Source organism: Leptodactylus fuscus, chromosome 6 (genome assembly GCF_031893055.1).
Source record: "Leptodactylus fuscus isolate aLepFus1 chromosome 6, aLepFus1.hap2, whole genome shotgun sequence".
NCBI lineage: Eukaryota > Metazoa > Chordata > Amphibia > Anura > Leptodactylidae > Leptodactylus > Leptodactylus fuscus.
In genome coordinates this window covers 72,101,730-72,165,409 of record NC_134270.1, presented here as the reverse complement: position 1 = coordinate 72,165,409, position 63,680 = coordinate 72,101,730, and the positions used below count along the sequence as shown (strand labels likewise).

At 44.8% G+C, this 63,680-nt stretch overlaps 2 protein-coding genes across 2 annotated transcripts; one reads left to right on the top strand and one right to left on the bottom strand.

Annotated features, from left to right (window-relative positions):
• Positions 1–6,396: 6,396 nt before the first annotated feature.
• On the top strand, positions 6,397–46,122 carry LOC142209122 (circularly permutated Ras protein 1-like). Its single transcript, XM_075278062.1, has 10 exons — positions 6,397–6,402; positions 6,577–6,704; positions 19,124–19,208; positions 19,346–19,452; positions 21,805–21,917; positions 22,049–22,160; positions 37,689–37,829; positions 40,964–41,057; positions 42,204–42,260; positions 45,900–46,122. The coding sequence occupies exons 1-10, from the start codon at positions 6,397–6,399 to the stop codon at positions 45,966–45,968; spliced, it is 912 nt and encodes a 303-aa protein (XP_075134163.1). The 3' UTR covers positions 45,969–46,122.
• A 4,347-nt stretch (positions 46,123–50,469) lies between these two features.
• On the bottom strand, positions 50,470–54,160 carry LOC142209571 (ferritin light chain, oocyte isoform-like). Its single transcript, XM_075278581.1, has 4 exons — positions 53,906–54,160; positions 52,036–52,182; positions 51,141–51,266; positions 50,470–50,756 (listed from the first exon to the last, which is right to left on the bottom strand). Exons 1-4 carry the CDS (start codon positions 54,005–54,007, stop codon positions 50,598–50,600), a joined length of 534 nt encoding a protein of 177 aa, XP_075134682.1. The 5' UTR covers positions 54,008–54,160; the 3' UTR covers positions 50,470–50,597.
• Positions 54,161–63,680: the final 9,520 nt, after the last annotated feature.

The following is a 63,680-nucleotide window of genomic DNA, read 5'->3' as shown; positions in this document are numbered from 1 at the left end:
CTGGAAACACATAGCATAATGTCCTTTAGGGCGGGTTCATACCTGCGCCCGTTCTCAGTTTTCAGGTCTGCAGAAGACGGAAACCTGGCAGACAGTGTCCGACCATGAGCGCCTGTGAGCGTTTTGTGCTCTTCGTGGTGAAACCGTTTTTTTTTTTTTTTTTTTTTTTAACCGGACACAAAGTCCTGCATGTCCGACTTTGTGTCCGATTTAAAAAAAAAACAACCTTTCGCCACGGAGAGCACAAAAGGCTCATTTGAATGGGTTTGAAAAATGACTGCAGGTTTCCGTCTACTATCCAGTTTCGGGCAGAAAACGGAAATCTGCAAAACGGAGACTGGGGCGCAGCTGTGAACCCGCTCTCAGTGGTGCCTCCACACAGTATAATGTCTCACAGTAGTCCCTCCATATAGTATGTCACTCAGTGCCTCCACAGTAGCCTCTTCACACACAATAATGCCATATAAAAGCCCATATGGTTTTCTGTACAAATTTTTCAAATTTTTTTTTCAAGAATCTTTTGAGGGTTTGCCAGCCACAAACCATTATTATACTCTGGAGTCTGAAGATGATAATGATAGTTATTGTAGGCCCAGGGTAGGTGATTAAACATAATAAACAGTCTTACTTACCTCTCCTGGGCTCCAGGAATCTTCCTGCCTCTTCTGGTCTTAGACATAACATGGATAAAGTCAGAGACCACTGAGGCCAGGTTATAAAATGACACCTATGTAACGTCACATGTATTACGCCACCATCATTTTGCATCATGACACTAACGTGACTGCTGACGCCCAATCACAGGCCTCAGCAGTCTCTGACGTCATTTGTGAAGTCCTTAAGACCAAAAGAGGACAGAAGACCCGTGCTGGAGCCCAGGAGACATGAGTAACACTGTTTATTAAAGGGGTTGTCCCATCACAAAGATCCTATCTATAATGCTTGTTAATGTGAATGTAAGACTTTTCCTAAATACATTGCTTAGCAAAACTGCTTTGTTTGTCCACTATCTTACTTTATTCATTTTTTTGTGGCCACAGCCCTGACCTAGCTGCTCATGAGTCAAGTGATGTATCAGCCTGCTCTCAGGGGGGAGGGAGGAGGGGCTAAGTGCATGGGAGCAAGCCTGGAGGGGGGGGTAGTTTACGCTTTGGGGGGAAGGGGCCGCCAATACAGGGTTAGACGCCGGCACAGGTGAAGCCAGCAACATCGCTATGCTTTTGCCCTGCATGAAGCCAGCAGCGGCAGAAGCGATGCTGCTATTCCGGGGGGAGGAGGAGCAGAATAACAGCATCGCTTCTGCCGCTGCTGGCTTCATGCAGAGCAGAAGCATAGCGATGTTGCTGGCTTCACCTGTGCCGGCGTCTAACACTCCCCGGCATCCGCTGTAATAGAGAGGCGGATGCTGGGGACTGTTAGACGCCGGCACAGGTGAAGCCAGCAACATCGCTATGCTTCTGCCCTGCATGAAGCCAGCAGCGGCAGAAGAGATGCTGTTATTCTGCTCCGCTCCGCGGTCACATATGCAAAGCCAAGCGGCGAGATGCTGCCGGCCCTGCGTGCGCACTCATAGACCAGTCTAGCCTTCACAATCCGAATACAGACCCAGCATCTCGCCGCTGGCTTTGCATATGTGACCCCGCCCACCAATGACGCAACAAAGCCGGAAGACAGAAGATTTCACAGAAACGAAGACGGGTGAGAATGCGACGTGGGACAACCCCTTTAAGTTTAATCACCTTCCTTGGGGCCCCGCTCATTATAACCTTGCATCTATATAGACCAAAGAGTATAAAAGCAGTTGTGTTTCAGACCTGTTTAGTCTGAACGAAACCTCTGGGCAAACCTTGTTCAATGAATCTTGAGAGATTTGTCCAACAGGTGTAAAGCAGAGGTCACCAGGCAGACCCTTTTGCTTCATGTATCATCTTTATGGTCCAGCTGATTGGGCCCCCTTCCCTCCATGGGCCCTTGTGCAGCCAGACGAGCTGCAAATGTGATATGTCCATCCTTGCTATGAGTGCTGGGAGGCTTTTTAAGCCACAACTACTGAAGACAATGGTATTTATGTGTGGGACTGTTACAACAGTCACTGATAATCACTACAATCACAATAAATGTGACAATGCAACTTTATTCCACTAGAGGGCATTGTGTGGCCATGCTTGTGGACATAACATTTTTGTTAGAAAGCAAAATTATATCAGGTACTAGCAGGAGGACCCGGCTTCGCACAGGTATATTTAATATTTTGTTTGTGTAGTGGCTCCATAAGAACTGTCCAATTTTGCACTGGTGTATTTTGTATATCGTTTGTGTGTGTCCATAAGCGTCATGTGATCCTGTGTATCTCATTTCGAATATCAGAGAAAAACATGTGATCAGTTGTTATGGAGACCTGGAGTAAAGCTGTGTGTATGTCACCTTGTGTAGCAGTGTCATTCACAGCGCCCTGCTCCTTTAAGGCTGATATAAAGTAGTGAAGAAAAATGGCTGGTTTGCTATGGAAACCTGGAGTAAAACTCTAATATGTGGTACTCTGATAAGAGCCATGTATCTAATACTCCGGCGTGTGGTACTGTGTGCTGATGCACGTATCTATTCCACTGGCATGTGGTACTGCGTGGAGTGGTGCGTATCTAATCCTCTAGCGTATCTAATCCTCTGGCGTGTGGTACTGTGTGCAGCGGCGCATATCTAATCCTCCCTTGTGTGGTATTGTGTGCATTGGTACATATCTAATTCTCTGGCAAGTGGTATTGTGTGCAGTGGCATGTATCCAATCCTCTGGCATGTGGTATTGTGTGCAGTGGCACATATCTAGTCCTCTGGCATGTGGATTTGTGTGAAGACGCATGTTTCTAATCCTCTGGCCCTTGGTACTGTGTTCATACGCACGTATCTAATCCTCTGGCTTGTGGTACTATGTAGTGACTTGTGTATCTAATCCTCCAGTGTTTGGCACTGTGTGTAGACGCGCGTATCTAATCATCCGGTATTGTGTAAAGACATGCGAATCTAATCCTCCGGCATGTGGAACTATGCGCAGACGGCCATATCTAATGCTGAGGCATGTGTAACTGTGTATAGACGCACGTACCTAATCCTCCGGCGTGTGGAACTGTGTGCAGATGTGCGTATGTAATCCTCTGGAATGTGGTACTGTGTGCTGAATTGTGTATCTAACCCTCCCCGTATTGTTTTGTGTGCAGTAGTGTGTATCTAACCCTCCGCCATGTGGTATTGTGTGCAGTGGCACGTATCTAATTCTCCATTGTGTGGTATTGTGTAAAGACGTGCGTATCTAATTCTCCGGCGCGTGGAACTGTGTGCAGACAGGCGTATCTAATCCTGCGGCATGTGGAACTGTGTGAAGACGCATGTATCTTATCCTCCAGCACGTGGAACTGTGTGAAGACGCACATATCTAATTCTCTGGCGTGTGGTACTGTGTGAAGACTCGTGTATTTAATCCTCTGGCATTGTGTAAATGCGTGTATCTAATCCTGTGGCATGTGATACTGTGTGCATTGGCACATATCAAATCATGCGGTGTGTGGAACTGTGGGCAGACTTGCGTATCTAATCCTCTGGCGTGTGGTATTGTGTTAAGACGTGCGTATCTAATCCTCCGGCATTTAGTACTGTGTGAAGACATGCATATCTAATCATCCAGCATGTGGTACTATGTGAAGATGCGCGTTTCTAATCCTCTGGTGTGTGATACTGTGTGCTGACCTGTGTATCCAATCCTCCGGCATGTGGTATTGTGTGCAGTGGTGCGTATCTAATCCTGCGGTGTGTGGAATTGTGGGAAGACTTGCATATCTAATCCTCTGGCGTGTGGTATTGTGTTAAGACGTGCATATGTAATCCTCTGGCATTTGGTACTGTGTGCAGATGAGTGTATCTAATGTGTGGTTGTGTTTGCAGTGGCGTATATCTAATCTTGCGGCATGTGGAACTGTGTGCAGACATGCGTATCTAATCCTCTGTTGTGTGATAGTGTGTCCAGATGCGCGTATGTAATCCTCTGGCATGTGGAACTGTGTGCAGATGCGCGTATCTAATCTTTTGGCATGTGGAACTGTGTGCAGACGCGTGTATCTAATCCTATGGCGTGTGATACTGTGTGCTGACCTGTGTATCTAATCCTCCAGAGTGTGGTACTTTGTGCAGATGCGCGTATCTAATCCCGTAGCATGTAGAATTGTGTGTAGATGCGCCTATCCAATCCCCCGACCTGTGGTACTGTGTGCAGACGCGCATATCTAATCCTCCGGCTTGTGAAAATGTCTGCAGACGCGCGTATCTAATACTACGGCATGTGGTACTGTGTGCAGACGCGTGTTTCTAATCCTCTGACGTGTGGAACTGTGTGCAGATGTGCGTATCCAATTCTCTGGCATGTGGTACTGTGTGCAGATGTGCATATCTAATCCTCCCCCGTGTGGTACTGTGTGTAGACGTGCGTATCTAATCCTCTGGCGGGGTTACTCTGTGAAAACATGCGTATCTAATCCTCTGGCGTGTTGAACTGTGTGCAGATGTGCGTATATAATCCTCCTCTGTGTGGTATTGTGTGAAGAGATGGGTATCTAATCCTCCCCCGTGTAGTACCTTGTGCAGACACACATATCTAATCCTTCAGCACGTGGTACTGTGTGCAGACGCACGTATCTAATTCTCCCCTGTGTGGTAGTGTGTGAAGAGGCACATATCTAATCCTACAGCATGTGGTACTATAAGCAGACGCGTATATCTAATCCTCTAGTGTGTAGAACTGTGTGCAGATGCATGTGTCTAATCCTCTGGCGTGTGGTACTGTGCGCAGACGCATGTATCTAATCCTCCCTTATGTGGTACTGTGTGCTGAGACACATATCTAATTCTCTGGGGTGTGGTACTGTGTTCAGACATGTGTATCTAATCCTCTGGTGTGTGGAACTATGTGCAGATGCGTATATCCAATCCTCTGGCATGTGGTACTGTGTGCAGATGCATGTATCCAATCCCCCAGCATATGGTGTGCAGACGCGTGTATCTAATCTTTTGGCATGCGGAACTGTGTGCAGACGTGTGCACGTATCTAATTCTTCAGTGTGTGTAACTGTGTGCAGAAGCGCATATTTAATCCTCTGGTGTGTGGGACTGTGTGCAGACGCGTGTATCCAATTCTCTGACATGTCATACTGTGTGCTGATCTATGTATCTAATCCTCTGATGCGTGTTTCTCTGTTTGGATATCAGTGTTGGATTGTACATGTGGAGTGACCGTGTGTATTGCAGTTGGAATATGACTGAAAGACTTGCAGGTTTGTATTGGCTAAGGGGGGGGGGGCATTGTGTTGGGAATGCTGTATCTCAGCAACGGTACGTCCGAGCGAGTTGGAGTCTTGTCTTAAACCTTCCCGGATACCTGAAGTATCTCTGTACCAAATTTGGTGAAGATCGATCCAGTCGATTGGTCACAGATAGAGAACAGACAGAAATTCATTTTTATAAGATAGAGAGATGTATCATTAGTGCCATGTGATAGGAAGTAACAAATAGATTAATTACACAATAAGTTTGGGGTTAGGAGTCCAAAGAAGTAAGGGAGAGAATCCATTAGCACATCTTATAAAATCATGTTAAATCAAAAAGGGGACCTGCAAGCCAGACATTGCTGAGCTCAGGGCATTTGTGGAGGATAGCGTTAGAAGTGAACTACATCATGATGCCCAAACCTTTTGGAATTTCTGGGAGAATTTAGGAAATCTATGATCTTTTAGATCACATTAAGAAATGGTAGAGTTTATAAACTAAAGATCTCCACTGATATACAAGTGGAGTATGTTCAACCATCTAGCAAATAAGATACACATATGTACAATTCTGGCAACAATAAAGGTGAGTTCAAACAAGATGTGCAAAATCAATGTCAACAGACAGAACCATGATTGAATAAAAATACAAAATGTTTATTGAACAAATAAATGTAAAATTGAATAGACAAAACATGATTACATATAAATAGAAAGGGGGAAATGAACAGTACCACAATGCATCCACAGGGAAAGATATAAATCATCAATCTAATAATAATGGATCGGCATAATAGGGAATTAAAGACATGATATTCAACCATAGTCTATATGTCACTGATCAAAGTAATGGATGGACTAAATCACAATGATATGAATACAAAGAAACATATAGTATGGTGTGATATTAAATGGCTATGCCAATCCCTGCCAATAAACGCATATGAATGTTAAAGGTATAATGGATCTTACCATGTAAGAACGCGCATCGATGCGCCTTTCGCCATACTGGCTTCGTCAGTATGTATGTTGAAGCTGAGACGAGTGGGAGGTATGCCTAACCTAGTATGCGTAATAGTAACACAAATTGATGATGGTAAGTAATCGAGTTAATACTAATAAATATTGTATTCTTATCAGATTTATCATCTGGCTATCCTACTTACCAGCTCTCAAAGCTGCAAGGCCACTCTCACCCAATTGGCAAGATTGATATAAAAGCTCTGATGTGTACCATTTTCAGTAGTAATATCTGGATTGTTTTCTTTAGGTGATTATTTGCACAGATGGTAGAGCTAACACTGACTTAGGCAACCTGGAGGACATTTCAGAAGAGTATGCCTACCAGTCCTCCAAGCTTTACTATAGCAATTTGGGAGATTTGGCTCTTCAGCACAGGTATGATTTATTTATTTTCCTTTTATCTTCATTTTACAGCTATGCTCTGATTCTTCTTTATATATTCCATTCTAGTTAGTAATTTGACTTCCCCAAGTACAACCCAGTCTATTTCTCCAACATTGAGTTCGTTCTGCTGTCAGATGACAGGCCCAACACAATGTAATATATTCTCCCCACAGTAGACCCACACAGTACAATAGGCTCCCTAGAGTGCCTCCCCAGTATAATGCACCACAGATGTCTCACAAAGTATAATAAACTCCAAAGAGGCCCCCACACACTATAAATACTCCCCAGCAGCCCCACACAGTATAATAGGCTAACCACAATGCCTCCCCTCAATACAGTGCTCCACAGTGTCTTCACATAGTATAATATGCTCCCCAGTAGTCTCCTCGCAACAGTGCCCTCCAACATAATGCTCCACATTGGCCCCTTACAGTATATGCTTACCAAAGGCCCCCAGATATTCTGCTCCACAGAGGCTCCACACAGTATAATATGCTCCCAGAGGACCCCCAGAATAATGCTCCACAGTGTGCCCACACAGTATAATATACTCCACAGATTCTTGAGCTGCTTCAGGCAAACACCGTTGAAATTCATTTCAATGAATATTTGTGAAGTTCAACAGTCCAGTTTGTTTCAGTGTTATTATTATACTATGGGGTCTCTTTAGATCCCAGAATATAAAAAAGTGGAGGCCCAGTGGAGGGCAGGGAAAAAACCCAAACACTTATACTCACCTAACCTCACCTCTCATGGGTATTGTTATATCATTTAGCCGTCTCTACCTGCTTCCTTTTCAGATCTGTGGCTAAAGTCACAGGTGCTGGAAGTCATTGCTGAGGCCTGTGAAAGTGAAGACCCAATCACAGGCTTCAGTGGTGAACCTTAGGTTTGTGTGATGTCAACCACAGGCCAGAAATAATTCTGTACTGTTGGTTGCCCAGGAGAGGTGAGTATCAATGTTTATTATTTTTACTCACCTACCCTGGGCAAGCTTTCATTAGCAATGTGGCTGGCCTGGGTCCACCAGAGGATCCTCTAGTTCTCAGGTGGGCCAGTCCGATACTAACTGTTGTGAACACAATCTACCTTTTCTAAATGCCAAATCATTTCTTTTGTATCGACCCCTTCCTGCCAGAATTTTCATAAGAGGTGAAAAAGTGAAAAAACATTCATTCGGTTATTTTGTTTTTTTTCCCATTCACTGTATAAGAAAAAAATTTAGTTTATAGACTCTTGGACACAGAGATACCTAATGTGTATGTGTTCTACTTTATTTATGTATTTTTTTTATTTTTTTTTTACTGTAATTTTTAGACCCCAAGGGATCTTGAACCCCAGGGAGTCTGATCACTATTTCAAACAACTGTCTTGGCAATGGATCTCTGGCAATCCACCCCAAAATGGCAACTCCCATGTGCAGTAGGGAAAATAGCCTTGGTCAACAAGTGTGAGCAAGAACAGAAAATGTAGTTATGTCAAATGCATTCCTTTTGTATGTTTGTGTCATAAATTTACCTTATTTTTTTTTTTTTAAATTAAAAAAAAAAAACAAACAAAAAACTTATCAAAGTCCCAAAATAAAGACTAGAGATGAGCGAACACTAAAATGTTCGAGGTTCGAAATTCGATTCGAACAGCCGCTCAATGTTCGTGTGTTCGAACGGGTTTCGAACCCCATTATAGTCTATGGGGAACAGATACTCGTTAAGGGGGAAACCCAAATCCGTGTCTGGAGGGTCACCAAGTCCACTATGACACCCCAGGAAATGATGCCAACACCTCTGGAATGACACTGGGACAGCAGGGGAAGCATGTCTGGGGGCATCTAACACACCAAAGACCCTCTATTACCCCAACATCACAGCCTAACAACTACACACTTTACACACTCAATACCACCTCTCTGACAGTAGGAAAACACCTTGAAACATGTGTATTTGGCACTTGCAGTGAGGAGAGCTTGTCACCAGCAGTGAATTTGGCCCTTGTAGTAAGTTGAGGTTGGCACCAACATTTGTTTTGAAAATCAGGGTGGATTGAGCCTCTAACCAGCAGAGTTTGGGCAAATTCATGGTGGAGGGAGCCTCTAAAAACCCCAGTTTGGACCAATTCATGGTGGAGGGAGACTCTAAAAACCCCAGTTTGGACCAATTCATGGTGGAGGGAGACTCTAAAAACCCCAGTTTGGACCAATTCATGGTGGAGGGAGCCTCTAAAAACCCCAGTTTGGACCAATTCATGGTGGAGGGAGCCTCTAACCAGCCCAGTTTGGACCAATTAATGGTGGAGGGAGCCTCTAAACAGCCAAGTTTTGGGAAATTCATGGTGGAGGGAGCCTCTAACCAGCCCAGTTTGGACCAATTCATGGTGGAGGGAGCCTCTAAACAGCCCAGTTTGGGCAAATTCATGGTGGAGGGAGCCTCTAACCAGCCCAGTTTGGACCAATTAATGGTGGAGGGAGCCTCTAACCAGCCCAGTTTGGACCAATTAATGGTGGAGGGAGCCTCTAACCACCCCAGTTTGGGCAAATTCATGGTGGAGGGAGCCTCTAACCAGCCCAGTTTGGACCAATTAATGGTGGAGGGAGCCTCTAAACAGCCCAGTTTGGGCAAATTCATGGTGGAGGGAGCCTCTAAACAGCCAAGTTTGGACCAATTAATGGTGGAGGGAGCCTCTAAACAGCCCAGTTTGGGCAAATTCATGGTGGAGGGAGCCTCTAAAAAACCCAGTTTGGACCAATTCATGGTGGAGGGAGCCTCTAATTAGCCCAGTTTGGACCAATTAATTGTGGAGGGAGCCTCTAACCAGCCCAGTTTGGACCAATTAATGGTGGAGGGAGCCTCTAAAAAACCCAGTTTGGACCAATTCATGGTGGAGGGAGCCTCTAATTAGCCCAGTTTGGACCAATTAATTGTGGAGGGAGCCTCTAACCAGCCCAGTTTGGACCAATTAATGGTGGAGGGAGCCTCTAACCACCCCAGTTTGGACCAATTCATGGTGGAGGGAGCCTCTAACCACCCCAGTTTGGACCAATTCATGGTGGAGGGAGCCTCTAAACAGCCCAGTTTGGGCAAATTCATGGTGGAGGGAGCCTCTAACCAGCCCAGTTTGGACCAATTAATGGTGGAGGGAGCCTCTAAACAGCCCAGTTTGGGCAAATTCATGGTGGAGGGAGCCTCTAACCAGCCCAGTTTGGACCAATTAATGGTGGAGGGAGCCTCTAAACAGCCAAGTTTTGGGAAATTCATGGTGGAGGGAGCCTCTAACCAGCCCAGTTTGGACCAATTAATGGTGGAGGGAGCCTCTAACCACCCCAGTTTGGGCAAATTCATGGTGGAGGGAGCCTCTAACCAGCCCAGTTTGGACCAATTAATGGTGGAGGGAGCCTCTAAACAGCCCAGTTTGGGCAAATTCATGGTGGAGGGAGCCTCTAAACAGCCAAGTTTTGGGAAATTCATGGTGGAGGGAGCCTCTAACCAGCCCAGTTTGGACCAATTCATGGTGGAGGGAGCCTCTAAACAGCCCAGTTTGGGCAAATTCATGGTGGAGGGAGCCTCTAAAAAACCCAGTTTGGACCAATTCATGGTGGAGGGAGCCTCTAATTAGCCCAGTTTGGACCAATTAATTGTGGAGGGAGCCTCTAACCAGCCCAGTTTGGACCAATTAATGGTGGAGGGAGCCTCTAACCACCCCAGTTTGGGCAAATTCATGGTGGAGGGAGCCTCTAACCAGCCCAGTTTGGACCAATTAATGGTGGAGGGAGCCTCTAACCAGCCCAGTTTGGACCAATTAATGGTGGAGGGAGCCTCTAACCACCCCAGTTTGGACCAATTCATGGTGGAGGGAGCCTCTAACCAGCCCAGTTTGGACCAATTCATGGTGGAGGGAGCCTCTAAACAGCCCAGTTTGGGCAAATTCATGGTGGAGGGAGCCTCTAAAAAACCCAGTTTGGACCAATTCATGGTGGAGGGAGCCTCTAATTAGCCCAGTTTGGACCAATTAATTGTGGAGGGAGCCTCTAACCAGCCCAGTTTGGACCAATTAATGGTGGAGGGAGCCTCTAAAAAACCCAGTTTGGACCAATTCATGGTGGAGGGAGCCTCTAAACAGCCCAGTTTGGGCAAATTCATGGTGGAGGGAGCCTCTAACCAGCCCAGTTTGGACCAATTAATGGTGGAGGGAGCCTCTAAACAGCCAAGTTTTGGGAAATTCATGGTGGAGGGAGCCTCTAACCAGCCCAGTTTGGACCAATTAATGGTGGAGGGAGCCTCTAACCAGCCCAGTTTGGACCAATTAATGGTGGAGGGAGCCTCTAACCAGCCCAGTTTGGACCAATTAATGGTGGAGGGAGCCTCTAAACAGCCAAGTTTTGGGAAATTCATGGTGGAGGGAGCCTCTAACCAGCCCAGTTTGGACCAATTCATGGTGGAGGGAGCCTCTAAACAGCCCAGTTTGGGCAAATTCATGGTGGAGGGAGCCTCTAAAAAACCCAGTTTGGACCAATTCATGGTGGAGGGAGCCTCTAATTAGCCCAGTTTGGACCAATTAATTGTGGAGGGAGCCTCTAACCAGCCCAGTTTGGACCAATTAATGGTGGAGGGAGCCTCTAACCACCCCAGTTTGGGCAAATTCATGGTGGAGGGAGCCTCTAACCAGCCCAGTTTGGACCAATTAATGGTGGAGGGAGCCTCTAACCAGCCCAGTTTGGACCAATTAATGGTGGAGGGAGCCTCTAACCACCCCAGTTTGGACCAATTCATGGTGGAGGGAGCCTCTAACCAGCCCAGTTTGGACCAATTCATGGTGGAGGGAGCCTCTAAACAGCCCAGTTTGGGCAAATTCATGGTGGAGGGAGCCTCTAAAAAACCCAGTTTGGACCAATTCATGGTGGAGGGAGCCTCTAATTAGCCCAGTTTGGACCAATTAATTGTGGAGGGAGCCTCTAACCAGCCCAGTTTGGACCAATTAATGGTGGAGGGAGCCTCTAACCACCCCAGTTTGGACCAATTCATGGTGGAGGGAGCCTCTAACCACCCCAGTTTGGACCAATTCATGGTGGAGGGAGCCTCTAAACAGCCCAGTTTGGGCAAATTCATGGTGGAGGGAGCCTCTAACCAGCCCAGTTTGGACCAATTAATGGTGGAGGGAGCCTCTAAACAGCCCAGTTTGGGCAAATTCATGGTGGAGGGAGCCTCTAACCAGCCCAGTTTGGACCAATTAATGGTGGAGGGAGCCTCTAAACAGCCAAGTTTTGGGAAATTCATGGTGGAGGGAGCCTCTAACCAGCCCAGTTTGGACCAATTAATGGTGGAGGGAGCCTCTAACCACCCCAGTTTGGGCAAATTCATGGTGGAGGGAGCCTCTAACCAGCCCAGTTTGGACCAATTAATGGTGGAGGGAGCCTCTAAACAGCCCAGTTTGGGCAAATTCATGGTGGAGGGAGCCTCTAAACAGCCAAGTTTTGGGAAATTCATGGTGGAGGGAGCCTCTAACCAGCCCAGTTTGGACCAATTCATGGTGGAGGGAGCCTCTAAACAGCCCAGTTTGGGCAAATTCATGGTGGAGGGAGCCTCTAAAAAACCCAGTTTGGACCAATTCATGGTGGAGGGAGCCTCTAAACAGCCCAGTTTGGGCAAATTCATGGTGGAGGGAGCCTCTAACCAGCAGAGTTGGGGGAAATCAGGGTGGAGGGAGCCTAGTATTAGCAGAATTGTGCAACGCTTATGGTGGATGAGTATGAGGATGCGGAGGAATTGGAGAGGTTGAGTACAGACATGGAGTTTCATGTTGGGGTGCTTTACACAGGTGGGCACAAAAATGACGGCTCTACCCAGTGGTGGTTCATTTTTATCAAAGTGAGCCGGTCGGCACTCTCAGCTGACAGACGGGTGCGCTTGTCAGTGATGATGCCACCGGCTGCACTGAACACCCTCTCAGATAGGACGCTGGCGGCAGGACAGGACAGCACCTCCAAGGCATATAGGGCAAGTTCAAGCCACAGGTCCAACTTCGACACCCAATACGTGTAGGGCGCAGAGGGGTCGGAGAGGACAGGGCTGTGGTCGGAAAGGTATTCCCGCAACATGCGCCTATACTTCTCACGCCTGGTGACACTAGGACCCTCCGTGGCGGCACTTTGGCGAGGGGGTGCCATCAAGGTGTCCCAGACCTTAGACAGTGTGCCCCTCGTTTGTGTGGACCGGTGAGAACTTGGTTGCCTACTGGAGGAACTGCCCTCCCTGCCGCCAACGTCACATGCTGGAAACATCTCCATCATATTCTGCACCAATTGCCTGTGGCAAGCATTGATGCGATTGGCCCTCCCCTCTACCGGAATAAAAGACGAGATGTTGTTTTTATACCGGGGGTCAAGGATAGCAAAGATCCAGTACTGGTTGTCCTCCATGATTTTGACAATACGCTTGTCGGTTGTAAAGCACCCCAACATGAACTCAGCCATGTCTGCCACAGTGTTAGTTGGCATGACTCCTCTGGCCCCACCGGAAAGTTCAATCTCCATTTCCTCCTCATCCTCCATGTCTACCCATCCGCGCTGCAACAATGGGACGATTCGAAGTTGCCCGGAAGCCTCCTGTATCACCATCACATCATCGGACAACTCTTCTTCCTCCTCCTCCTCCTCCTCCTCCTCCATTAAACGCAGTGAAGCGGACAGATGTGTGGACCTACTCTCCAGCTGTGACGGATCGGATGCTATCCCTAACTCCTCTGTGTGATCTGAGTTATCCCTGATGTCAATCAGGGATTCTCTCAGAACACACAAGAGCGGGATTGTAAGGCTCACCATCGCATCCTCAGAGCTCACCCTCCTTGTGGACTCCTCAAAGACCCGTAGGATGTCACAAAGGTCTCTCATCCATGGCCACTCATGGATGTGAAACTGAGGCAGCTGACTTTGTGGCACCCTAGGGTTTTGTAGCTGGTATTCCATCAAAGGTCTCTGCTGCTCAACCACTCTATTCAACATCTGAAACGTTGAGTTCCAGCGTGTGGGGACGTCGCACAAAAGCCGGTGTTGTGGCACATGCAGGCGTTGCTGGAGAGATTTTAAGCTAGCAGCGGCTACTGTCGACTTGCGAAAGTGGGCGCACATGCGCCGCACTTTCACCAGTAGCTCTGGAACATTGGGGTAGCTCTTTAGGAAACGTTGCACCACTAGGTTGAAGACGTGGGCCAGGCATGGAACATGTTGGAGTCCGGCAAGCTCCAGAGCTGCTACCAGGTTCCGGCCGTTATCACAAACGACCATGCCTGGGCCCAGGTGCAGCGGCTCAAACCATATTGCCGTCTCATCGAGGAGGGCATCCCTCACCTCGGAGGCAGTGTGCTGTCTGTCCCCCAAGCTGATCAGCTTCAGCACAGCCTGCTGACGTCTACCAACGCCAGTGCTGCAACGTTTCCAACTCGTAGCTGGGGTCAATCTAACAGCGGAGGAGGAGGCGGTGGCGGAGGAGGAGGCGGTGGCGGAGGAGGAGGCGGTAGAGGAGGAGGAGGAGGAGGGGGGTGTTCTTCTCGTGTCCCTGCCAGGAATGTTAGGCGGGGAGACGAGGTACACCGGGCCAGTTTGGGAAGCAGTCCCAGCCTCAACTACATTCACCCAGTGTGCCGTCAGTGAAATGTAGCGTCCCTGTCCGCATGCACTTGTCCACGCGTCGGTGGTCAAGTGGACCTTTGTGCAAAGCGCGGAACTAAGGGCCCGCCTGATGTTGAGTGACACGTGCTGGTGCAAGGCGGGGACGGCACACCGGGAGAAGTAGTGACGGCTAGGGACGGCATAGCGAGGTGCCGCAGTTGCCATCAGGTCCAGGAAGGCGGGAGTTTCAACAAGCCGGAACGCCAACATCTCCTGGGCCAGCAGTTTAGCGATGTTGGCGTTCAAGGCTTGCGCGTGTGGGTGGTTAGCAGTGTATTTCTGCCGCCGCTCCAATGTCTGAGAGATGGTGGGTTGTTGTAAAGAAACGCCTGATGGTGCCTTTGATGGTGCAGGAGAAGGAGATAAGACAGGACCAGGGGAGGATGAGGTAGAAGTCAACAAAGTGGCGGAGGCAGATGAAGTGGTGTCCTGGCTCGTCCTCTGGAGTGCATCGCCAGCACAGTCAGCAGTGGCAGTGGCAGAGGCAGAGGCAGAGGCAGTGGCAGTGGCGTGAACGGCAGTCGGCCTTTGTCCTGCCGTTGCTGCCTGCCACTGATTCCAGTGCTTGGATTCCAAATGACGGCGCATTGAAGTGGTGGACAGGTTGCTCTTCTCAGAGCCCCTAATCAATTTCGAGAGGCAAATTGTGCAGACAACACTATATCTGTCCTCGGCGCATTCCTTGAAAAAACTCCACACCTTCGAGAAACGTGCCCTCGAGGTGGGAGTTTTTCGGGGCTGGGTACGAACTGGAACATCTTGGGAGATTCCGGGTGTGGCCTGGCTTCGCCTAAGCTGCTGACCTCTGCCTCTGCCTCTAGCTACCCTTTTTGGTGCTGCACCTGCCTCAACATCCACACTACTTTCCCCGCTTGACATCCCCCCTGTCCAGGTCGGGTCAGTGTCCTCATCATCCACCACTTCCTCTTCCAACTCCTGTCTCATCTCCTCCTCCCGCACAATGCGCCGGTCAACTGGATGCCCTGACGGCAACTGCGTCACATCATCGTCGATGAGGGTGGGTTGCTGGTCATCCACCACCAAATCGAACGGAGATGGAGGAGACTCTAGTGTTTGAGCATCTGGATACAGATGCTCCTCTGTTAGGTTCGTGGAATCGTGACGTGGAGAGGCAGGTTGAGGGACAATGAAAGGAGCGGAGAACAGCTCTGGGGAGCAGGGACAGTTTGGGTTATTGTTCTGTAAAGCTTCGGAATTTTGGGAGGAAGGAAGACAAGACTGTTGGGTAATAGGAGGAGAGGAGGCAGAGTCTGACTGGCTGCTGGACAATGTGCTGTAAGCGTTCTCTGACAGCCATTGCAAGACCTGTTCCTGGTTCTCGGGCCTACTAAGGTTTGTACCCTGCAGTTTAGTTAATGTGGCAAGCAACCCTGGCACTGTGGAGTGGCGCAATGCTTGCTGCCCCACAGGAGTAGGCACGGGACGCCCTGTGGCTTCACTGCTACCTTGCTCCCCAGAACCATTCCCCCGACCTCGCCCACGGCCTCGTCCACGTCCCTTTCCGGGAGCCTTGCGCATTTTGAATTCCTAGTTAGAAATTGGCACTGTATACCAGTAGTAAAAATTGTGGGTGCACGTAACCCCAATATATTCTTTGAATTCCCAGTCAGACACTGGCACTATATGGCAGTAGCAAGAAATGAGGGTATTTGTATTCCCAATATACTCTTTGAATTCCCAGTCAGACAATGGCACTGTATACCAGTAGTAAAAATTGTGGGTGCACGTAACCCCAATATATTCTTTGAATTCCCAGTCAGAAACTGGCACTATATGGCAGTAGCAAGAAATGAGGGTATTTGTATTCCCAATATACTCTTTGAATTCCCAGTCAGACAATGGCACTGTATACCAGTAGTAAAAATTGTGGGTGCACGTAACCCCAATATATTCTTTGAATTCCCAGTCAGACACTGGCACTATATGGCAGTAGCAAGAAATGAGGGTATTTGTATTCCCAATATACTCTTTGAATTCCCAGTCAGACAATGGCACTGTATACCAGTAGTAAAAATTGTGGGTGCACGTAACCCCAATATATTCTTTGAATTACCAGTCAGAAACTGGCACTATATGGCAGTAGCAAGAAATGAGGGTATTTATAACCCCAATATATTCTTTGAATTCCCAGTCAGACAATGGCACTGTATACCAGTAGTAAAAATTGTGGGTGCACGTAACCCCAATATATTCTTTGAATTCCCAGTCAGAAACTGGCACTATATGGCAGTAGCAAGAAATGAGGGTATTTATAACCCCAATATATTCTTTGAATTCCCAGTCAGACAATGGCACTGTATACCAGTAGTAAAAATTGTGGGTGCACGTAACCCCAATATATTCTTTGAATTCCCAGTCAGAAACTGGCACTATATGGCAGTAGCAAGAAATGAGGGTATTTGTATTCCCAATATACTCTTTGAATTCCCAGTCAGACAATGGCACTGTATACCAGTAGTAAAAATTGTGGGTGCACGTAACCCCAATATATTCTTTGAATTCCCAGTCAGAAACTGGCACTATATGGCAGTAGCAAGAAATGAGGGTATTTGTATTCCCAATATACTCTTTGAATTCCCAGTCAGACAATGGCACTGTATACCAGTAGTAAAAATTGTGGGTGCACGTAACCCCAATATATTCTTTGAATTCCCAGTCAGACACTGGCACTATATGGCAGTAGCAAGAAATGAGGGTATTTGTATTCCCAATATACTCTTTGAATTCCCAGTCAGACAATGGCACTGTATACCAGTAGTAAAAATTGTGGGTGCACGTAACCCCAATATATTCTTTGAATTCCCAGTCAGAAACTGGCACTATATGGCAGTAGCAAGAAATGAGGGTATTTATAACCCCAATATATTCTTTGAATTCCCAGTCAGACAATGGCACTGTATACCAGTAGTAAAAATTGTGGGTGCACGTAACCCCAATATATTCTTTGAATTCCCAGTCAGAAACTGGCACTATATGGCAGTAGCAAGAAATGAGGGTATTTATAACCCCAATATATTCTTTGAATTCCCAGTCAGACAATGGCACTGTATACCAGTAGTAAAAATTGTGGGTGCACGTAACCCCAATATATTCTTTGAATTCCCAGTCAGAAACTGGCACTATATGGCAGTAGCAAGAAATGAGGGTATTTGTATTCCCAATATACTCTTTGAATTCCCAGTCAGACAATGGCACTGTATACCAGTAGTAAAAATTGTGGGTGCACGTAACCCCAATATATTCTTTGAATTCCCAGTCAGAAACTGGCACTATATGGCAGTAGCAAGAAATGAGGGTATTTGTATTCCCAATATACTCTTTGAATTCCCAGTCAGACAATGGCACTGTATACCAGTAGTAAAAATTGTGGGTGCACGTAACCCCAATATATTCTTTGAATTCCCAGTCAGAAACTGGCACTATATGGCAGTAGCAAGAAATGAGGGTATTTATAACCCCAATATATTCTTTGAATTCCCAGTCAGACAATGGCACTGTATACCAGTAGTAAAAATTGTGGGTGCACGTAACCCCAATATATTCTTTGAATTCCCAGTCAGAAACTGGCACTATATGGCAGTAGCAAGAAATGAGGGTATTTGTATTCCCAATATACTCTTTGAATTCCCAGTCAGACAATGGCACTGTATACCAGTAGTAAAAATTGTGGGTGCACGTAACCCCAATATATTCTTTGAATTCCCAGTCAGACACTGGCACTATATGGCAGTAGCAAGAAATGAGGGTATTTGTATTCCCAATATATTCTTTGAATTCCCAGTCAGACAATGGCACTGTATACCAGTAGTAAAAATTGTGGGTGCACGTAACCCCAATATATTCTTTGAATTACCAGTCAGAAACTGGCACTATATGGCAGTAGCAAGAAATGAGGGTATTTGTATTCCCAATATATTCTTTGAATTCCCAGTCAGACAATGGCACTGTATACCAGTAGTAAAAATTGTGGGTGTATATAGCCCCAATTCTATTGCTAGGGGACTTGCAGGGTATTTCTGGGGTGAAGGTGGGGGGGCACACCGTTGGAACGGGTATCGGGGTATATATCGGGTATACGGGAATACACTGACAGTGTATTCCATTCAGGATCCTGGGAAAGCTGGGTTGCGGCGATTGAGCCCGTCAGTGCCACGTTACACTGACAAGCTTCTCCCTGGAATTTAGCTCTTACAAGAGCTGTTGGTTGTCTTCTCCTTCCTATCCTAGCCTGTCCCTGCCTACCCAGAATCTAAGCCCTAGCTAGCTGGACGGAAACCTCCGTCCTCGGTGAATTGCAAGCTCAGAATGACGCGAAGCTGGGCGTCGCTGTTCTTTTAAATTAGAGGTCACATGTTTTCGGCAGCCAATGGGTTTTGCCTACTTTTTTCAACGTCACCGGTGTCGTAGTTCCTGTCCCACCTACCCAGCGCTGTTATTGGAGCAAAAAAGGCGCCAGGGAAGGTGGGAGGGGAATCGAGTAATGGCGCACTTTACCACGCGGTGTTCGATTCGATTCGAACATGCCGAACAGCCTAATATCCGATCGAACATGAGTTCGATAGAACACTGTTCGCTCATCTCTAATAAAGACATAATGAAGTTGGGACTTGGGAACCATTATTCCCATCTTGCTGCGATTTGCTCAGATAAGAATATCCCCTTACTTTTAATTGAGGAAATACGTAGAGATGTTTCCAGACTGTACATAAGTTTGTTTTTTGTCTTTCAGTGTGGTTGTCTCTGTGGTGACAATTGAAGGAACTAATTGCCGGTTGCCTGAGCTGGGACAACTAGCGGATAAAACAGGAGGAAAGGTGCAATTTGTTTGTTGTTTTTTTTTTTTCTTCATGGTTTGATCATTGTTTAATTAAAAAAAACAGTAATTCAGCACCATTCATGTGATAAACCCGAAAATACTTGGATTCAGAGTCAATATATTGGTTTCTTTTAGGTGAACATTGTGCATCCATTGCAGTTGGCTAATGAGTTCCAGTCAATCATAGAAGAAGAAATAATTGCTACTAACGCAAAATTAAAAGTTTTATTGCCTCAAACCATGTAAGTCAACAAATTTTACAACCCAACAAAATGTAGGCAAAATTTAATTCCTGTGGTGGTACATATGTGTACAAATTGTATTCAAAATGTAACGTAAGTAATTATGCAAACCAATGCCAGTGGTTGGAGAGAAGTGTCCACCACAGCTTACCTATCCCTTCCAGCTGACAGCTTCCTGTAGCATAGACATGGTGGCTAACGGGTCCTAGTGCTAATAGTTTTTTTGTTTTTTTTTTAATGTAGATTGTGAGCCCCATATAGGGATCACAATGTACATTTTTTTCCCTATCAGTATGTCTTTGTAGAATGGGAGGAAATCCATGCAAACACGGGGAAAACATACAAACTCCTTGCAGATGTTGTTCCTGGCAGGATTCGAACCCAGGACTCCAGATCTGCAAGGCTGCAGTGCTAAACACTGAGCCACCATGTTGCCCCCTAGTGCTAATAGTTTTAGTTCTCACTTTTGCTAGTGGTAATGTCCTGGTGGTTTCCCTGAAGCAGAATCCAGACACCTATTTGGGTGGTTAAAGGGTGAATGACTTGGGATCACAAAGACAATGACTTAGGCCTCGTTCGCATCTTTGTCAGTAATCCGTTCAGAGAGTCCACATGGGGACCCCCCCCCCCGATCGGACTACCGAACATATTGACAAGCGGTGTGCAGTGAAAGCACACGGACCCCATAGACTATAATGGGGTGCGTGTGCTTTCCGCGCAGTGTCCGCACGGAACATAAGAGCAGAAAAGTAGTTCACGATCTACTCTCCTGTCCGCATGACTCGTGCGGAGACCATGCGGAAAGCACACGGACCCCATTGTAGGAATAGCTCCAAATCAAATCTGTTTAGTTACACAGTGGGTCTAAATCCACTGCACTCCACATTTCTTGAAACATAAGGTAATATACCATTATTTGATCACTGGTAAATAAGCACTGTTATATTACAAAGTTTCTTATCTTATCTGCACTATGGATTTGTGAAAACAAAACTCACTTTAGGTGAGTAATGCAACATATTTATCTTAACAAAATATACAGTGATCCTGAGGATAAGCCATAGTAATATTTAGCCCGCACAACCTCTTTAAAGAGAGAGTCTATAAATTGGAGTGACCCCTGTGGTGGTCGGGAAGGTGTAAGATTATTAATAAAAAAAAAACATACCTCACCTGTTCCATCACTCACATATGTCACTAGTTACTTACCAAACACCACTAATTGGTCTCAGCGGTCACATAACCATTGAATGGACACTGGCGGCGGACAACTGAGTGCCGGGGACAGTCTAGTGTGCTTATTTATATTATACACATCCCCAACCACCACATGAATTGCTTCGATTCCTGGACAACCCCTTTTAAGAGTTTATGCACCAGTCAAATATTGATGGCTTGTCCTTAGATTAGGCTACCAGTATTAGATCTTTGTGGGTCTGACAGCCAGGACCCCGTAGATCAACTTTCCCACGATACTGCTCGCTTGCCACACAGCGTAAGGTCCACCTACCACTGTCTATTAGGTAAGAGGCTGTCAAATGTTGCTACAATGTCACAATGACTCAGAGACAGTGTTGGAGTCGTTGCACACATGTCTTCTCTGTACTTCCTCATCAAACTCATGGTGGCGGCCATTTTCGTTTGTCCGAAGCAAATCACCATTTGTTCGGTTTTGTTAAAAACTGAACAATTTGGAATATTCAGGTCGAATACGGTTCATTACTAACTGGTTCACCCCTGTATTAAAGCTAGTAACACAAACATATTACTCAGTGGTGATCATACACCTTAAACTTTCAGCAACTGAACCTGCTGATTTGAGCATGGCCAACCATCTAATACCTATGTTTGGATGATGCTCATTTAGCATACGTTCAGGGGGGAAATCAGCATCTTTAATTTCAGCACACATGATCTTTCTTTACAAGTAAGATAAGCAGCTGCCAGAAGTGTCTGGAAGTATCTTTGCCCCCTTTTCCTATTGAAAACATATATACACATGGCCAAATCATAATTTTACATGCTTACGCTAGAACGAATGTGAGGAAGACAGTTAACCTAGGTATGTTTTAAGCTTATGGTAGAACCTTATGTATATAGGGCTAGAATATACAAACTCCATGCAGGTATTGTTCTCCGTACAGTATGGATTAAAATCCAGGACCTCAGTTCTGCAAGGGAACAGTGCTATCTATTTGGCACTTATACCTATAATATGTACATATGAGATACATAGTCTATGTTTTATCGTAGCCATAATAATCATAATTGTAATAATTGCTCTGAGTTATTATTTAGCTGTATCTATGCCCATTCCTTCATTGATGTTACGTTTTTTATTATTTCATTTAGGTACTTCCTATATGAGGGAAATAATGACTCTGTGTTGGAAAGGACATTTGGCAGTATAACAGCTGACACTGCTCTCTCTACAGAATTCAATATTCATAAGTCCAAGATTAAAGGTTTGTTAAAAATCAAAATTCACTTTCACTCTTCATGAAACTCTTGATGGACATGTGACTATATTAGTCATAAACTCTTTCTATAGTCTACATGGAATTCTAAACAGTCCTTATTGTTTTGTTGGTAACAGAAGTGCTTAGATACTCGCAGCTACCGATACAGCTACACTTTACTTACACACTCCCAGATGGAAGAAGTAGATGGAGGATCATAAGCCAGAGACGGCCTGTCACCAATGACTGGTAAGAGATGTCACAACAAACCTCCTAAGATGATACCAAAAGAACATCAAAATGGATTATACTTGATCAAGGCCTTGCACACATTTGTATGCTTACCTAATGTACACAGAGTCCTTGTGGTTCTGTATCTTGGAGCATAGGCAATCCATGTGTTGCTGTTTGTTCTCACTGTATTATAAAAAATATAATCCCCTAGAATTAAAAGATTTTTCTGGAAAACATAGATCAATATTGAATACCTGGATGTGCAGTCCATGACATGTTGGTACCCTAAAAGTAATATTTTTATAATGTAGCATCCAATGGAGCCTGTCACAGTCTGATCTTTGTATTACTCTATATCAGGGGTCACAAATACATGACTATCAGGTCACACGCGGGCCTCAAGGCTGCATTCTTTGTTCTGTGGCCTACAAACTTGTGGCAGCTTTGGTGTGAATACTCTCTTCCCCTGCTTGGGGCGCTCTGCTGTAATCTATGTATGCTTGGAGCAGGGGAAGAGAGCACTGGGATTATTTAGCAATAAATTTGCATTGCATAGAATCTGTAGGGAATACGTCCCTTCAACTTAAACATTTCTCTATATATGGCCCATTTGCCCAGCTGAGTTTCAGACCTCTACTCTATATGGATATAATAGTACAGTAAAGCCCCATAGTCTTTTTTGGATGCCATATTACTTCTTCCAGCTTCATGAAGGTTTCACTAAGTTGTTTAAGGTTGAGACCACATATCAAAAAGCTACTACCAAGAGGATTCTAGCAAAGCTTTAAACTCTGCTAAAGTCTTACTCTAGGTTCACACTAGCGTTCGGGTCTCCGTCATTTGGGTCCGCACAGGGACTCGAAAGACGGAGACTCTGTCCACTTAAAAAGCAGTTACCCAAAGACCCTATAGATATAGACTATAATGGGGTCCTCCATTTTTTTGGAGAGAAAAGTCTTCTTGTAGGACTTTTCACTGTTCTAATTTTAAGCATTCTGCAGTGGAGTTTCCTATGGAGTCCAATGCAAGTGTGAACCCAGCCTTAATTAGTAATAAATAGAGATGAGCGAACAGTGTTCTATCGAACTCATGTTCGATCGGATATTAGACTGTTCGGCATGTTCGAATCGAATCGAACACCGCGTGGTAAAGTGCGCCATTACTCGATTCCCCTCCCACCTTCCCTGGCGCCTTTTTTGCTCCAATAACAGCGCAGGGTAGGTGGGACAGGAACTACGACACCGGTGACGTTAAAAAAAGTAGGAAAAACCCATTGGCTGCCGAAAACATGTGACCTCTAATTTAAAAGAACAGCGCCGCCCAGGTTTGCGTCATTCTGAGCTTGCAATTCACCAGGGACGGAGGTTTCCGTCCAGTTAGCTAGGGCTTAGATTCTGGGTAGGCAGGGACAGGCTAGGATAGGAAGGAGAAGACAACCAACAGCTCTTGTAAGAGCTAAATTCCAGGGAGAAGCTTGTCAGTGTAACGTGGCACTGACGGGCTCAATCGCCGCAACCCAGCTTTCCCAGCATCCTGAATGGAATACACTGACAGTGTATTCCCGTATACCCTATATATACACCCCAAATCCCCTTTCCAACGGTGTGCCCCCCCCCCCCCACCTTCACCCCAGAAATACCCTGCAAGTCCCCTAGCAATAGAATTGGGGCTATATACACTCACTATTTTTGCTACTGCCATATAGTGCCATTGTCTGACTGGGAATTCCAATAATATATTGGGTTTACAAATACCCTCATTTCTTGCTACTGCTATATAGTGCCATTGTCTGACTGGGAATTCCAAGAATATATTGTGGTTACAAATATCCTCATTTCTTGCTACTGCCATATAGTGCCATTGTCTGACTGGGAATTCCAAGAATATATTGGGTTTACAAATACCCTCATTTCTTGCTACTGCCATATAGTGCCATTGTCTGACTGGGAATTCCAATAATATATTGGGCTTACAAATACCCTCATTTCTTGCTACTGCCATATAGTGCCATTGTCTGACTGGGAATTCAAAGAATATATTGGGGTTACAAATATCCTCATTTCTTGCTACTGCTATATAGTGCCATTGTCTGACTGGGAATTCCAATAATATATTGGGGTTACAAATACCCTCATTTCTTGCTACTGCCATATAGTGCCATTGTCTGACTGGGAATTCAAAGAATATATTGGGTTTACAAATACCCTCATTTCTTGCTACTGCCATATAGTGCCATTGTCTGACTGGGAATTCCAATAATATATTGGGGTTACAAATACCCTCATTTCTTGCTACTGCCATATAGTGCCAGTTTCTGACTGGGAATTCAAAGAATATATTGGGGTTACAAATACCCTCATTTCTTGCTACTGCCATATAGTGCCATTGTCTGACTGGGAATTCCAAGAATATATTGGGTTTACAAATACCCTCATTTCTTGCTACTGCCATATAGTGCCATTGTCTGACTGGGAATTCCAAGAATATATTGGGTTTACAAATACCCTCATTTCTTGCTACTGCCATATAGTGCCAGTTTCTCACTGGGAATTCCAAGAATATATTGGGTTTACAAATACCCTCATTTCTTGCTACTGCCATATAGTGCCATTGTCTGACTGGGAATTCCAAGAATATATTGGGTTTACAAATACCCACATTTCTTGCTACTGCCATATAGTGCCATTGTCTGACTGGGAATTCCAAGAATATATTGGGTTTACAAATACCCTCATTTCTTGCTACTGCTATATAGTGCCATTGTCTGACTGGGAATTCCAAGAATATATTGGGGTTACAAATACCTTCAAGTTCTGCCACTGACATATAGTGCCAGTTTCTGACTGGGAATTCCAAGAATATATTGGGTTTACAAATACCCTCATTTCTTGCTACTGCTATATAGTGCCATTGTCTGACTGGGAATTCCAAGAATATATTGGGGTTACAAATACCTTCAAGTTCTGCCACTGACATATAGTGCCAGTTTCTGACTGGGAATTCCAAGAACATTTTGGGTTTACAAATACCCTCATTTCTTGCTACTGCTATATAGTGCCAGTTTCTGACTGGGAATTCCAATAATATATTGGGGTTACAAATACCTTCAAGTTCTGCTACTGCTATATAGTGCCATTGTCTGACTGGGAATTCCAATAATATATTGGGTTTACAAATACCCTCATTTCTTGCTACTGCTATATAGTGCCATTGTCTGACTGGGAATTCCAATAATATATTGGGGTTACAAATACCCTCATTTCTTGCTACTGCCATATAGTGCCAGTTTCTGACTGGGAATTCAAAGAATATATTGGGCTTACAAATACCCTCATTTCTTGCTACTGCCATATAGTGCCATTGTCTGACTGGGAATTCCAAGAATATATTGGGTTTACAAATACCCTCATTTCTTGCTACTGCCATATAGTGCCATTGTCTGACTGGGAATTCCAAGAATATATTGGGTTTACAAATACCCTCATTTCTTGCTACTGCTATATAGTGCCATTGTCTGACTGGGAATTCCAAGAATATATTGGGGTTACAAATACCTTCAAGTTCTGCCACTGACATATAGTGCCAGTTTCTGACTGGGAATTCCAAGAACATTTTGGGTTTACAAATACCCTCATTTCTTGCTACTGCTATATAGTGCCAGTTTCTGACTGGGAATTCCAATAATATATTGGGGTTACAAATACCTTCAAGTTCTGCTACTGCTATATAGTGCCATTGTCTGACTGGGAATTCCAATAATATATTGGGTTTACAAATACCCTCATTTCTTGCTACTGCTATATAGTGCCATTGTCTGACTGGGAATTCCAATAATATATTGGGGTTACAAATACCCTCATTTCTTGCTACTGCCATATAGTGCCAGTTTCTGACTGGGAATTCAAAGAATATATTGGGCTTACAAATACCCTCATTTCTTGCTACTGCCATATAGTGCCATTGTCTGACTGGGAATTCCAAGAATATATTGGGTTTACAAATACCCTCATTTCTTGCTACTGCCATATAGTGCCATTGTCTGACTGGGAATTCCAAGAATATATTGGGCTTACAAATACCCTCATTTCTTGCTACTGCCATATAGTGCCATTGTCTGACTGGAAATTCCAAGAATATATTGGGTTTACAAATACCCTCATTTCTTGCAACTGCCATATAGTGCCATTGTCTGACTGGGAATTCCAAAAATATATTGGGGTTACAAATACCTTCAAGTTCTGCCACTGACATATAGTGCCATTGTCTGACTGGGAATTCCAACAATATATTGGGGTTACAAATACCCTCATTTCTTGCTACTGCCATATAGTGCCATTGTCTGACTGGGAATTCCAAGAATATATTGGGCTTACAAATACCCTCATTTCTTGCTACTGCCATATAGTGCCATTGTCTGACTGGGAATTCAAAGAATATATTGGGGTTACAAATATCCTCATTTCTTGCTACTGCTATATAGTGCCATTGTCTGACTGGGAATTCCAATAATATATTGGGGTTACAAATACCCTCATTTCTTGCTACTGCTATATAGTGCCATTGTCTGACTGGGAATTCAAAGAATATATTGGGTTTACAAATACCCTCATTTCTTGCTACTGCCATATAGTGCCATTGTCTGACTGGGAATTCCAATAATATATTGGGGTTACAAATACCCTCATTTCTTGCTACTGCCATATAGTGCCAGTTTCTGACTGGGAATTCAAAGAATATATTGGGGTTACAAATACCCTCATTTCTTGCTACTGCCATATAGTGCCATTGTCTGACTGGGAATTCCAAGAATATATTGGGTTTACAAATACCCTCATTTCTTGCTACTGCCATATAGTGCCATTGTCTGACTGGGAATTCCAATAATATATTGGGGTTACAAATACCCTCATTTCTTGCTACTGCCATATAGTGCCAGTTTCTGACTGGGAATTCAAAGAATATATTGGGGTTACAAATACCCTCATTTCTTGCTACTGCCATATAGTGCCATTGTCTGACTGGGAATTCCAAGAATATATTGGGTTTACAAATACCCTCATTTCTTGCTACTGCCATATAGTGCCATTGTCTGACTGGGAATTCCAAGAATATATTGGGTTTACAAATACCCACATTTCTTGCTACTGCCATATAGTGCCATTGTCTGACTGGGAATTCCAAGAATATATTGGGTTTACAAATACCCTCATTTCTTGCTACTGCTATATAGTGCCATTGTCTGACTGGGAATTCCAAGAATATATTGGGGTTACAAATACCTTCAAGTTCTGCCACTGATATATAGTGCCAGTTTCTGACTGGGAATTCCAAGAATATATTGGGATTACAAATACCCTCATTTCTTGCTACTGCTATATAGTGCCATTGTCTGACTGGGAATTCAAAGAATATATTGGGGTTACAAATACCTTCAAGTTCTGCCACTGACATATAGTGCCAGTTTCTGACTGGGAATTCCAAGAACATATTGGGTTTACAAATACACTCATTTCTTGCTACTGCTATATAGTGCCAGTTTCTGACTGGGAATTCCAATAATATATTGGGGTTACAAATACCTTCAAGTTCTGCTACTGCTATATAGTGCCATTGTCTGACTGGGAATTCCAATAATATATTGGGTTTACAAATACCCTCATTTCTTGCTACTGCCATATAGTGCCATTGTCTGACTGGGAATTCCAAGAATATATTGGGTTTACAAATACCCTCATTTCTTGCTACTGCTATATAGTGCCATTGTCTGACTGGGAATTCCAATAATATATTGGGGTTACAAATACCCTCATTTCTTGCTACTGCCATATAGTGCCAGTTTCTGACTGGGAATTCAAAGAATATATTGGGCTTACAAATACCCTCATTTCTTGCTACTGCCATATAGTGCCATTGTCTGACTGGGAATTCAAAGAATATATTGGGTTTACAAATACCCTCATTTCTTGCTACTGCTATATAGTGCCATTGTCTGACTGGCAATTCCAATAATATATTGGGGTTACAAATACCTTCATGTTCTGCCACTGACATATAGTGCCATTGTCTGACTGGGAATTCCAATAATATATTGGGGTTACAAATACCCTCATTTCTTGCTACTGCCATATAGTGCCATTGTCTGACTGGGAATTCAAAGAATATATTGGGGTTACAAATATCCTCATTTCTTGCTACTGCTATATAGTGCCATTGTCTGACTGGGAATTCCAATAATATATTGGGGTTACAAATACCCTCATTTCTTGCTACTGCTATATAGTGCCATTGTCTGACTGGGAATTCAAAGAATATATTGGGTTTACAAATACCCTCATTTCTTGCTACTGCTATATAGTGCCATTGTCTGACTGGGAATTCCAATAATATATTGGGGTTACAAATACCCTCATTTCTTGCTACTGCCATATAGTGCCAGTTTCTGACTGGGAATTCAAAGAATATATTGGGCTTACAAATACCCTCATTTCTTGCTACTGCCATATAGTGCCATTGTCTGACTGGGAATTCCAAGAATATATTGGGTTTACAAATACCCTCATTTCTTGCTACTGCCATATAGTGCCATTGTCTGACTGGGAATTCCAAGAATATATTGGGTTTACAAATACCCTCATTTCTTGCTACTGCTATATAGTGCCATTGTCTGACTGGCAATTCCAATAATATATTGGGGTTACAAATACCTTCAAGTTCTGCCACTGACATATAGTGCCATTGTCTGACTGGGAATTCCAATAATATATTGGGGTTACAAATACCCTCATTTCTTGCTACTGCCATATAGTGCCAGTTTCTGACTGGGAATTCAAAATGCGCAAGGCTCCCGGAAAGGGACGTGGACGAGGCCGTGGGCGAGGTCGGGGGAATGGTTCTGGGGGGCAAGGTAGCAGTGAAGCCACAGGGCGTCCCGTGCCTACTCCTGTGGGGCAGCAAGCATTGCGCCGCTCCACAGTGCCAGGGTTGCTTGCCACATTAACTAAACTGCAGGGTACAAACCTTAGTAGGCCCGAGAACCAGGAACAGGTCTTGCAATGGCTGTCAGATAACGCTTACAGCACATTGTCCAGCAGCCAGTCAGACTCTGCCTCCTCTCCTCCTATTACCCAACAGTCTTGTCCTCCTTCCTCCCAAAATTCCCAATCTTCACAGAACAATAACCCCAACTGTCCCCAGAGCTGTTCTCCGCTCCTTTCATTGTCCCTCAACCTGCCCCTCCATGTAGCGATTCCACGAACCTAACAGAGGAGCATCTGTGTCCAGATGCTCAAACACTAGAGTCTCCTCCATCTCCGTTCGATTTGGTGGTGGATGACCAGCAACCCACCCTCATCGACGACGATGTGACACAGTTGCCGTCAGGGCATCCAGTTGACCTGCGCATTGTGCGGGAGGAGGAGATGAGACAGGAGTTGGAAGAGGAAGTGGTGGATGATGAGGACACTGACCCGACCTGGACAGGGGGATGTCAAGCGGGAAAAGTAGTGTGGATGTTGAGGCAGGTGCAGCACCAAAAAGGGTAGCTAGAGGCAGAGGCAGAGGTCAGCAGCTTAGGCGAAGCCAGGCCACACCCGGAATCTCCCAAGATGTTCCAGTTCGTACCCAGCCCCGAAAAACTCCCACCTCGAGGGCACGTTTCTCGAAGGTGTGGAGTTTTTTTCAAGGAATGCGCCGAGGACAGATATAGTGTTGTCTGCACAATTTGCCTCTCAAAATTGATTAGGGGCTCTGAGAAGAGCAACCTGTCCACCACTTCAATGCACCGTCATTTGGAATCCAAGCACTGGAATCAGTGGCAAGCAGCAACGGCAGGACAAAGGCCGCCTGCCGTTCACGCCACTGCCTCTGCCTCTGCCACTGCCACTGCCGACTGTGCTGGCGATGCACTCCAGAGGACGAGCCAGGACACCACTTCATCTGCCTCCGCCACTTTGTTGACTTCTTCCTCATCCTCCCCTGTTCCTGTCTTATCTCCTTCTCCTGCACCATCAAAGGCACCATCAGGCGCTTCTTTACAACAACCCACCATCTCTCAGACATTGGAGCGGCGGCAGAAATACACCGCTAACCACCCAAACGCGCAAGCCTTGAACGCCAACATCGCTAAACTGCTGGCCCAGGAGATGTTGGCGTTCCGGCTTGTTGAAACTCCCGCCTTCCTGGACCTGATGGCAACTGCGGCACCTCGCTATGCCGTCCCTAGCCGTCACTACTTCTCCCGGTGTGCCGTCCCCGCCTTGCACCAGCACGTGTCACTCAACATCAGGTGGGCCCTTAGTTCTGCGCTTTGCACAAAGGTCCACTTGACCACCGACGCGTGGACAAGTGCATGCGGACAGGGACGCTACATTTCACTGACGGCACACTGGGTGAATGTAGTTGAGGCTGGGACTGCTTCCCAAACTGGCCCGGTGTACCTCGTCTCCCCGCCTAACATTCCTGGCAGGGACACGAGAAGAACACCCCCCTCCTCCTCCACCGCCTCCTCCTCCGCCACCGCCTCCTCCTCCGCTGTTAGATTGACCCCAGCTACGAGTTGGAAACGTTGCAGCACTGGCGTTGGTAGACGTCAGCAGGCCGTGCTGAAGCTGATCAGCTTGGGGGACAGACAGCACACTGCCTCCGAGGTGAGGGATGCCCTCCTCGATGAGACGGCAATATGGTTTGAGCCGCTGCACCTGGGCCCAGGCATGGTCGTTTGTGATAACGGCCGGAACCTGGTAGCAGCTCTGGAGCTTGCCAGACTCCAACATGTTCCATGCCTGGCCCACGTCTTCAACCTAGTCGTGCAACGTTTCCTAAAGAGCTACCCCAATGTTCCAGAGCTACTGGTGAAAGTGCGGCGCATGTGCGCCCACTTTCGCAAGTCGACAGTAGCCGCTGCTAGCTTAAAATCTCTCCAGCAACGCCTGCATGTGCCACAACACCGGCTTTTGTGCGATGTCCCCACACGCTTGAACTCAACGTTTCAGATGTTGAATAGAGTGGTTGAGCAGCAGAGACCTTTGATGGAATACCAGCTACAAAACCCTAGGGTGCCACAAAGTCAGCTGCCTCAGTTTCTCATCCATGAGTGGCCATGGATGAGAGACCTTTGTGATATCCTATGGGTGTTTGAGGAGTCCACAAGGAGGGTGAGCTCTGAGGATGCGATGGTGAGCCTTACAATCCCGCTCTTGTGTGTTCTGAGAGAATCCCTGATTGACATCAGGGATAACTCAGATCACACAGAGGAGTCAGGGATAGCATCCGATCCGTCACAGCTGGAGAGTAGGTCCACACATCTGTCCGCTTCATCGCGTTTAATGGAGGAGGAGGAGGAAGAAGAGTTGTCCGATGATGTGATGGTGATACAGGAGGCTTCCGGGCAACTTCGAATCATCCCATTGTTGCAGCGTGAATGGGTAGACATGGACGATGAGGAGGAAATGGAGATTGAACTTTCCGGTGGGGCCAGAGGAGTCATGCCAACTAACACTGTGGCAGACATGGCTGAGTTCATGTTGGGGTGCTTTACAACCGACAAGCGCATTGTCAAAATCATGGAGGACAACCAGTACTGGATCTTTGCTATCCTTGACCCCCGGTATAAAAACAACATCTCCTCTTTTATTCCGGTAGAGGGGAGGGTCAATCGCATCAATGCTTGCCACAAGCAATTGGTGCAGAATATGATGGAGATGTTTCCAGCATGTGACGTTGGCGGCAGGGAGGGCAGTTCCTCCAGTAGGCGACCAAGTTCTCACCGGTCCACACAAATGAGGGGCACACTGTCTAAGGTCTGGGACACCTTGATGGCACCCCCTCGCCAAAGTGCCGCCACGGAGGGTCCTAGTGTCACCAGGCGTGAGAAGTATAGGCGCATGTTGCGGGAATACCTTTCCGACCACAGCCCTGAACTCTCCGACCCCTCTGCGCCCTACACGTATTGGGTGTCGAAGTTGGACCTGTGGCTTGAACTTGCCCTATATGTCTTGGAGGTGCTGTCCTGTCCTGCTGCCAGCGTCCTATCTGAGAGGGTGTTCAGTGCAGCCGGTGGCATCATCACAGACAAGCGCACCCGTCTGTCAGCTGACAGTGCCGACCGGCTCACTTTGATAAAAATGAACCACCACTGGATAGAGCCTTCATTTTTGTGCCCACCTGTGTAAAGCACCCCAACATGAAACTCCATGTCTGTACTCAACCTCTCCAATTCCTCCGCATCCTCATACTCATCCACCATAAGCATTGCACAATTCTGCTAATACTAGGCTCCCTCCACCCTGATTTCCCCCAACTCTGCTGGTTAGAGGCTCCCTCCACTCTGATTTCCCCCATTTCTGCTGGTTAGAGGCTCCCTCCACCCTGATTTCCCCCAACTCTGCTGGTTAGAGGCTCCCTCCACCCTGATTTCCCCCAACTCTGCTGGTTAGAGGCTCCCTCCACCCTGATTTCCCCCAACTCTGCTGGTTAGAGGCTCCCTCCACCCTGCTTTCCCACAACTCTGCTGGTTAGAGGCTCCCTCCACCCTGATTTCCCACAACTCTGCTGGTTAGAGGCTCCCTCCACCCTGATTTCCCACAACTCTGCTGGTTAGAGGCTCCCTCCACCATGAATTGGTCCAAACTGGGGTTTTTAGAGGCTCCCTCCACCATGAATTTGCCCAAACTGGGCTGGTTAGAGGCTCCCTCCACCATGAATTTGCCCAAACTGGGCTGTTTAGAGGCTCCCTCCACCATGAATTGGTCCAAACTGGGGTTTTTAGAGGCTCCCTCCACCATGAATTTGCCCAAACTGGGCTGTTTAGAGGCTCCCTCCACCATGAATTGGTCAAAACTGGGGTTTTTAGAGGCTCCCTCCACCATGAATTTGCCCAAACTGGGCTGGTTAGAGGCTCCCTCCACCATGAATTTGCCCAAACTGGGCTGTTTAGAGGCTCCCTCCACCATGAATTTGGCCTAACTGGGATCTTTAGAGGCTCCCTCCACCATGAATTGGTCCAAACTGGGGTTTTTAGAGGCTCCCTCCACCATGAATTGGTCCAAACTGGGGTTTTTAGAGGCTCCCTCCACCATGAATTGGTCCAAACTGGGCTGTTTAGAGGCTCCCTCCACCATGAATTGGTCCAGACTGGGCTGTTTAGAGGCTCCCTCCACCATGAATTTGCCCAAACTGGGCTGTTTAGAGGCTCCCTCCACCATGAATTGGTCCAAACTGGGGTTTTTAGAGGCTCCCTCCACCATGAATTGGTCCAAACTGGGGTTTTTAGAGGCTCCCTCCACCATGAAGTGGTCCAAACTGGGCTGTTTAGAGGCTCCCTCCACCATGAATTGGTCCAAACTGGGGTTTTTAGAGGCTCCCTCCACCATGTATTGGTCCAAACTGGGGTTTTTAGAGGCTCCCTCCACCATGAATCGGTCAAAACTGGGCTGTTTAGAGGCTCCCTCCACCATGAATTGGTCCAGACTGGGCTGTTTAGAGGCTCCCTCCACCATGAATTTGCCCAAACTGGGCTGGTTAGAGGCTCCCTCCACCATGAATTGGTCCAAACTGGGGTTTTTAGAGGCTCCCTCCACCATGAATTGGTCCAAACTGGGCTGTTTAGAGGCTCCCTCCACCATGAATTGGTCCAGACTGGGCTGTTTAGAGGCTCCCTCCACCATGAATTGGTCCAAACTGGGGTTTTTAGAGGCTCCCTCCACCATGAATTTGCCCAAACTGGGCTGGTTAGAGGCTCCCTCCACCATGAATTTGCCCAAACTGGGCTGTTTAGAGGCTCCCTCCACCATGAATTGGTCCAAACTGGGGTTTTTAGAGGCTCCCTCCACCATGAATTTGCCCAAACTGGGCTGGTTAGAGGCTCCCTCCACCATGAATTTGCCCAAACTGGGCTGGTTAGAGGCTCCCTCCACCATGAATTTGGCCAAACTGGGGTTTTTAGAGGCTCCCTCCACCATGAATTGGTCCAAACTGAGGGTTTTAGATGCTCCCTCCACCATGAATTTGCCCAAACTGGGCTGTTTAGAGGCTCCCTCCACCATGAATTTGCCTAAACTGGGCTGTTTAGAGGCTCCCTCCACCATGAATTGGTCCAAGCTGGGGTTTTTAGAGGCTCCCTCCACCATGAATTTGCCCAAACTGGGCTGGTTAGAGGCTCCCTCCACCATGAATTGGTTCAAACTGGGGTTTTTAGAGGCTCCCTCCACCATGAATTGGTCCAAACTGGGGTTTTTAGAGGCTCCCTCCACCATGAATTTGCCCAAACTGGGCTGGTTAGAGGCTCCCTCCACCATGAATTTGCCCAAACTGGGCTGTTTAGAGGCTCCCTCCACCATGAATTGGTCAAAACTGGGGTTTTTAGAGGCTCCCTCCACCATGAATTTGCCCAAACTGGGCTGGTTAGAGGCTCCCTCCACCATGAATTTGCCCAAACTGGGCTGTTTAGAGGCTCCCTCCACCATGAATTTGCCCAAACTGGGCTGTTTAGAGGCTCCCTCCACCATGAATTTGGCCAAACTGGGGTTTTTAGAGGCTCCCTCCACCATGAATTGGTCCAAACTGGGCTGTTTAGAGGCTCCCTCCACCATGAATTGGTCCAAACTGGGGTTTTTAGAGGCTCCCTCCACCATGAATTGGTCCAAACTGGGCTGTTTAGAGGCTCCCTCCACCATGAATTGGTCCAAACTGGGGTTTTTAGAGGCTCCCTCCACCATGAATTGGTCCAAACTGGGGTTTTTAGAGGCTCCCTCCACCATGAATTTGGCCTAACTGGGGTTTTTAGAGGCTCCCTCCACCATGAATTGGTCCAAACTGGGGGTTTTAGAGGCTCCCTCCACCATGAATTTGCCCAAACTGGGCTGTTTAGAGGCTCCCTCCACCATGAATTTGCCCAAACTGGGCTGTTTAGAGGCTCCCTCCACCATGAATTGGTCCAAACTGGGGGTTTTAGAGGCTCCCTCCACCATGAATTGGTCCAAACTGGGCTGTTTAGAGGCTCCCTCCACCATGAATTTGCCCAAACTGGGCTGTTTAGAGGCTCCCTCCACCATGAATTGGTCCAGACTGGGCTGTTTAGAGGCTCCCTCCACCATGAATTGGTCCAAACTGGGGTTTTTAGAGGCTCCCTCCACCATGAATTTGCCCAAACTGGGCTGTTTAGAGGCTCCCTCCACCATGAATTGGTCCAAACTGGGTTTTTTAGAGGCTCCCTCCACCATGATTTGGTCCAAACTGGGCTGGTTAGAGGCTCCCTCCACCATGATTTGGTCCAAACTGGGCTGGTTAGAGGCTCCCTCCACCATGAATTGGTCCAAACTGGGCTGTTTAGAGGCTCCCTCCACCATGAATTGGTCCAAACTGGGGTTTTTAGAGGCTCCCTCCACCATGAATTGGTCCAAACTGGGCTGTTTAGAGGCTCCCTCCACCATGAATTGGTCCAAACTGGGGTTTTTAGAGGCTCCCTCCACCATGAATTGGTCCAAACTGGGGTTTTTAGAGGCTCCCTCCACCATGAATTTGCCCAAACTGGGCTGTTTAGAGGCTCCCTCCACCATGAATTGGTCCAAACTGGGGTTTTTAGAGGCTCCCTCCACCATGAATTGGTCCAAACTGGGGTTTTTAGAGGCTCCCTCCACCATGAATTTGCCCAAACTGGGCTGGTTAGAGGCTCCCTCCATCATGAATTTGCCCAAACTGGGCTGTTTAGAGGCTCCCTCCACCATGAATTTGGCCTAACTGGGGTTTTTAGAGGCTCCCTCCACCATGAATTGGTCCAAACTGGGGGTTTTAGAGGCTCCCTCCACCAGGAATTTGCCCAAACTGGGCTGTTTAGAGGCTCCCTCCACCATGAATTTGCCCAAACTGGGTTGTTTAGAGGCTCCCTCCACCATGAATTGGTCCAAACTGGGGGTTTTAGAGGCTTCCTCCACCATGAATTGGTCCAAACTGGGCTGTTTAGAGGCTCCCTCCACCATGAATTTGCCCAAACTGGGCTGTTTAGAGGCTCCCTCCACCATGAATTGGTCCAGACTGGGCTGTTTAGAGGCTCCCTCCACCATGAATTGGTCCAAACTGGGGTTTTTAGAGGCTCCCTCCACCATGAATTTGCCCAAACTGGGCTGTTTAGAGGCTCCCTCCACCATGAATTTGCCCAAACTGGGCTGTTTAGAGGCTCCCTCCACCATGAATTGGTCCAAACTGGGTTTTTTAGAGGCTCCCTCCACCATGATTTGGTCCAAACTGGGCTGGTTAGAGGCTCCCTCCACCATGATTTGGTCCAAACTGGGCTGGTTAGAGGCTCCCTCCACCATGAATTGGTCCAAACTGGGGTTTTTAGAGGCTCCCTCCACCATGAATTGGTCCAAACTGGGGTTTTTAGAGGTTCCTTCCACCATGAATTGGTCCAAACTGGGGTTTTTAGAGGCTCCCTCCACCATGAATTTGCCCAAACTCTGCTGGTTAGAGGCTCAATCCACCCTGATTTTCAAAACAAATGTTGGTGCCAACCTCAACTTACTACAAGGGCCAAATTCACTGCTGGTGACAAGCTCTCCTCACTCCAAGTGCCAAATACACATTTCAAGGTGTTTTCCTACTGTCAGAGAGGTGGTATTGAGTGTGTAAAGTGTGTAGTTGTTAGGCTGTGATGTTGGAGTAATAGAGGGTCTTTGGTGTGTTAGATGCCCCCAGACATGCTTCCCCTGCTGTCCCAGTTGTATTCCAGAGGTGTTGGCATCATTTGCTGGGGTGTCATAGTGGACTTGGTGACCCTCCAGACACGGATTTGGGTTTCCCCCTTAACGAGTATATGTTCCCCATAGACTATAATGGGGTTTGAAACCCGTTCGAACACACGAACAGTGAGCGGCTGTTCGAATCGAATTTCGAACCTCGAACATTTTAGTGTTCGCTCATCTCTAGTAATAAAACTTTTATTTGTCTACAGATTGACGCTGGGTTCACACCTGCGTTCATGTCTCCGTACTATGGTTTCCGTCTTCTGCATGGCAGAAGACGGAAACCATAGACCGGGTCCGGCTGTGCGCGGCAGTGAGCGTTTTAGGCTCTCCGCCGCGAAACCGGATTTTTTTATCCGGACACAGAGTAGTGCATGTCCGACTCTGTGTCCGGATTATAAAACCCGGTTTCGCGGCGGAGAGCGCAAAACGCTCACTGCCGCGCACGGCCGGACAGCTTTCTCACCCATTCAAATGAATGGGTGAGAAAGTCTCCTGCAGGCTTCCATCTCCTGCATCTGTTTTATGCAGGAAACGGAAACCTGCAATAAGGACCGAACAACGCAGATGTGAACGAGCCCTTACTTATGGTTTTGTTCATGGGAAACCCCCTATAAATAGTTATCTTCCTAGCATATACAGGCCATGGGATAGCAAGAAAATTTTAGTATGGTCATATTATAATTATTATAATATTTTATTCGATTCCTTTTTTTGACATGCAGTTTGTATGTTTGTCAGAACTAAACTTTCATGCATGTTTCCCTGGTGTTTCTCAGATTTTGTGTATGTATGCTCTCCATTCTAGCACTGCTGCCCTGGAGTCCATTGACCTGAGTGTTCTGCAGAACCACAGTGTCCAGTTTTGTGCCCATCTTGCAATGGAAGGTCTTGTGAATGAAGCCAGAAATGTAGCCTTGGAGTTGAAAGAATTAATAGACCTAGTAATGTAAGTATTGCTACTATTATCACCATCAGAGCTTGATCAGGGGAATAATAATGTATCCAAGTAAAAAACAAATCGAAGCAGTCCATACGTTGGTCAGTCCCAGGAACCAAAAGACCAAGTACATACCCCAGTTCATAGTTTAAGCATAGACACAACAAAACCTTGGCCCGTAACAGTGCCACCAAGTCAACAATGTAGGCACGGTTCTTTGGATGGCGACCCTTGTGCAACTCTAAAACAAAAATACATTTTTCTTAGCTATGAATGCAGTGTAGATAAACTAAAAGTTGTGGACTTCTGGATATGGATAACTGCAGCAATGTTTCATGTGTCAAAGAATCTGACGATGCATCATAAGTCTGAATGTGGTTTTTATGTTGTAGTTTTAGGAATGTGCACCTAAATACTCTATTTACATACACATTGATACAGAAACACACATACAAACATATATGGACACACATGGAGGCTCATATACAGGCCCAAACAGCTCCTATGGGCACTTTCCTCCATTCTTTAGACTCTTTGTAGGTTGATTCCTCTGTTCTTATCTCCTCATGTGTGGACTGAATGAGAAGGACATGGAGCGCTTTACAGTTACTAGCTATGCTGGCTAAGTGGCACCGCCTTCATGCAGAGATAGTCTAGCATTCTGTACATTTGGATAGGTCTCAAACCCTTAGGCAAAGACCCCTCATTACTGAAAAGCTACCATTTATGTTGCAGCTTTTTTACTCTTCTGCCTTCTTCTCAACCCAATTCTGTCTTTGGCTCAAAAAAACTATAGCAAAATTTGCAACATTTGGCCTTAACCTTCAGAAAAGCTACGTTTTCAAAAACACCCGCATTTTTGAAAATTGTAGCATGCTGATTATACAGGTGTAATAGGACAGAAAGTCTGCAACTAAGGGCTGAGGTTGGATAAAATGGAAAAAAAAAACATGATACTCACCTATCCTCAGTTCGAGTGGTGTGTCCCCAATTCCTTCTGGTTCTCGGACTGTTTGGGCTTAAGCGTAGGGGCTCAGGTGACGTCACTACTGATACATCAGCAGTACCTAACATGTGACCACTGTATTTCTGAGCCAAGCAGTCTGAGGACCAGAAGAGGCACACGCAACCCGAACCAAGGAACAATTATCCCATTTTATTCCAGAAAACACCTCTTATGGTCATCCCTAAGTATAGGCCTCCATAATCACTAACCCATTAGGGATTATTGTGTGGAGTTTTGCAAAAAAAACAAGGGATGCCCAAAATATATAACTGGTGACAGATAACCTCCACTTCTAATGTCTCCCACTCTATAAAGCCTTAATAGCTATACGCAGGATGACCTGAGCTTGGTCTGTAGCCTGAGGCTCTAACCTTAAGGACCTTAAATTTTCCTCCAGAATGGCATTTTCTCTCTTTCCTCTATGTAGATGGTACTCTTGCCTATCTCACTCAGGGCTGCAGCAATCCTAGGATGGGCTAGGATGTCTCTCTCTTCCTTTAGCAGAACTTAGATCCTATATCTGCTTCTGTCTGTGGCTGTGTCAAGACTCAGCCAATCAGGAAGCTTCAAAGCAGCAATAGAAACCCTGAAAGCAAAAGCCTGCAGAACCTTCTACGCCATCAGAAGACAACTGTACCACCTCAAACCACCGGTGAGGGTCTGGCTGAAGATATTTGACGCAGTCATCACCCCGATCCTTCTCTATGGCAGTGAAGTTTGGGGCCCAGCCACCTACCCAGACCAGTCAAAGTGGGATTCCAGCCCAACAGAGAACTTCCACCTGGAGTTCTGCAAATACCTGCTCCATGTCCATCGCAACACCTCCAACATGGCCTGCAGGGCAGAGCTAGGCAGACTCCCCCTATGGCTCACCATACAGAAGAGGGCGCTAGCTTTCCAGGCACACATCCAGGTGAGCAAGCCCGACTCCTACCACCACCAAGCCTGGCTAAGCCACCTGAGCAAACCAGACATTCACCAACCAAACAGCAGCCAACCACCAAACCAAAAACACCAACAGATGATAACCAAGGCCGAAATAAAGGCGACCACAGAGGCAAACAGAGAGCGGTACATTGAAGAATGGAGAAATGAAATAAATAACTCCAAGAAACTCACCGTGTACCAATCCCTACAAAGGGACTACACCATGGCCACCTACCTGGAGAGAATACACCACCCCAAGCACAGACAGACCCTGAGCCGGTACAGACTGAGCGCTCACAACCTAGAGATAGAGACGGGGCGATACAGGCAGACGTACAAGCCACGGGAGAAGAGACTGTGCCAGCACTGTGACCAGGGGGTCCTAGAAGACGAGACCCACTTCCTGCTACACTGCACCAAATACTCAGCTGTGAGGGCCGTCTACTACCAAAGACTCTCTGCCCACATCCCAGACTTCAGATCTGCAGACGAGAAGAGGAAACTCTACATCCTACTGGGAGAAGAAGAAGCCACTGTGGAGATCGCTGCCCAATACGTGTCCAGCTGTCACCAAACCAGAGGAAGATGAGACTCCATGGACTGTTATATTTATCCCAAAACACCCGCCCCGCCCCCACCTCCCCATATAGCAGTCACCAACGAAGAGGAAGACGAGACTCCACGGACTGTTATACCCCAAACCAACCGCCCTACCCCACCCCACCTCCAACCCCCCCCTAATAGCAGTCACCAACGAAGAGGAAGATGAGACTCCATGGACTGTTATAACCCAAACCCCCCCCCCCATACCCACCACCCACCCCCCCACCCCCCACTTTCCTAGCTTTGGCAATGCCAAATACCTATTCGGACGTGCCAATAAAGCATTTTTTGATTTGATTTGATTTGATTTGACTCCCATGAGGTGACTTTGACTCTCCTACCCTTTCCCCAGCCAACTAAAGAGCTGGACTGGTCCATAGCTTAGTAAATGGACGGGTGTTCCTCCATACCCAGTGGGGCAGGCCTAATATAGAGGAAATACAAAATGACTGTGTAGATGTGGCACAAGCATAATGCAATATGGTTAAGGAGTGTCCACTGGGTTGCTGCATGTTTATGTACTGTATGCTACAAAACAAGTCAATTGTGGCTTGTCGACTTGTTTCTTATATTTGGTTATTCCATGACATCTTTGTGGTCTTCTCAGGAAACACCAGAAATATGAGGCTTATTCTGTTGTGTATGAAGACTGGGAGAACTCCATGGCTCCCATCTATGACGATCTACCGGAGTACATGAAGGTTCGTATGATAAGGATAGTAGTTACAAGTGCACTGGGTGATCTAGCTCAGATAACTGTTACATTGCGAAACATAATACTGAAAAAAATCTATTACTAATATGATTTAATCTGGGGCAACACGGTGGCTCAGTGGTTAGCACTATAGCCTTACAGCGCTGGAGTCCTGGGTTCGAATCCCGCCAGGAACAACATCTGCAAGGAGTTTGTATGTTCTCCCCGTGTTTGCGTGGATTTCCTCCCATTCTACAAAGACATACTGATAGGGGGAAAAAATGTACGTTGTGATCCCTATATGGGGCTCACAATCTACAAAAAAAAAAAAAATAAAATAATATGATTTAATCTATTGTGATAAATGAGATGGGTTTAAACATGCCTACCTTGGAATGCCCTTGCTTTATCCATTTACACTTAAATGAATATCCATCCTTGAACATCATTTTGTTCTTTGCTCATCAGTTGCTTAAATGGGTTTCCAGGACTTAAAGGGATTCTATCATTGGTGTCAGTGGTTTTAAGATAAAGACATTCCTGGATAGCCTTTAAAAAGGCTATTCTACTACTACCTTCTTTTTTTTCGATTCTTCTCGCCGTTCCGTTGTAATGTTGGTTAATTACTTTATGTATATGAGCCCACCGAGCACCATGGGCGTTTCCCAGGGCCTCCGAGCACCCCCCTTCCCCCACTTCTCACCTTCATTCGTGCCCCTCCATTGCTTGTGCCCTGTCTAACCCTCCTCCTTCCTGGATGTTCTTCTGGATAGATCACGCTGCTGCATTTGAATTCTCGGGCATGCGCAGTTCCGATCTGTTCAGATAAACATGTCCCAAAGGAACCTGTGTAGGAGAGTCAGAAATATAGTGCTGTATGGAGAGTAGCAATACCACTATGAAGCATTCTTCTATAGCAGCGTTGCCATTCCTCATACAGAATTTTTCTTTTAATTCTCTTTTTTTTCACAAGCAGAGAACAACACAATTGCCAAATTATGCTACAAAATTGTGGTACAAATTAAGCTATCTGAGAGGTGGTATAAAAACCAAGATAGACCGTCTAAATCTATGCCAGACTCATCATCAGCCAGTGTGATATGTCTGGCACTTTTACAGACATTGTCTAATATATGTGGGCTTTTGCTTTCAGGACAAGACATCAAAGAAAACTGGTCAGGAGAACAACATAGAAGGTCAAGTTGTAAAGGTAAATTACAGCCCAAAAACAAACTTCCCTTCCCTGTAAAAATTTTTAGTTGTCCATAACAAAATGAATAGAAGTGCTTGCTGTAATATCATGCAAATAAAAAGGGGTTATTGAGAAGCTGTGTAGGACTTCCCTTTTCAGGAACTGCATTTATGGCAAACCAGTGTGGGGTATTGGCCATTGGAGGAACAAACCGTTACGCCCTTCTGTACTCAATGACAACCCTAATGGGAGGTTTATTTGAATCTTTGCTATGGGGTTCCCCTCTTCTATGTACACTGTACCAGACCTTGTAAAGTAATCTGACATAAAAAGTTACCTTCAGTGACGATTTTAGACAAAGTGTGGTCCTGGCCAAAATTAATAGTGGGTCCCAATACCAACAACATCGTCATGTTCATCCATTTCTGAAGTCAGTGCTGCACTTCCAGAGGCACTGATATAGTCTTAATAGATCAATTTAAAAAAAAAAAAAAAAAAATACTGTATATAGTTCTGAAACCACTGTCTGTACGACTATTTTGGGGAGAATTATTACCACTATACAGACAATTACTAGTATTAATAATACCTCTATACAAGGGCCAGATAATACACTAGTACATAGTGATGCAAAGATAATAGTCATGCACTGCACATACAGTCCTATGAAAAAGTTTGGGCACCCCTATTAATCTTAATCATTTTTAGTTCTAAATATTTTGGTATTTGCAACAGCCATTTCAGTTTGATATATCTAATAACTGATGGACACAGTAATATTTCAGGATTGAAATGAGGTTTATTGTACTAACAGAAAATGCGCAATATGCATTAAACCAAAATTTGACCGGTGCAAAAGTATGGGCACCTCAACAGAAAAGTGACATTAATATTTAGTACATCCTCCTTTTGCAAAGATAACAGCCTCTAGTCGCTTCCTGTAGCTTTTAATCAGTTCCTGGATAAAGGTATTTTGGACAAACAATTCAAGTTCAGTTAAGTTAGATGGTCGCCGAGCATGGACAGCCCGCTTCAAATCATCCCACAGATGTTCAATGATATTCAGGTCTGGGGACTGGGATGGCCATTCCAGAACATTGTAATTGTTCCTCTGCATGAATGCCTGAGGATTTGGAGCGGTGTTTTGGATCATTGTCTTGCTGAAATATCCATCCCCGGCGTAACTTCAACTTCGTCACTGATTCTTGAACATTATTCTCAAGAATCTGCTGATACTGAGTGGAATCCATGCGACCCTCAACTTTAACAAGATTCCCGATGCCGGCATTGGCCACACAGCCCCAAAGCATGATGGAACCTCCACCAAATTTTACAGTGGGTAGCAAGTGTTTTTCTTGGAATGCTGTTTCTTTTTGGACGCCATGCATAACGCCTTTTTTTTTTTTATAACCAAACAACTCAATTTTTGTTTCCAAAATGAAGCTGCCTTGTCCAAATGTGCTTTTTCATACCTCAGGCAACTCTATTTGTGGCGTACGTGCAGAAACAGCTTCTTTCTCATCACTCTCCCATACAGCTTCTATTTGTGCAAAGTGCGCTGTATAGTTGACCGATGCACAGTGACACCATCTGCAGCAAGATGATGCTGCAGCTCTTTGGAGGTGGTCTGTGGATTGTCCTTGACTGTTCTCACCATTCTTCTTCTCTGCCTTTCTGATATTTTTCTTGGCCTGCCACTTCTGGGCTTAACAAGAACTGTCCCTGTGGTCTTCCATTTCCTTACTATGTTCCTCACAGTGGAAACTGACAGGTTAAATCTCTGAGACAGCTTTTTGTATCCTTCCGCTGAACAACTATGTTGAACAATCTTTGTTTTCAGATCATTTGAGAGTTGTTTTGAGTAGCCCATGATGCCACTCTTCAGAGGAGATTCAAATAGTAGAACAACTTGCAATTGGCCACCTTAAATACCTTTTCTCATGATTGGATACACCTGGCTATGAAGTTCAAAGCTCACTGAGGTTACAAAACCAATTTTGTGCTTCAGTAAGTCAGTAAAAAGTAGTTAGGAGTATTCAAATCAATAAAATGATAAGGGTGCCCATACTTTTGCACCGGTCAAATTTTGGTTTAATGCATATTGCACATTTTCTGTTAGTACAATAAACCTCATTTCAATCCTGAAATATTACTGTGTCCATCAGTTATTAGATATATCAAACTGAAATGGCTGTTGCAAACACCAAAATATTTAGAACTAAAAATGATTAAGATTAATAGGGGTGCCCAAACTTTTTCATAGGACTGTACTTCTATCCTAATAAACATTAGCGCAATTAAAGGGATTTTCTAGCCACAAATTGATTTATTTTATACTGATAACTAGAGATGAGTGAGTACTGTTCGGATCAGCCGATCCGAACAGCACGCTCGCATAGAAATGAATGGACATAGCCGGCACGCGGGGGGTTAAGCGGCCGGCCGCCGTCAAAGCGGAAGTACCAGTGGAAGTACCAGGTGCATCCATTCATTTCTATGGAGCGTGCTGTTCAGATCGGCTGATCCGAACAGTACTTGCTCATCTCTACTGATAACCTATCCACAAGACAGGTCATCAATATGTGATCTATCAGGGTTCAACACCTGAACAGCACACTATACAGAGGATGGCGGTGCTGTGCCACTCCTATTACTTGAATAGTAGTAGTGCTGCATTCTGTCTACTAGCAGCTTTCAGAACCCAGGGGCAGCTAGAACAGTCGGCCCCCGACAGATCACATACTGATGTCCTAACCTGTGGAACATCTTATGAATAATACTTCCCTGTTATAAATCAATCCCTCTTACTAATAATAATTCCTTCTTATAAATAGCCCCCTTATTAATAATTATTATAATAGTTCCTCCACTTGATTTATTTTTAATAGTTCATTTTTATAAATGATATAATAGTATATGGGGAGTTATTTATAAGGAGAAACTATTAATAAGGCTAGGAGAACTATTATGGGGGGAGGGTGGGGTAATAGTTCACCTTGCTTTATTAACAATAGATCCTCCTTCTAAATAGACCCCCTCCCTTAGAAATAATGCTGAAATAAACTAGTTCCTGTTCATAAATACATGCCCACCTTATTAGTAATTGTGCCCTTTTACTCTTCAGAAAATAATAAAACTTTTACTCACCTTACCACGATCCCCCGAACAGTCCGATGCTGAAGTCTTTCCTTATTATTGACCATGGTCTGTCGCAGGGGGTACAATACAGTGACGTCTTCCTGTCCCATCTTCTATGCAGTCGTCTATGTCAGAGCAGGAACTTTACTGCTCTAGCATAGATGTCCACAGTATCGGCACGCATAGCACACCAATACACTTGTAAGTAAAGCTCCGCCGATCCGGGTCATCAGAGTAAATATCTGGTGCTGCTGATCATGGGGCTTAGGCTGCTCAACCCTCTCCCCTAACACCAGCCATGCTTGCTATATATATTGGGTTAAATGGATAACATAATGTTTATTGGAAAGGGGGGGTCTATCAGCAGTGCCCCAATGGAAGATGCCAGATAAGAGCGGCCAACATGTAATGTAATCGCAGTTGCCCCATTTATGAAGTTTGCATTATATCTATAAGTAAATTGTGTTTTTATGTGGCATGATATTCTCTTTTTTGACATGACAATTCTTTGTATTTAAGACTTTTTCAGATGACATGGCAAAAATGATATTTCACATGAAGAGATATTTCTCAAAAACAAAGTACTGAATAAACTAAGATACCAGAGTGAATAAGAGGTTCTGCAGCAACATGGAAGAACAAGACACCTGGATGTACATACATTATATATAATATATACAACTACACGATGGGCTGATGGATATGTAAAGTGAACTTGGCTTGTGTACTTACAGATATATAACAGTGAAAACAAAGCAATAAATCATGAAAACTGCTTCACCATCTTCTCTTATTACCGCAAATTATTAAAAGACATTAAAAAGGGGCCAATATGAATATCCTCATTGACTCGTGGTTAGACTTTATCACACATGAATATAGTAATGCAAATGACAATATTATAAGTGCCTTATCACCTTATATAACATGTATACAGTACTAGTCACAATATGGACCCTTTTTCGGTCCATGGTTTTTCTTGTTTTTTTTTCTCTACATTGTAGATTCATATTCATGATTCGTAGTTATTACTTGTATTAAGTAGTTAACAAAAGAAAAAGTGTTTTAGATTCTTCAAAGTAGCCCTTCTGCTTTTATGACAGCCTTACACACTTTGGGTTTTATGTCACTTGAGGATGGGCTTTGAACTCCCTGGGGCACCGATCCTGCTGCTCAAGTAGGATGTCACAGCAGTAGGGGGATCAATTCCCACTGTATGGGGTGGTGCAGCCCAAAGACTAGTCACAAGTAGTGCTCCAGGGAGCTGAAGATCCGCCCCTAGTGCACAAACTGCCTAATTTGCATAATAAAGTTATTTTATTCTAAATCTAGAATATTGACACAACCAACAAAAGTATGTTGTTTATCTCTAACACTGAGGTGACAGTCAAATATGTTTGGGGAGGAGGTAGAATCCCTTTAATTGCAGTCAAGAAAACCAAATATTGTAGCATTGATGCCCTACCTTTCTCAGTAGAAGTAGCCATCCTGGTATCTCTGTGAGTGCTCCTGTTTATTTAAAGATTAGTCAGCTTGATACCTGCTAAGTTTCCTTCTGCCATCCATCTTTGGCTCTGCTGCATTTTATAGTACCAACAAAGTGAGTGAAATTTTGGTTATTCTTAAAGCTGCTTTTACAAAAACACAGAATATTCATTTTAGCTACAGAATCTCAAATGTTTTTCCTATAGATTTAATAAGGTAAGGGAAAAAATGCCATGCCAGTGCAGCAAGCGAGAGACGACGCAATCAAGCATGGACAGTCAAACCACTACTGTAGTTTGTGTAGTCTGGATGTCCACATTTGCATTCCCTCTCTCTTCTTTATTATAGGGTTAAGGGGATATCGTCACTCCTTAGGGAGAGACCACCATGTAGGTGTGTGGAGTCTTATTAAGCCACAGACGCTCCACTGTGAGGGATCATTGGATGAATATGCAAATTTGTCTTCCCTGATGTAAATAGGAAGACAGTTTCTCAGTCATGCAGCCCACTAGGGGGCGCTCCCTTTAACATCATGCCCGACCTTCCCAGAGGCCTTTGCAGCAATGATGTGGGGTTTTACCTAGTACAGTCTCAGCCAAGGACAGCTTTTGATCTATTTGGATCTCTACAGCCCGGCATAGAGAAGACTGACTTGGCAGACTGAGGCACTGTCTTCCTATTTACATCAGGGAAGACAGATTTGCATATTCTTCTCATAATTCTTTATCATAATAAAGATTATATTACAGTCATGACCATAAATGTTAACACTCCTGAATTTTTTCTAGAAAATGACGTATTTCTCCCAGAAAGTTATTGCAAATACATGTTTTCCCCAAATACGCACTGGCTATTATATAGAATACTCCCCCGATGGTAAAAAGAGGGAAGATATTCATGAGTCATCAGAGATTTTAGTATTGTATAAGCACTGATGCAAAAATGATAAAACATTAGAAAACCCTTAAAAATGCTAACAGGATATTTTCACCTAAGTCATAAAAATATACCAGATCCTGGCAGACCATCACCAACATACACATTGCAATCCCATAGGTTCAAAGCAGGGGACAAAAATACATCACATTACCACTTAGTTCACTCCGGTGAGTAAAAAATGGTTCAATCTTATCCATTCAGTGGTCTTAATGTCAGTATATCCCCAAGTGGAAGTAGAGGAGAGACAGACCCTGGATGTCCCCAAGTCACTGTCCTTCTGTCCCAATAACTCCGGCCCTAACAAGGGCAGTCCCAAGCTGAACCTATAAAGGACACCCTAGCAGTCCCTACACAGCATTTCAGGGTGCCTTCACACCCATCATCAGTGGACCTACCTAACCTTATGCTACTGGGGTTTACCAAAAGCATATATATACATTCTCTAGCTCATATGTGCTTTCAGGGAAAGTTAATGGCTTCTGGCACAGAAATACCAGGATCACAAATAAAGTTTCTCTGTTCCTAACTGAACAATTTGTGGCAGTGGGATTGCAATGTGTATGTTGATGGTCTGCCAGGATCTGGTATATTTTATTGTCTCAGGTGAAAATATCCTGTGTTTAAGGTTTTTCTAATAAATGTTAAGTTATCATTTTTGCACAAAAAAAAAGTGTTTATTTCCTTTATGCATATGGGCAAAATTGTTGGTATCTTCAAAATTGTGGGTAAATAACGGTTTCAACCATGTGATGCTTATTCAAACACCCCTGTGGCAAGGGGTGTGGGCAATAAAATTCAATCTTTGCATTGTGTGCCACATTAATGCTAGGTTCACACTAGCATTTGAATCTCAATACAAGACAATCCCCCTTTCTGCATAATATCAATGGCGAGAAAAGTCCTATGTCAAACTCAGCAGACCTCATAACACATGGGGTCAGCGGGTTTCCACATGCAACTGATTTTAAGCAACTAGTGTTTCTCCAAGTGGTCCCGAAGGATGGAAATGCAAAAAACTAGCGTGAATCTAGCGTATACGTGGAGAAAAAGAAAACTGAGGATTTGAGAGCCAAAATTGTGGAAAAAAAAAAAAAAAAAGTTACAAGTCAGTTTCCAGAGATCTTGAAGTTACTTTGTCCACAGTGCACTACATCGTCAAGAAGTTTGCAACCCATGGCACTCTAGCCAATCTCCCTGGATGTGGATGGAAAAGAAAAATTGAAAGGTTGCAACAGTATAGTCCAGATGCTGAATAAGCAGCTCCAATCAAGTTCCAAAGATATTTAACTGAAAAGCTATTCTTGTCTTACCTTTTTTCTGATCTCTGTTGCCGTTCCTGAGAAATTTCTTCCATATATAAATGAGCTTTCAGACAGCACAGGTGGTGGGGGGTCTGCTGTGCTATCTGAAAGCTCTCCAGTGACGCCTCAGTCTCCTTTTCCAGTCCACCTCGTTGGCAGGTCATCGGCCGCATCTACAGCCAAAAGCGCTGACTACGCATGTCTGCTGGCCTTTTTCATGTGGTCTCTTACGAGCACCCGTTTGGCAACAGGAAAAGTGGCCGATGGACATGCAGTCGGCACTTTTGGCTGAAGAGGCGGCCAATGACCTGGTGAAGAGGTGGACTGGAAAAGGAGATGGCACTGTCGCTGGAGAGTTTTCAGACAGAACAGGGGGAACGCCCCCAGCGCTAACTGAAAGCTTATTTACATAGGAAAGAAAGAAATTCAGAATCAGCAGTGCAACTCAAAAAGGTAAAAGCCTTTTAGGGCTATTCTGATATGTACCCAAAAAAAAACAAAAAAAAAAAACAACTTTTGCCCATTTCAGTAGTCGGCAAAGCTGCTGCTACCCCCAGCCCCCCATAAAGGCAGCAGGTGGCCACTGAGTTCATGCAGGGCATTCAAGAGTAAAGTCTTATTCAGCGCCGTACCTCCCATGAGGCGACCGCTTCATGTGGCGCTATGCCAGGACCCCAGGGAGGGCGGCATTTTTGCTTACCTAAGCCAGTCCAGGACAAGCTTAGCACCGAGCGGTGGTTTAGGAGGCCACTGGAACAGCGCTGATCCAGCTGCCTCCTCACACAGGCAGAGAGCAGGTCCTCTCCATGCCTGCTCTCTGCCTGTGAATGGTGCTAAGCCCCACCCCCTTTTGCTTCACCACACCTGCTTCACTCTGCCACGCCCCCTCCTCCCAGGGGGAAGGGGGGCAGCTTTCTGTAGTTCGCCTCAGGCGGCGAAAGGGGTAGGTTCACCCCTGGTCTTATTCACAATACAATATTTTGTCATTCCTTTGACTTAATATTTTTAAAGAGCTATAGCTTCAACCACATTTTACTATTCATCTTGGTTTTTGCTTGTAAATGATGGTTTGACCAGAGTAGTGATGTGTGAACAAGGCCTTCGGACTGTACTAAAGTAAGAAGATTTAAAAAAAAAAAAAAAAGCAGAAAAGATTCCTTAGTTTCTGCTTTGGGTCCATTAGGGCTCAAGTTCTTACCATGTAACATTTTGTGTTAAAGTGCACCTCTAGGTAAAGACAACTTTTCAGAAATAGTACAGGTGAAGAGCTTTCTAATAGAACTTAGATATGTTTTTTTCTCCACTTTCCAGGAAGTACATTGAATGCCCCCCCCCCCCCCCAAAAAAAAAAAGGTACAGAACAGTCTCTTGCTGCACAGTTTTTATTTGATTTTTCAGAACATGCAAATCACTCATCCGAGACCCCATCCCCTTCCCTTTGATTGTAGCACTATAGCTCTTGTACATGATCCACAGTTACAGATATGGGATATTAGTCGCTGTCTTCTCCCAAGGTCAGCTTGTCAAACAGGTATTCTCCCATGCCAACCTCGGCTGCCTTCACACGTTTCAGGTTGCTAATGTGATCTCCCAGTTTCTTGATCAGTTTCACCTCTTCCTCAAGATATTCTCTCTCCAGGAAGTCACACATCTGTATGTGAAAGATTAAGAATTTTAGCATTTTTATCCCAAGACTATTCTAGCACTTCAGACCAAGTAACATGTCTCAGCATGGTAATTTAGGAAGCATAAAAAAAAAAAAAAAAAAAAGCTGGGAAACTCCTTTAATGGAGAGGCCCAGCCATAACATTTTACTGCTTATAATGGCCGTGCAGTTTTGCAGGCATGTTTTATTTGCAGTTAATATGTAACCTAACAAGAGCATCACAGCATTTATGAGATCTATTATACGGTTGTATTGATTTTCTTGTGTATGCTTGGCCATCTGGACATGTTATTGGTTTTTAAAGTTGCAACACACCAGAAGGGTGGGATTGCAACTTATTCAGATCCTTAAACTGAAAATCAGACTTACATGAGGGTCATTGTGGTCCATAGCAATCTTGTGGAGGTCCAGCAGAGCTTGGTTTACATTCTTTTCAAGCTTCAAAGCATACTCCATGGCACCAGTACCATTACCCCATTCATCAGCCTCTGGTTTCTAGAGAAAAAACAAAAAACAAAAACACATTGAGATCAGGACAGACAGCTTTTAGTTTTTGAAAGACATTATTCCCTCCATTTTAACAGGTGCAGAAATAACTGATAAGTTTCTGTAATATGGGCCAAGTCACTTAGTCCTCTAGATAAGACTGTGGATTGAAGCAGCCAGCTTAATAGTGTAGAAGGCTTCATACTTCTTGGAGAACTAAGATACCAATATGGGACATTTTACATGGATACATTTAAGGAGTTTTCCCTACAAAAGCAATTTATGAATAGGTGATACTTTCAAACCACTGCACACAGCTCCAGTCATTTCATTTTACTGAAGACAAGCAAACAAATTACTTTGACCATCTCTGGTGCTCCTGTTGAAATAAGTGATCTGACCATAGCTCCATTCAGAGCAGAGGTGGACAGTCCACCATACCACTGATCAGTGGGGCTCTACACGGTTAGACCACCATAATCTGCTAGTTATGGTTCTGTCCTAAGGATGAGGAAATAACTTGCTTTTGTGAAAGAAAAATCCTTTAGGCCAGAGCCCCACATAGCGTAAACTACTCAATTTGGCCACAGCAAAAACTGCTGCATCTTACAGTACCTGCAAAGTGCATGAGATTTATGGCTAATCCTGTGCACAAAGTGCAGAAAAATATCAGCAGCAAAAATGCTGAGATTTATATAAAAAACTTATTTTTTTTTCTGAGGCTTGCTATGTGGGGCCTTAGTCTCAAGTCTACAATCCTTATAGTAGATGTTATTACCTTGATATCTTGAAGAACTATGCGTCCTCCCCGTTTGTTCTGCAACTTTAGAAGCTTCTCAGCCTGTTCTCGCTTCTCCTCAGACTGTTCAAGGAAGAACTTTGAGAACTTGGCCAAGGCCACATCATCCCGGTCAAAGTAGAAGCCCTATTATGGAAAACACTGAGTAATATGGGGCAACAAGAAGTTCTCAGCAGGCAATTTCCTTACTAAGAGTAGGGAGATCTTAATGTAAACAGTATCAACCCTGAAGTGAATGGGCGATACTGCTATAAGGCATAAAGACAACTATGGCTAAGTTTTGGGGAGCAGGGGAAAAAACCATGCTGGACAACTCTTACAAAGAATGTCAGATTGGTGTCAAAGTCCCATACTGAGCACAGTTTCAGTAACAGTCACATAGGGAGGCAGGGACTCCTGGAGTCCAGGTCCTAGCTTCAGTGTTCAGTCATTCTGGCCATCTCATGGACCAAATCTGTGTTACGGAAAAGCAGCTTTTTTTGCTGCAGATTGAGCCAAAGCCAGAAGTAGATTAAGCAGAGGTTGAAGTATAAGAGCCTCCTATATATTTCCTATTGTAGCCATTCTTGGCTTTGGCTCAAAAAAAAAAACAAAACAAAAAAAAAAAAACACAAGTTCTGCAACAAAAAAAAGCTGTGTTTCCACAACATTAGGCCACTTTCATGTGGTCATGATTTTCCAATCAGACATTGCAAGCCGAGATACTGAGCTAAAGCAGTTTATACGTTGAAGTAAGAGCTTTGTATAAAACTGCTTTGGAGCCAAACAACAAGAGTGGATTCAAATTGAATGGGAAGGAAACACTTGTGCTTTTTTTCTGCCAAATTCACTCCTGACTAGCTCAAGAAACTGCAACAGAAGCATACAAGCCTTTCCTGCAGTGTGGTCTCAGCCTAAAGGTACCTTTACAGGTGGCAGAATGGCAAAAAACTGCCACTGAAGATTCAGCGCCACTTTATCCAAATTGGGTTGTTTTTATAGACACCTCAACACCTATTAAGATAATTGGGAGGGGGAGAGACAGGGTGTCCCCCCCCCCCCCCTTCTGCAGGCAAGTAGTTGGGTTTGTTGAAGTTCCTGCTTTCAGGATTTTTTTTTTGCCACAGTTCAAGTGAATTTAGGGATGGAAATGACAGAGTGAAAACACTGGTGTGAATCCAGCCTAAGGGTGCATGCACACTACGTAACGCCGGGCGTGTATGAGAGCCGTACACGCCGGCGTTACAGCAGGGCTGCCGAACACTTCCCATTCACTTCAATGGGAGCGCTCGTAAACGCCGCTGTTACGAGCGCTCCCATTGAAGTGAATGGGAAGTGTTCGGCAGCCCTGCTGTAACGCCGGCGTGTACGGCTCTCATACACGCCTGGCGTTACGTAGTGTGCATGCACCCTTAGAGGTATACAAACCCTTACTGGAAATGGGTCAGTTGTGGGCAAGGAGAGGTACACAGCTTTTCACATGAAAATACAGAATCACATACCCCTGGCCTCTTAAGCTATACACTTCCCCTTATATCAGGCATGTGAAAGCCACCAACCATGGACTTATATAGCATGTCACATCAGCACTACAGAGGAAGGGGTCTAGCCAGTTGCATCCCTGACACATCAGTATATGCAAGAGGATTGAGATTTGGCTTAAATCACACTTTTTGGGTTAATAGAATTGAACACATGGCCCTTTAGGTCACATATTACTGTTGAGAGAAGGAAGTTGTAATAGTCATTTTTATACTAACAGTATACAATAAGGGACTGCAACCCTTGCACGAAAAGGTCTTGCATTGACTTGTAGTCCCACACCTTAAAGACATACAGGTATTGAAAGGTTTATTCATATACTACTCACCACAGACTGGTAGACATAGGAAGCCTGCAACACAAGGTTGATAGTACGGTTGACTCCAGCTTCACTGTCCTTGTGGTAGTTCTGGCGGATCTGAGAGCTCATGATGATGATAGCAGTAGCTACTTTCTCAGAGAATAAGATGAGGTTCTGGAGAGATGGACAAGCTCAGCAGATCTAAGCACAGAGAAGCACTGTTCCGTTCAAACACTGTTGAAGCAAGAAGCAGAAACTCCTGACTGCTAGCACTGGTGGATGGACTGCTGATCTCTGGCTTTTATATGGTCACGGGTGGAGTCTTCTCAGACACAATCCTCCCACCTACTTATGTCACATTGTTTGGATTGGTTTATAAATTAGGAAGGAATGCAAAACAGAAGATCTTGTGATCAATATACACTTTACACTTTATGGAAAAGTGGAAAAGAAAGAGTTAACACGCTATAGTCGGATCTTCATAGTCATAAATTGTTATAGGTCATTGCACTAATATGATCATAATATTGCATATAATATGTGCAGTATTGTGTATAATGTAATCCTACAGGTTTTGTGCCTTTATGTGAGGAGCAATATGACATAAGATAGCAGTGTACTTATTGTATGCTATTTTTGTGGTACATATTTGTGCATATTTGTGCATCATGAGACTTGAAATACAATAACTTGCCATAGAACCTAAGACACCGGTCAGTCAGGAAAAATATAGTAACATAGTTTATAAAGCTGGTAAACGACATTCTTCCATCCAGTTCAGGCTAGGTTCACACTAGCGTTGGAATTACAATGGGGTTTCTGTCCCTGCAAGTAGGACTTTTCTCTTCACATTTTTCGGGGATGGAGACTGGGTGGACACCTGGTGGACCTCATTATAGTCTATGGGGTCCGCAGGTTTCCGCTGGTTAGGTTTCCATTATTTGGGTCCCCAAGCTAGCATCAATCTATTATCCTGCAAAGGCAAAACCCCAAGAGGTAGAAGCCAATTTTCCTCCGGCACTACAACTGCTGTGAAACTACAACATAGTTACATATAGTTACATAGTAGATGAGGTTGGATAAAGACATTGGTCCATCAAGTCCAAACTATAACCCTACAATCCCTACAGTGTTGATCCAGGGGATCAACATGCTTCATTTACTTCCATGGGAGTTCCAAGAACATCAGAGCAAGTATGCATGCTGGGAGTTGTAGTTTTACAACAGCTGGAGTGCTGAAGGTTGTGTACCCCTGGTGTAGGGTTTGTGTTTCATCTCACTGCATCATACAGAGCACTCAGTCCTGAAAAACTATATAATTTCACACAATAGTTACCGTGTTTCCCCCGAAAGTAGGACACCCCCGAAAGTGAGGCATGCAGGAGGGGGGGTATTCTGTTGAATTGCCTAATATAAGGCACCCCCCGAAAATAAGACATGCCCGGCAGTGGTGGGCGGGGCTTAGCGGGGCTTTGAGGTGCGGGACTTAGCGGTCCGCACTTCACTGACACAGCAGCCGTGCTCTGTGTGCACAGCAAAGCTGGTTGCTGCCTCTGCTGTTGTGTCTACTGTCCCTGCTGCTGTAGGAAGAGCTCTCCCAGCCCATCCCAGAGGCAGCAGCCGGCTATGCTGTACACACAGAGCACGGCTGCTGTGTCAGTGAAGTGGGGATCACTAAGCCCCGCCCCCAAAACCTTGCTAAGCCCCACCCATGAAACCTCGCTAAGCCCCGCCCACCACTGCTGGGATGAACAGCAGCACCAGCGCTGCTAGGAAGAAGGGAAAGGTAAGTATACCTTCCACCCCCCCCCCCTTCACTACACTACCTACAACCGGTAGTCACTACCCACAACTGGTTGTAATAAGACTTCCCCCGAAAATAAGACAGGTCCTATATTTAGGGCGCCAATTTAATATAAGACGTTGTCTTATTTTCGGGGAAACACGGTAAGAAGAATTTAGTCAGATATATGCAATTACAGGCAGATCAGTGATAGCGATCACAGGTAGAGTGAGGAAGCATATCTATGTTGCTGTATACAGAATGTTTAACCCTTTCCAGGATGTTGGGTATTTAAATATGGTGGCTGCTCAAGAGCTAAGCGTCCACCATAGCTGCCAGGTCTCTGCTGTATTATAGTGCAGGCACTGATCACCGGCATTAAACCTCCTCTGGAACCTCGGTCAAAGATGATCAAGGTGCCATTTTCCAGGGGATCACTGGCGCCCGAAGCAAGATTCAGGTCCGATGTGCCATTGGCATGACAATCGAGAGCCTATTGAAAGCTTCTAGCCTTGTCTGCCATCCATTTATATTGCAGGAGGGGTCAAAATGAATCATTATGTATGGAGAGTGCTATGGGACTTAATACTGTGTGCAGGGGCCACTATGGGACATAACGCTGTGTTGAGGAGCTACTATGAGTCATAATACTGTGAGGAGGGACTGCTATGGAACATTATACTGTGTGGAGGGTCCACCATGGGACATCATACTGTATTGAGGGGCAGGTATGGGACATTAAACTGTGAGGAGGGACCGTTATGGGACATTGTACTGTGAGGAGGGGCCACTATGGGACATTATACTGTGAGGAGGGGCCACTATGGGACATTATAGTGTGTATAAATGGAGTGTTATACTGTGTGGGGCCAGGAAAAGGGGCGCTATGTCGTGTGTGTGTGTGGGGGGGGGGGGGGGAGCAAGTCAAATGTTTGCTACTCCCCTGCACAGGAGGTCTGAATTTAGTCTTCTTTCACCCCTGTCAAGGTCCCCCCTCTGAGACCCTGCAGTTGGCAAAACAAACCTAGTCTATCATTCTTTTTTTTCTGGACTGTTCCAAAGTAAACAGAGCAAGGGTTGTATGATTCTGCTGTCTGTGAACATGTAGAGATTAGACATTAGAGATCAATTATCAAATGCAAAAGTAATGTTTGCTTCCATATTTATTATTATTGCAGCCTTGAAGCATTGCTCTGTGGTTATTCTTTAATCTTTCATCATGTCGGTTGTTTTCCTTTATGTGGCTAGTGTAACTCCTACTCTTATCAAATGCTGATATTCAATATATTGCTGTACCGTCAGTAAAATAAGGTCTGTCCTATGCAAACCTATGACTAGAGGTGGTATTTTCCTTTCAGAATTGCTGTATTACTGGATAATAGTCTTAAGCTAAAGGGTTTTAATGTATATTGAACTCTAAGTAGAACCTTCAGCATAACCCTGGAAGGTGGTATATGACTCTATTCACCGTATATGGGCATTCTGTATATACTTCTATGGACAAATGGTACTGGAGGCTCTGTGCTAGGAGCACACTTCACTTTATTCGTCCCAAAAAGGCTATTTGTACAATATTTTGTCTGATGAGAGTCACAGTGTTAATATCCTGCAGTGCACAGTCTTATGCTCCATTTGTGAATGCTGGCCACAGGTTGAGGTAGAGGCCAGATGATATTGTACTCGTTCTTGGAACCAGAGGAATTTTCTCACAAGTGAAAGAGGGAATGGGAGTTAGCTCCAGGACCAGCAGTTAAAGAGGACCTTTCATCACTGCTGGAAAGCCAACAGTGCACTGAATTCAGTGCACTATCGACTTTCCCGATCTGTGCACGGTGTAAAGCGCTATCGGTCCTGGTACTGTAGCGCTTTACTGTCAGAAGGGCATTTCTGACAGTCAGTCAGGTACGACCTTCTTCCCAGCAGCGCCTATCGCGCTGTACTGTGTGCACACAGTATTATGTCCCTTAGTTGCCCCTGCACACAGTATTATGTCCCTTAGTGGCCCCTGCACACAGTATTATGTCCCTTAGTGGCCCCTGCACACAGTATTATGTCCCTTAGTGGCCCCTGCACACAGTATTATGTCCCTCAGTGGCCCCTGCACACAGTAATATGTACCTCATTGGCCCCTGCACATAGTATTATGTCCCTCAGTGGCCCCTGCACACAGTAATATGTACCTTAGTGGCCCCTGCACACAGTATTATGTCCCTTAGTGGCCCCTGCACACAGTATTATGTCCCTTAGTGGCCCCTGCACACAGTATTATGTCCCTCAGTGGCCCCTGCACACAGTATTATGTCCCTTAGTGGCCCCTGCACACAGTATTATGTCCCTCAGTGGCCCCTGCACATAGTATTATGTCCCTAAGTGGCCCCTGCACACAGTAATATGTCCCTTAGTGGCCCCTGCACACAGTATTATGTCCCTTAGTGGCCCCTGCACATAGTATTATGTCCCACTGTGGACACCCATAAACAATTATTATACTCTGGGGTCTAATAATCGGAGACCCAGGTGAATAAAAACATTAAAAAAAACACTGTTACCTGTCCCCCGGCTCCGCTGCAGTCCTCTGCTGTCGGCCTTCTTCAATGACGTCGGATGTCACATGACCTGGGACGCAGGCCGGATTCATGTAACGTCAGAGATGTCAAACAACTAAGCCGAAGCCTGCCCGGAGCCTGGAGAGGTAAGTAACACAGTTTTTTATGTTTCTTATGTCTCCCGGGCCTCCGATCATTATAATAATTATAATAATAGTCCTTGTGGGGCCCGCGGTGTCACTTACCGATCCCGGCCCAGCTGGGATCGGTAAGTAAATAGGGCCCGTTACCGGCTGGAATAACTCCAGCTGGTAATGGCCTATTAAGAAAAAAAAAAAAAAAAACGCGGCGGTAGCGGCTGTCACCGGGCCTCCTAATGTTCCGGTCCCTGTGGCAGCTGCCGCCGCTGCTTCTGCGGTAGTTACGCCACTGCTGTGATCTGTCAACTGTTTGTCACTGAAGTCTTACAGCCTCAGATAACTAGAAGAGCTTGTCTTATAAGAAGACAGGCTAGACATAGTGGCAAATTGGCTGTGGAAAGGTGCAGTGCTCACCCTGGTTCAAGACAATTGCCTATCAATACCTCTTTACATACTCACCCACCAAATTACCATAGACCCTTGTTGGACCCAGCAATACTATCTTTTGTCTCTTACTTTTTAATTTTCCCACTGTTGCCCTGTCTTATCCGACTATTAAAGGGGTTGTTCAATGCCTATTTTTATTATTGAATATTGCTGCAACAGTAGATAAAAACATAACCAACAAGTACTCTTCCTGTGCCTCTGTTTCCACAGCCACATGCTCTTCCTTTGTATAAAGCTCCCAAGCTATTAGTAAAAGTGGATTTCTGCAGCCAATCACAAGAGTCACTTCTTCTCAAATGCCTCATGACTGCTGTGACGTGCTGTTTGTGTCAACACTGAGGCTACAGATGTCCCCTTGACCAAACTAAGGACTGGACATGCCGCCCTTTAAACTTCACGGCTTACAGTATGTCTAGTGCCATGCAATTGTATGAGCATCCTTTTTCTCTCCCCCACCATGATCTTCATCCTACCAATTCAGTCTAATTGTGATACAGTGGAAGTGACTCTAAACTGTAATTGCTTTACAACACAGTGATGTTGATAAGTGATGTTATGAACTATGTGCACCATGACTAGGCACAATCTACTTCCCAATGACTAAGCAAAAAAAAGCTTTACCCAAGCCCTACTCAAGGAATAAGTGAATGTGCACTCTATTGTAAAAAGTGAATCTTATCTATATTACTTGGTATCTTGCATCAATTAGAAAAAAAAGAATAAATGTAAGCACTTTGGTTGAATAGATCATAGAGATGTCATGGTAAAAGTTTACATGCAACTCACTGGCTGAAGGGGGTGGGCAAATTTGATCCTTCTGTAGACTGTCTACTGTATATCACTAATAGAAACCAGAATATGTGACTGTAACGGTTGTGAAGTATGCAGCATGGTATCCCCAGTGGCATAACTATTGCAGTTGCCTGGAGGGGTAAGAGGCCCACGGTCAGCTGGAGATGGCCAGGGCCTCGAACCACCTTGATAGCAGTCGGGGAAAGCCTGGAATGCCCCCATAGATATACATGCCACGTCACATGTCCACTGCAGATGTGTTTACTTTACAAATTCCATAGCTAGGTTCCTAGGAGCCCTGACAATGTTCTATACTAAGTTTTAAACCATTTTAAGCTAAGGCCCATGTTGCTGAAATGCAGCGTTTTTTCTTTGTTGCAGATTTTGCTGTGATTTTTTGAGCCAAAATCAAGAGTGACTTGAAAGGGAATGAAAAATCTACTGTTAAATGCACTCCTGACTTTGGCTAAAAAAAACCGCCGCAAAATCTGCAACAAAAAAAACTGCGTTTCCGCAAGTGGGGCCTCATCCTTAAGGTGTGGTAGCACTTGGGCTTTATTAAAGGAGATTTTCCAGTTTCTGTCTCCTGTCCGAGAAACTGGACAGGAGACAGAAACCGGCAGTCAGTTTTCAGACCCATTCACTTAGGTTTGAAAACTGATTAGTAGAATTAGTAGAATAACGCAAATGATAAAAATAAGTTAATCCTTTAATAGTCCCACAGTGGGAAAATTTCAGTATGTTACTGCAGCAGAGTAATACAGATACAGGATAATACACAGTAATATATTACAGAAGTAGACACACATATTCTGAGAAGAGAAGATATACTAGGAGTCCATAGCAGCTAAGGAACAGAAGAAGAAAGAAGGAAGACTTCATAATCATAAACATTAGTTTTCTGTCCAGAGTGATCTTCATTTGGACTGCTGTAGATTATGTAGCCTGATCATGGTTGGAAGGAAGGACTTGCGATAGCCCTTGTTACAGCCCTCAAAACCGCACATACAAAAAACCCGAAAATGTGTCTGGAAAATTAGCCCGGTACTGAAGTAATTCAATAACTGAAGGAGACATGCACAACTTATTTGTGGGACAAGCACCCCCTCCCTGCACTGGCCATTACACTGTATATAACTTTTTTCTTGGACAGTTAACTTAATTTCTATGTGAAGGAAAACAGCTGAGCTCGGGGAGATGTCGGATGACCAGAGATCATGACATGAAGTCACGGGATATGTAATACAGCTTTAATATGAGGAAGATACACAAATATGCTAACTCATGTGAACATAACGTAATATAATAACGAGGGCTAATGAATATTAACCAAGTGTTATATATACTCTTCTTCCCCTGACAACATGCTGTACTGGCCAGGGAGGTGTGAAGAGGTAATTGTATCCTTCATCTCACTATGTCAGGACATAAACACAGTAAAGACAGTAAGCACAGGTAAGATGGAAGTGGACAACCAACCAGTTGACAAATTTTATGTTTTCACACAATTTCTAAGGCCTAGTTCACATCTGCATTGTGTTTTCTGCGCGCTGTCCGCACAAGTCGTGCGGAGAGAAAAGTAATTCAAGAACTACTTTCCTCTCCACATAGCTTGTGCAGAAAACACACAGACCCCATTATTGTCTATGGGGTCTGTGTACTTTCATAAGTTCACCACTTGTCAATACGTTCGTATTCCGTTCAGGGGGTCCCCAAGTGGACTCCCTGAACGGAATACCAAATGCAGATGTGAATCGAGCCTAATGAGTCATGTGATAACTGCAAATGTGTAAGAAGAGGACACTTCTGACAAATATCTGAACTATAGAAATGTCAATGTTATAGTATATGATGCTGTACACATGCATTGTGAACAGACCTAAACTAGTGTTAGACATTTGATTTACTAGAATTTGTACAAACTATATAAAAGTGAGCAAAATAACCATATGGGTTGTGTGTGTAACCACCTAATAAAACACAAATACTCACACAGAACACCACTACAATATAATTCATCTTTAATTAACCCATATAAGATTAAAAAATACATACATATACAAAAAAACATAGAAGAAGAGGAGAGAACATCCCAAGTAAGGTAGTACCGAGTAAGTAGCATCCTATCAATCTCCAAAACTGAAGAAAAGGGCCTTAGGAATGGCTAAAAAATGCTCTCAAAGAGCAAAGACATTGAAAAGCAAAACCCAAACCCAGACCACAAGATTATCACAAAGAGCAACATAAGGAGAAAATATACAGATCACAGCACACCATGCCCTAACACGCGTTTCACCAACTCCCTGTGTTGCTCCATAAGTACCTCTATTTGTGTTGCTCGACACAGAAGCTTTGGGAGATTGTTTGAGTACTAGTGTGATCTAGTGATATCTCTAATTCTTTTACAGTTGGTACTTCAGCTATATGAAAGCTGAGAATCTCAGCTTTCTTATGATACCAGAAGCATGCTACCAGAACCTTGGTGGTATAAAACCAAAGATAAAGCCACATGAAGTGACCATTCCCCTTTGGTAAATGCTTCAGCTCTACATGCTGCATGGAGTACATGATTTTTTTTTTTTTATTCTAATTAATTTAATTAGATTTTACAAAATATACAAATAAGTAAAAAGCAAAAAGCAGATGCAGACCCCACCCATGTGACATCACCAAGTAGGCCCAAAGCCTGCTGGAGAGTAGGAGAGGTAAGTAACAGAGTTTTTTTAGTGTTCCCTCACCTCTCCTGGGCCTCCGATCATTATACTCGGGGGTCTGAAAAGAACCCCTGAGTATAATGTTAGTGTTTGTGGAGTTCGTGGGCTCACAGCCTCACTTACTGATCCTGGCTCCTGCTCACAGCCGCCTCTGCAAAGAAGAAGTGCCGGCGACTATGAGCAGGAGCCAGGATCAGTAAGTAATCCAATCCATACATTACAAAAAGTGGAAAAGCTGTATTTTTGCAATCTCAGCATGTCAATTATACCTGCGGAAATACTGGCTTAATAGGGGCAGAAAGTTTTTTCTCTTTCTGTGAGAAATGCTGCAGAAAAAACTCTGATGTGTTTCTGTCACCACTTTTCCACAGGATTTTTTGGATGCATGGGTCCTTAGCCTTATGTGGTTTTAGATGTGGTCAGAATATGCATTATGGATATGCCTCCCAAGATATTTTGTAGTCTGTTGCTTGCAGTTTATAGTGAGGTCAAACATCCTGCATGCAATTCAAAGCATCAATATAATATGATAGTAGGTAATCCTGAATTTAAAAAATCTCATGTTTCCATTACTAAATAATTTGGATAGAGGTCTGAGAACAAGGGTTTTCCTCTTCACTTGTTTGGAAAGATGTGGTGTGAGGAGCACCTGAGATGCTAACAAGTGATCTCATGTCTGTCATGTACAGTATAGTATGTTCAGTGACTCAGCATAGACTTTGTAATAGTGACTCAGCAGAATGTCCTTTAATATCCCTTTATCACAGAGGAATTAGAACTAATATGTTGATGTTTTCTAATGTATGTGTATCATTAAAAGTTACATCTGTTCTGACAGTCTACTTATATGGGTCTTATACATGAAGGTGTTTGTCAAGTTTGACTTGGTTACTAAAATTCCTATATTAGTATTCAGTGTGGACAGTTCTTGTGGCCTACTACTGTCATTGTAAATTAAATACAAAGACTGCCTATTGTGACACTTTCATTAGAAAGAACTTTTTTACTGCACCAGGCAATGGGATCAATCTTGAGTGACCTCAATGTCCACTAAGGGAGCATTCACACTTGCGCTGCTGTCCGCCTGCCATTATTTTGCCGAAATTGCAAGAAAAACAGCTTGGGGACAGCTTGCTTAAGGTCAGTTTAAAAACCTATTCATTTCAATGGGTTTTTAAAGCAAAACGCTGGTGTCTGTATGCAGCCTCTCCGCCATGTAACCGTTTTTTTTTTTTGCAGCAGCGCTGTACTGTGTGAGTTCCCCCCAGTACTCGTCTATGGATGAGCACTATCAGGAGTGGAGGAGGTGTTCCTCCCTGCTCTCACAGTACAGCGCTATAGGCGCTGCTGTGAAGAAGGGTGTTCCTGACTGACGCCCTT

What these genes read in the sequence shown, in the direction of transcription:
- LOC142209571 (XM_075278581.1), bottom strand. Translation starts at nt 54,007, where the DNA reads ATGAGCTCTCAGATCCGCCAGAACTACCACAAGGACAGTGAAGCTGGA. An exon ending in TAGTTCTTCAAGATATCAAG is followed by an intron (nt 51,267 to 52,035) that starts GTAATAACATCT and finishes TTTTTTCTCTAG; the next exon opens with AAACCAGAGGCTGATGAATG. An exon ending in TGGACCACAATGACCCTCAT is followed by an intron (nt 50,757 to 51,140) that starts GTAAGTCTGATT and finishes TTTCACATACAG; the next exon opens with ATGTGTGACTTCCTGGAGAG.
- LOC142209122 (XM_075278062.1), top strand. An exon ending in GTTTTATTGCCTCAAACCAT is followed by an intron (nt 19,453 to 21,804) that starts GTAAGTCAACAA and finishes TATTTCATTTAG; the next exon opens with GTACTTCCTATATGAGGGAA. An exon ending in TCATAAGTCCAAGATTAAAG is followed by an intron (nt 21,918 to 22,048) that starts GTTTGTTAAAAA and finishes TGTTGGTAACAG; the next exon opens with AAGTGCTTAGATACTCGCAG.